Source organism: Strix aluco, chromosome 3 (genome assembly GCF_031877795.1).
Source record: "Strix aluco isolate bStrAlu1 chromosome 3, bStrAlu1.hap1, whole genome shotgun sequence".
Taxonomy (NCBI): domain Eukaryota; kingdom Metazoa; phylum Chordata; class Aves; order Strigiformes; family Strigidae; genus Strix; species Strix aluco.
Window position 1 is genome coordinate 52,976,849 of NC_133933.1, and position 55,126 is coordinate 53,031,974.

At 44.3% G+C, this 55,126-nt stretch overlaps 2 protein-coding genes across 2 annotated transcripts; both read left to right on the forward strand.

The window, feature by feature from the left end:
- The first annotated feature begins 12,236 nt into the window (after positions 1–12,236).
- LOC141921767 (protein unc-93 homolog A-like) lies at positions 12,237–31,047 on the forward strand. Its single transcript, XM_074820686.1, has 8 exons — positions 12,237–12,323; positions 14,740–14,921; positions 15,719–15,948; positions 18,759–18,884; positions 21,793–22,010; positions 23,152–23,287; positions 24,897–25,028; positions 30,508–31,047. The coding sequence occupies exons 1-8, from the start codon at positions 12,237–12,239 to the stop codon at positions 30,771–30,773; spliced, it is 1,377 nt and encodes a 458-aa protein (XP_074676787.1). The 3' UTR covers positions 30,774–31,047.
- A 2,342-nt stretch (positions 31,048–33,389) lies between these two features.
- On the forward strand, positions 33,390–51,927 carry LOC141921768 (protein unc-93 homolog A-like). Its single transcript, XM_074820687.1, has 8 exons — positions 33,390–33,476; positions 35,893–36,074; positions 36,872–37,101; positions 39,912–40,037; positions 42,946–43,163; positions 44,305–44,440; positions 46,050–46,181; positions 51,662–51,927. Exons 1-8 carry the CDS (start codon positions 33,390–33,392, stop codon positions 51,925–51,927), a joined length of 1,377 nt encoding a protein of 458 aa, XP_074676788.1.
- Positions 51,928–55,126: the final 3,199 nt, after the last annotated feature.

Here is a 55,126-nt window from a genome sequence, read left to right on the forward strand (position 1 = left end):
TCCAAAATATGTTCTTTGTTTGCCTCATTTCTAAATACTGTGCAATTTTAGCAATCACACACAAAGTGTTTCATGTTACCAAATTGTCAATGCCTGCCTTGGTTTTTAAACTCAATAGCTCATCTAAATTAGATGAAAATTAGGTCACTTGATTGGTCTGGTCCCAGTTTATAAAAGGTTTTGCTGTATTAGTTGGCAAAAATAGTAACTGCATACAAACACAGAATGCTGTAGAATCATAGAATCATAAAAGCATTTAGCTTGGAAAAGACCTTTAAGATCATCATGACACAGTACCTACACATTACCACCACCCCCCCTCCCCAATCCTCTTTGCAGTTTTTAACATGATGTTTGGCTTCCATTTTCATGAAGTCTCTGCTAACACACTTCTAAGAGGAGCTTTTGAGCCTTTGGAAGGCAGGTTTGGGTTGTTTTTTTCATTTTATATCCTTCGTGATACTAAATAAATCTTCACAGAAAGTTCTTAGGGAGAAGCAGAAAGTCAGAGGCAGAACTCCCTTTGATAATTTGCCATGCCATGTTTTTTTTAAACAGTCAGATACTGAAGGAGCAAGTTTCCAGGGTCAAGCTGACATGTCAACTATATCTGCTATGTTCATCTTCTCTCTTTATCAACTCATGGCTCAGAGGCTGGAGGGAGGAAGATGATATAATAAGCATGGTAAAAGAAAGATCAGCCATGACATAGGTGAGACTCTCAGCCTCTGAATAGATGTGGAAGAATCACTGAGGAAAATTAGTATGCGGAGCAAGTCCAGGGAAGTTACTCGGGCAAGGTGTCAAATAAGTTCAGTACCTGAGAGTTGCTCTGATGGAAAGAGTTCAACCAGGCAGAAAGACTGCATCAAACCTGAGCAGCAAGTAAAACAGTGCTTCTGATTTCTTAAAGGAAGTTCCTAAAATCCTGTAGTGTTTGGAGCATCAGAATGCTCCTCTCAAGAGAAAAGGGTCTAGTGGCAACTCTGTAGGAAAAGTATATACACCTCACAAAAACTAACAATAGGTGTCCTAACTCTATACCTAGACCCAAATTCTCAGTCCTCCAAATAACAACCTATTTAAACCCAGTAATTCGTACTAGCCCGTTACCTGCAAAAAGGTTCAAAGTATGAATCCAAAATGAAGACTAAGGCAAGATTCATGACTATTAGCCTAATTTTGCACTATGGTAATTTCTAGCAGAGCTTATATTACCATCTACTTGTCGTAAATTTCACAATGGATTCTGTAGACCAGCAACTTCTTTCTCTGAGGCCACTCTGTGCTGCTTAATGCATAAAGCTATGTAAGGTACCCAAGCAGTCTGTAAAATAACAAGCTCTCTCCGTAAGCATCTAATGGCTGAACACATTTCTCACGTGTGTCTCTGGGAAAAGTCTCAGCAACAGTGTTTCCTGCCATAGGAGTAAGATCCATCAGCAGAACCATCCATAGGAAACTTCCACTGTCTGGTACTATTTCACTGGAGAGAAATTTTGCAGTGGTCCTTGGTACAGGAACATTAATTTTAGCCCAGGTTAGGTTGTTCCAGACCTTGTATCGGTTTTTCCGCTTATGTTTCAGCAATGTTTCAGTCTATTACACACAGTGAGCGGAAAACACCCAGGTTGACAACCTTAAGTGCCCACTGATTTCATGGACAATCCCACCACCTTCAGTGATGAAATAGCAGAAGGCCCTTCATTCTGGCTGGTACCTACTGTGGTGCCTCTGCCTGTCCATCTGGGAGTGACACTGTTTCCCCATTAATAGAGAGTGCATTTAGGAAGCCTAGATGATTAATTGAGTAGCTGAGATACCTTATTTGTGACATCAGAAAGAAGCTTTCCTCCCCTTTTCCTTTGAAGTTTGTGCAGGTAAGACTTTTTTTCTCATAACAGAAGAATATTAACATAAAACTGTAAAAAGTAGAAACCATGAATGATTACTTTTTCATTACACAAAGGAAAACATTTCCTCACTGGGAGGCTAGCACAGCTCAGGAACAGGTTACCAGAAAGACTGCGTAGGCTCCATCCTTGGAAGTTTTTTCAAGACTCAATCTAAACAAAGTCATAGATGATTTGACTTAGTTCCTTGGAATGGGAGGTTGAAGTAGGAGCCATCCAGTGGTCCCTTCCATCCAACATTTATGCAATTCTGTGACTTTTATCCAAAAGGATCAACTTTCTTCCTTCAGATCTGCAGCAAACAGACAATATAATGCTGTTTGATTTTCGCTTGCCTCAGATATATATATATTTTCAGCAGTCTCTCAATTATAAAAGTCAATTTCACAGTCAGTAAATGGTTCATTTATTGATTCTCATCTACTAAATACAAGCAGTTCTACAAACAACAATATACTGGTGATGTACTGAGGGCTAAAAGAAATTACTCACATTTACAGGGAGAAAAAGCACAAAGCTACAAATTGACAGCCTCTCTTTGGTACTGGAGATGTAATTTCAAATGTCAAAAACCTTTGACGTGCCTCATAGATTACATCTTTAAGAGAGCCGTGTTTCTGTTTAAAAGCTGAAATGAAAGGACTTTTACCCATTTTGAATTGTAATTTCAGCAAACTCTTTAGGCTGCAATATTTAATCTATTTCTCTGAGGTGTGAGCTACTCATGCTGCCAAAGAGCTCTGTCTTGGCAGAAGCTGATCGCCATTCGAATTCTGCACCAACACTCAAAACTTAAATAGAAAGGTGGAAGATTTAAAAGTATAATTAATTAAAAGCCCATATCAGGACCTTGACTTGTAAAGGAATGCTTGCAACACAAAACACAGACTTAAGCTTCACTCATTGCAAAACCAAGCCGTGTATGGTTTCAGTCCCTGGGTTTAAGGCCCTGGTTGTTCTCCAATGGCAATGCAAAGGACAAGAAACAGAAGACTCTTTCTGGTTGAATTTTCATCTCCGCAGAGGGAACCTACACAGCAGACAGCTAGGTTGTAGCCTGCACAATTACATACCAAACCATGTCTCCTTAGAGCCCCAGTTCCAGTCAAAAGCTACCATGAACAGCTAGATTCATACAGAAGTCCCACTTGGTTTTACCATTTCTCTCCATTGCAAAAAGGCCTTCTGGGGAAATAGCCCATGCACCCTACACCGCCTAAATTGCTGGATGATCAGAGACACCAGAGCTGTGCCCAGGGGCCACAGTTTAAAACAGCCTTGAGGCTCAACACAGGTTCAGCTTAAGGGACCTGCAGGTATCAGAGGGAATTGGACATATTCACGCACAAAGACAGAATCATTCATGTTGAAAATCAAAATTAATTACCATTCATTACAGGATTTTGTGGCATGGATTTTGTATGTTTATTGAAAGCCTCTTCATGCATGTTCTGGTCCTTTAATAGAGCACTGTGAATGTGTGTGTTCTGCCTCTGATCATTAAAAGAAGATGTGAAGAGTTTGGTTGTTTAAGGGTTTAGTAATAAGAAAAACAGGTCACTAGTTTGTCTGCTTTTCTCTGACTGCTCCAGTAAACTCCCTGGTGCTCCTTCTTCATGAGATGTGGTTTTGCTCCCTAATTTTCTTCTCTTCCCTTGCAGAGCAAAGAACTCACAATGAAAAGGCTCTGTAATTGTAAGAGTCGGTCAGAAGATCAGCATTGTCTCAACATTGTCATCAGGGACATGGACAGTGAGGTAGCCGACAACGGCCTGTTTGGAGCGCAGTTGCCGATCCCTGTGGTGCAAAGGCTCCTGAATGCAGAACTGTGTGGCACAGCCAGTGCTGTGCTGTTCTCCTGAGTACTGAACCGTGTGGTGCAGGCAGTGCAGTGCTGTTCTTTGGTGCCTGAGCCGTGTAGTACAAAGAGTGTTGTGCTATTGTTCAGTACCTGGGCCTAGCCGGAGCTGTTAGAGATAATGGCATAGCCATTGTCAAGAAAGATGGATCGTGACTGTTGCCATAACATCGATGAAGAAATCATGAACCTTAGATGAACTTTGCTTCATTATAACACCAAAACACACCTCCTGGTTGAAGGTTACCCGCCTCCAAGGCTGACCACACCACGGACACTCCCCCCTGCGCACCTGCGATGGCCTTGCTCGAGAAGGGCGGAGATATGATAATTGAATTCTGAGAAGGGCGGAGACCCCTGAGGCAGAGGTGGAGCAAGGTGTGTTACTAAGCATAAAAGATGACTTCTGGACAATGAAAATTGGAAGCTTCCCCACCAAGGACCACGACGATCGACGACGCAACATCAGCTGGACCCGCGACCGTTAGGACGTCGTGAGATCAGCGGTGGTAGCTATAACCTCTCTCCCTCCTCTCTCTAAACTTAACTTTATTTTTCTCCTGTCTTTCATCCATCTCTAACTATCATGTGCCGCTTCACAGGCAACACAATAAAGTTTCACTGTTTGATTACTGCTATTCCCTTTGGTGTTGGTCACCTTAATTTTGCACTTTCGAGATCGTAGCAAACGAACCATCACGAGTCCACCAAGTGGACCATGACAGTAATACACTTCAGATTTCTTTCTATTGGTCAGTTTAAGAAAAAACACTTATAGTCACTTAAAAAGATATCTCTGGTAGAGAATGTTTAAGGTAAAACTTAAGTCAGCCTTTAATGCTTAATAATTAGAACTACCATACCTCCAAAGGGCTATTGTAATTCCTGACAATTAAGGATATTGACATTTTATTTTAAAGTAGCCACAGTTATATTTATATATCTGGTCTGCTTGTTGGCCTTAGGGAACCTAGTAAACAGAATGGAAGTATGTTTTCTCACAGAGAGCCTACTGAAGTTAGAAGTCTGTTAGGAGCTAGATACTGCTTCTAGATTTCCTGCCCTCTGCTCTGACAGTTTTTCCTCCACACTTCTCCAGAGTTGTCTTACAATGTTCAGAAGTCTTTAGCCTCCTGCTTAAACTCACTTTACCAAGCTTTAACTTTCTCATGTGGGAAAGCCAAGGGCATCCATCCACTAGCATATGAAGGACTGAAGCTACTGTTGCCAAAGTTAGCAGTCTTCCAGTGGTTGCAGTAGATCCTGGAGCAGACTCTGTGAGTGACTCTTAATAAGAAAAAACCAACAGTGGTGACTTCCCAAAGATACAATTCAGGCTTAAACTATCTGTATGCAGTGACTATTCCTGTAATACTGCTAAATGACTAAGGAACCAGTGGTAATAGACTGTCACTTTTCACATACAGGTTCCCACTAAGTGCCCACCATACCATCGTGGGGGCAGCTGATAGTCCTTACCATCCTGAAGTTATGGAATGTTTCCTGTGAAATGGACAGAGTTACTCTGATTAGCAATCTCAGCCCCTCTCTGGAGGCAGGAGCACTTTGGTGAAATATTAACAGTTCCTGAGAACTGAATATGCAAGCAAGAATACAAGTGAATAGTAAGCAAGAGGCGGAGTTCTATGTGCCCTGTCTTCCTAAATACTGTTTGCTTCTTGGTTCAAGGTTCACATATAGGCTGATGGAATGAAGAGGAGTTTCCAAACAAGGATGATATAGGAGTTTTGCAATGCTCATGAGCATAGTGGGGCAGTTTCCATAAGCATCAGTGCAAGATTAGAAATACACGGAGGGTTTACTAATCTCCCTAAAAAGGACAGGAAATGTGAAGTTTGTTCAAAGCTGCAACCAAGAAGACGCTCCCAGCTGGACTTCGGTACCTGTTTCCAGGGAGGTCTACCATAGGTCCATAATTTCAAAGCACAGGAAGCCACTTCAAAAGGTAATTTGATTTGTCTGAACACAAGGAGATGCAGACTAATGGGCCTGCAATTGGAGGGTCATGTGTGGGAGGAGGCAGGCCTATGGAGGGAAGGAAAATGCTCAGGGATGGCTGGTGGAGAAACAGTGTCGTGGATGGCTTCATGATTTACCGATACTGGGGCAAGGGAAGGAGTCTGTTGCTCAAGCCTGGGAGAGATTCTCTGTCACCCTAGGGGAAGGTTATGGAGCTTCCCCATATTTTATGTCACAGAAAAGGTCCAGTAAAACAGGTAATTACCTGCCCCAGGCCCTTGGTGAGATCTACTGGGATATGGAAGAAGTTTTATTGTCAGAATTTAGTGCAGGAAAGAAAACAACAACAAAATTGTCTATTCTGATTACTTCTAATAGATATCCTTTTTTTGCCTATAACAAACCCTGTACAGAACAGCCCTTTTTCACATTTTACCCTCAAGAGCCCCTGCTCGCTTCTGCAGCTTGGGAGCTCCTGCTCCTATATGCAGTTATAGTATATTCAGTGGCAGCACAAGTGAGGGACAGCAAGGATTACAGAGGAAAAGACTCATGCTACCTTTTCCTTTTATCTGCCATAGATATTTACATTGATAGTAATAAATAGGTGGTAAATATTCCTCTTATGCCAGTCTCCACCCATGGGTGCAAACGATGGACAAATAAAAAGTGGAAGGTACTGGAGAGTGAGAACTTCCACATTCCAGGGTGTCTACACTGACATGTCTTTAAGAAACCCTGCTCTCTGGGACCAAGCCTCATTCTTCTTCCCCTTTTATTCCCACAAGGAGATAAATTGGTCGCAAGTCTTTGTGATAGCCTTTCAAAAGCAGGGGCTTTCTGGCTGAGCAATATAGACCCTTTTTTTGTGCTAACTTGATAGTGGACATTAATAACATAAGCAGCCACCTCTGAACCAAAAAGGAAAGGTGAAAGAACATGGTTTGGACTGCTGACAGTGTCACATCCTCCCAGCCCACATCCATGGGTGTGTGCAAGGAATTTCTGATGCATGCTCATGTGAACCACTAGTATGCAGTTGAGCAGTTTTCTGTAAATGGCTCTTAAGACTTCAGAGCTGCTGCCATACAGAAATCTATTGTTCATATGCAGGATCCGCCTCCCTATCCTTTCATTATAAAAGCACAGATCACAACAGTGGCATGTTTATCTTAGCAGGGTGTTGAATTTTACCAACTGAGTCACAGCTGCTGGTTTAAGATTAGAAATGGGTTTCCCCAGCTATTCTGAAACAGCCAAAATGCCGGGCAAGGCACATGTACAATGTCAGTGCTCAGGCAACAGATTTAAGAAGGTAAAATGTGAATGGGTTGAGTCTGAACCAGATGAAAGCACCTTTTTATGAGAATGAATGCAAGACAACTCTGGTGGAGAAACAGGGGGTTGTTCACGGGCAGCTGTCAGCCTGGAGAGACTGATCTCCTTAGCTGTCCTCTGCAGAGAGATCAGCTGCTACACAGGGCAGGAGCTTACCTTCAGAATGCTTGAATCTCTCCCTAGGCTAGAATTATTATCTGTGAACACTCTCATAGATGTGTTCATGCATTGAAAGCTCCAGCCAAAAGAGATGCAAATCTCATGAGGCAAGTAACATCTATAAGTCCAACACTTAAAGGAACTGTTTCTCTGGCTCATAAAAATTTATGAGTGAGCCTGGACTGGCATCACATCATCCTATCCTAAATTGAGTCCTGCCTTTACTATAGAGACAATACTGGTTATTTGGACAGCTGCAGTCAGCAGAGCAGACAAGTGTCCTGCAGGGAGTGTCTCCTACACAGTCCCAACAATAGAAAAGTCACAACTTCATTCAAGCCTATGGCCTATACCCTCTCCGCTCTTTTTCACTTTGGTTCCCCTTCTAGGATGAGCTGGATCCCAGCCCAGAAGACAAGGCATCTCTCCTCCTCTTCCTTGAGGGATAGGTAGTGGGGCTGGAAAAGAGCCTCTTAAGATATTAAGAGCAGTGTTGAGGGAGGGGGGAGAGGACCTTACAGCCAGTGACCCTAAAAGTAGTGTTACAGCCTGTGAGATGGGAACACAACCAGCATTTTCAGGTGACTCCCTTAAGAAGCAGAAAGTCTTGATGCTCAGGAGATGAGGCAAGGAGGGGGAAGCAGAGAGATGAAGGCAGGATGATGGCTAGGGAACAGCAAAGCAGTAAGGAAGGACAGCATACATCAAGCACATAAAGGAAGATTGGGATAGGCAGTTTGGTGCCTCCAGAGAAAGAGAGAGGACATCAGCAGGTAGGATTCAGACAGAAGTGGCATACTGATGTCTATGCAGCCATGCATGTAGAGGAGTCGTGGGAAAACGGATGAAAGGACAATATCTGTGGATGCATTACATAGTAGAAAAGGAGCAGTATTTGAAAGAAGAGAAGGGAAATACAGGAAATTTGGAAATGAGAGCTGAAATGCTGGAAGAGGGGTAGATGTTTAGACCTTTAGAGGCACACAGGAGCAATTCACACTGCTGGAGCTTTTGGCACAACAAAAATTATTTTCCTCCAACTTTGTGGGCAAAATGAGTTCACTGACTGACAACTCCCTTCCAATCCCCTTCCCAGAAGAAAACAGTTTTTACTGCTTGATCTGTTCAGCTCAGTGTTAAGAATCTCACAAGTGAGTTGCAACCCTCTCTCAGCATGAAACAGCCTGTATTTTTTAATGACCCTGTCAGGAATGGCTGGGCTTCACAAGGCACATGCACTACATTTAGCCATTCCTGCTTCAGCTCCAAAATCAGCAGGGCACTAGTGCACGTGAAGGAGGAGGGGAAGAATAGAGCAACATGGCCAGGCTTTCACATCAAGAAAGGAAACACTGTGCAGGCAGGCTGGACCAAGCAGCTCTGAATTTTAATTAGCCCCTTTTCTTCTGAAGGGGCTAATAAAAATGGAGAACTCAGACATTGTTCTGGTAGGTAGGAACACTGCCGGTACGTCAGGACAGTCTAATGTCCTGGGAGAACAGGACTCTGGCAAAAAAAGAGTAGCTGCAGTAGAGTTAGACATGCCTGGGGATCTCACAGGAGTCAGCCATGCTTTCCTATGCCATCTGCAAACTGTAAAATATTTTTCAGATCTAGATCATTTAATGTTGCCCGATACATCAGCTGTATGTTTTATAGGTACCCCACTCTCTCTGGAGAAGTAATTTGTTTCCTCAGGACACTTACACCCCTATAGCCCACAAAGAGTGTCTTCTGTGTGACAGCCCCAGAAGGGGAGCATTTGGGGTGGTGGTAGCTTAGTCAAAGGAGGGTATTGACTATGCCACAGTAGTCTCTGGAAAGACAATTCAAGGCTCATGTGTCTAACAGGATGGATTAAATAGCAGCAGCATGGGTTCAACCAGCTGGAAGTGTGAGCCAGGTAGTTCTTTGTAGCTTTCCAAGAAGGACCATGCAATCTGCTGCCTTTGCCACAGTTAAGAGCTCCAGCACAAGCTGGTATACTAAGGGCTTTGTAGTACTGCTACAGCTCAGGACAACAGGTTCAGTCCTGATATTCCCCTCTAGTACATCTGCAATGTCTTCACCATGGAAAAAGGGCAGGAGTCAGCTTCATTTCTCCAAGTGGGAATATGAAGACTCTGCCTCCACTCTCCCCTCTACCCATCCCTTTGTTTGGAGGTATCCATGGGCAAACACTTGTCCTCTGCAACTCCTGCTCATAATCAACTCCTCGGAGACCAGTGCCAGTTAGGGTCAGCTCTCAGAACAGCTCCTGAAACACTTGCCCATATTAGGAGGATGGCCAAGCCATTAGCCAGCTGGCATATAAAAATACTCATCTTTTCTACAGGTAGACTCAAGAGGCTAATCAATTAAAATCTTCCTAAGACAGAAAATCCTATGGTGAGTATTCTTGGTGTTGTTTTTTTTTTGTTGTTGTTGTTGTTAAGAAAACTACCTAAACAATCTATTTAACCACAAAAGAGTAAATAAGGAAATTATAACTATGAAGCACAAAACCCCCAAAAGATTAGCCTCTTTTAAGCAAAGGCTGCCCTCATTTACACTGAGAAAATAAACACAGGAAAATAAATGTGATCAGCCACAGAACGGAGTCATGAATTTAACCACCTCTTCTTGCTCCCATTTTTGTTATTACTCTCTGCAAGACATTTCAGTTTGGTGGCTGTGGTCTCCTATGCGACACCTAAGCCCAAAATGCAGTACACAGCTCCTGAGGCTCACTTAATCTTAAACTGGCAGAAAGAATGGAAGAGGTGTCAAGGGTGATACACAGCAGGCCGGCCAGAGCCGCCCACTGCCTGGTACCAAAGGAAGAGATCCTCCACCTTATCAGATCGCCTTGGTACAGATTCTGCACATTCCTAAGGAGGGGTTCAGGAACAGGCAGTTGGATAACCCAAAGCCCTGGGCAAGGGATGCAGAACAAGCCAAAATGTCTTTGATCATTCGAAAGGAGAGAAAAAAACCCCCACCATCCCCTGTATGCTCTCCAACGTTGTGCTGCTGAGGGACATGACTGAGCTAGGAGTTAAGAATTCCTCCAGAGCATAAGTGATTCCAACACTGCATTTTAAAAATAGCAGACAGTTAATACCGATTTTTTTAAAGCTGTATTGTTATTACTGCTATTGTCAAGAAAAAGCACTAAAATAAAGGTTTTTATAACTAAGTGTGCTTTGCACAATCCTTGGTTCTTGCCTCTGCCAGAGCAGATGATAATTATGCTTTTGTTTAGGATAAGCATTATTCTTCCACTTTCTCATTCATTTTTCCAGTGGTTTTAAACATGTTAACTCAAAAATCCTAGAATTTTGCAGGCTGTTTCTAAGGGGTCAGAAATAGAAACAAGCATGATATCACCAGGTGTAAATTTCTTCTGAATTTCTTCACCTGAAAACTGCAAGGGTCCATAAACCTAAAAAGAGTGGAAAAAGTAACACCAGTTTGGTTTGTAAGCCTTGTAGAGGATTACAATCACTGCAAAACAAGAGCAGCATTGTGATCTAATTGAAAGTGTTTGTATGCTGAGCATAGTAGTCTGTAAAAAAAAAGGCAGTATTTTGCTATCTAGACTTGCAACATAGAAGTACCATTAACAACAGAGAATTAAAAGATTATGTTTTCTGCATTATTTCATTCAGGAAGATTATAAGACAAAAGAAGAAAATGAAAAGGCACATACTGGAATTTTCTCCAAAGTAGAAACTAGTTGTGACCTCTTTCATGTATTAAATGAATTAACGCATTAAAGCGTCTTCCCCTCACCCTCGAATGTCCCTGTGGGAAGCAGAATTGTGCCACCTAGTGGGATTTAGACCAAGCCTTAGCTGTGCGTTCCCACTAGGCGCTACAGACACCCTACAGACCACCTCCACTTGAAGCTCTCTACATTGTAGCATGGACTTTTTGGGATTCCACTTTGTTCCCGAGTTCAAATCCCTCCTCTGCTACAGCTGCAGGGAGGGTCTGTTTGCCCTGCCAAGTTTGGGGGCAGAGAGGGCACAAGCTTTGTGTGCTCAGAAGGGGAATGTTCAAAAGCTCAGGCAGGACTTGCAGGACGGCCATTGTATCACAAATAGAGACACTGCAACTTCACAAGGGCAGGCTCTGGAAAGAGGGGAAAGCAGAGGCAAACATGACACGGTTGGCTGTCTAGGGGGAAACTTTTCACTCCTTGAGCCAGGCAGCACTGGCAAGGCAAAACACACCCCACAAAGGCTGTGTCCTTCCGGGGCCGGAGGAGGGGAGGGGAAGTTGCTTTTTCATTTATCTGCTGAATCCATGCTTCTTCTTGGCTTCTGACTTGATGGGAAAGATGGGGAAAAATGATTGTCGTGAGTATGACTCGGTAAATTTGAAACACCAAAGCCACGGGGTTCACCACGGACGAAGACTCTCCCGCTTGCCAAGCAGCCAGCAACCTTGGTTTGCTACGCTACAGGGCTATAGAGCTGGTGTATGCAGGCAACCCCGTAACACAATCTCATTTCCTAGTACGCTTCTGTAACCTTAGTTGAGCATTAGGCCTAATATAGATTTCAGTACAATCTTTTAATCTTCACCCTTTATGGATTAGTGTGTCTTTATGCCAGACAGTCATTTCACTGCTTGCAATTCTTTTCATCTGTGCTTGTGATAGGAGAGAGCCATATAACGTACGACGGCAATACTGAAATCGGTCCAAGTGTTGCAAGTGACTTATATACCTTCTAATAAAACCTGATAGATGTCCCTTGGGAGTGCTCGTTATTGCCTCAGTCACAACAGGTAAATGAGTAACAACTCCGCAAGGAGTTTTCGGTAAAAGTAAAGTTCACTGGCCAATGCTCAAATAATTAACAACTCTTCCCTCTGCAAATACAGTGAGAAGTGACTTTTTCCAACAAAACATAAGCTGTTTTTCTCCAACTCAAACCATCCCCTGCAACAATTGGGCCAGCTCTGCCCACCAGCAGACCTTTTGTCTTGTATGAACCAACATGGACAGGAATCTTAAGAATGTTTTGGTCATTTCTTTTGGATTTTTACTTCTCTTCACTGCTTATGGAGGACTACAGAGTCTACAGGTAAGTGGAGCATCTCCCACTTGTTGGCAGGACAGTTGGCCTGGAAGGGCATCAGGCCAGTGTGAAACCCATCAGTCTTTCCATGGTTTCTGTGATGACGGCATGCACAATACATTTTATGAGGTGGGCTAGGACATCAACATGGTGCAGGTTAGTATTCCTCACCCAGATCCATAGCATTTACCTCATATTTTATTCTAGTACTTCTCAAAGAGTTTGAATACTTGTGTCACACTACTTCTTTAGGTCCACAAAAGCGATTGGAATGAAAACTAAATTTCTCTGAGGTTTTCCTCAGAAGAAGATATGGCAAAATGGAAAACAAATTCCATTTCTGGAAAGGGTTTGTTCTGAATATTTCTAAATTGCTATCATTTTATTAGTAGTGGTATACAGCAGTAGAGAATAATAAAAATGTATGCCCAAGCCATTAAAAAATTTAAGTATAAAATAATACAGCAATTCCTGGCATCGTGACATGGCATAATAATAAAAAATATAATTTTAAATCCAAGTCATCTGTGGCTTGCATTGGAATTAACATCTTAAAACACAGTAGCAGAAATGGGTTTCTAGAACAACTCGAACATGCAGGATACCATCAGAGCTCACTCATTTAGCATAGCCAAAATAAAAGACTGAGCGTTACTGTTGCTGTCTGTGAATACTTCAGAGTAGATAAACACAAGGAGGAACTTCTCAGACTAGAAGACTCTGCTGGTCTAACGACAAATAAATGCATATAAGCCATCCATGGGCAACTTGAGGCAGGATATTAAAAGATGACCCTGATCAATTGGGTCAGACTTTCCCACTGGTGTGAGAATCTGGATGCTTTAAAGGTGGAGCTTGATACATAAGGCGAGGCACTTGTTTGCAATAACAAGGGGTTGACCTCATTTCAGGAAGAGGTCCCTGATAGCTCTGTACATCCTTCTCTTCTCCTCTCCTTGAGCAGTTTCTGTTCGTTGACACTCAAATTCACAGCTCAGGGAAGTTCTGCAAAAACAGTCCCAAAAATGGACGGAGATGTTATGAGCTGGGCACACTAACGAGGCAGGGGGAGATAAACCCAAGAAGCCGCAAGACAGCCCCACCATCTGAAACGGTGCACGCTCAGGTTAAGTGCTGGAACATAAAGCCTCCCCTAATGCTGCAGGAGGGAGTGGTGCCTTCTCGTGCTCACGATGTAGCCCTCTTCTCTCTGCATTTTGTCTTGGTGGTTAAAGAGGACTTGCTGAAATGCAATCAAAAGAAATTATTTTATAGTATTGTAGCCTGCAGGAGAAGCATTAACAATTTTCATCTTTTATTTCAACATTCCCCTCCCCCCCGAGAAAAACAGAAAACCCTAACCAGTAAGGATTAAGCTAATGATATGATTTTGGAGGCCTGTCTTCTAATTCTTGGAAGCTGTAGCTGACAAAACCAGGCGTGTGGTGTTTCAGAAACAAGGCCTCTGTGACCAGGAAGTCTCCTTGCCGGTTTGCAGAACAAACATTCCAATTCTCAAATACGGTGACGCTGCTCAACAGAGAACCTCCTCACCTGCAGCCCTGCTGCCTGCTTCTCCCCAGTGGTGCTGCGCGGCTGCCACCACGGTCCTGTCCTGCGCGGCCAGACCACGCAGCCACCGCAGCGCTTGGAAGTGCTCGGTGCAGCTACCAGCAGCCACGCTCTCCTCCAGCGCTCTCCAGTGCTACTCCCCCAGCATCCATCCCCCCTTCCAAAATCGTACTGGATCGCATCAGCTTTTCATGAAAACAAACAGGAAAATGTCGATAAGCAGCATCTTGATCTTCTCATTGCAACTTTCACAGTATCAAGACAAGGGGAGAACTACTTTGAGCATAAAAATATAAAACCTGGTTAGATCAGTAAAATGTTATTCCTCCCTTGTGAAAATGTGGGTGAATCAATTACTTCCAACTACAAAGGGCTGCTGTGAGCCTATTAGGATATTTGGACCTTGGCCTCTGAAGAATTTAGAAATTGAAAAAACCCTGTCGTTTAAAGCAAAGGAGCTTCCACTGTTGCTAAGACAGCCCTTGCAAGGCAGACCTGAGGATATTCCTGCCTGAGACAAAAAGTGAAGGCCAAGAAAAGAGGTTATCCTTCATTCAGCTTGTTTTCAGAGAGAAACTCACATGAGTTACATTAAATAATCTAAAGCCTGACTTACCAAGGCTTTGGGCCTGAGCAGTCCTCACCCAGTTCTGTATCACATTTTCATAAATGGGCTGTCACTGTGAGCAAAACCAGAAATCCATAATCAGGCTGCTCTGGGGAAAAGAGACAGTAATACCCAGCCCCAGCTTCTGTGTCCCTCTCTTCCTGCCTGAAGTCACTCCCTGTACACCACAGTAACATGTGCCTGTGATAAAATTTCTCTCAGCCGCTGTTTCTGTCCGTGCAGAGCAGTCTCCACTCAGAAGGCGGCCTGGGCGTTGCTTCCCTCAGCGTTCTCTATGCTGCGCTCATCTTATCGTCCATGTTCCTCCCTCCAATCCTCATCAAGAAGCTGGGCTGCAAGTGGACCATCGCAGGCTCTATGTGCTGCTACGTTGCGTTCTCCTTAGGGAACTTCTACGCTAGCTGGTACAATTTAAATATTTTAACCCTGTCTATTGAGTTTCAAAAAAAATCAGTAAGGGCAAAGGAGTTTCTTCTTTTTCTTCTCAATTCCTGCTCTACCTCTGTGCTGTGGATTTGGAAGTTGAATGCCAAAGGTGGTACTGCAAGAAACAGAGACAAATTAATGCAGTAGCAGGTGAAGGAGAGAGGTGCGAATGTGCAAAAAGCCAGAATGAACGCATCCATCTGCCCACCTGAAGCTGCTTCTCTAACTCATGTGTATAGCAGAGATTTCCATTCCAAAAAAACCCAACCTAAAACCACAGAAGTTTCATGTAAAATCCAAATGACTTTTAGAACTGTTTTTGGACAGACTGAAGGGGAGGCTGCCTTCCAGCCAGTGGCTCTGGGAGCAGAGGACCGCAGGAAGAGGCCATCTCCTGCCTTGCCCTGTCAGAGGTGGATGAACAACTTCTGCTCTCCAGTGACAGGGGACGCACCTCTGTGGAGGAAAGTTGTTGTGATCCATCTTCTGAAGGGCAGGTGCGATTTAATTCTCAGTTACAAGAGGATAAGGCACATGAGCACAGGCCTAGCCAGCCTAGCCTAGGCCTAGCTCCCGGACAAAGCTGGGAGTGCTTGCACACCCTAAACTTCATAAGACTGGCCCTTTCTTGTTTCCATGTAAGAGATGTATTGAATCACACAAGGGGTAGATCTATTTCTTTGATGTCTATTTTTGCCTCTGGATCTTTGGGCAAATGATTATTATTATGATGCTAGTGGATAATAACGATGCTAAATAAAGTGTTATTTCGCAGGTACACACTAATCCCTACCTCCGTGATCCTGGGCTTGGGAGGAGCACCGCTCTGGTCTGCCAAATGCACTTACCTCACCATTGCTGGCAATTCCTACGCTGAGAAAGCAGGCAAAAATGGGAAAGACATTATCAACCAATACTTTGGGGTCTTCTTTCTGATATTTCAGTCCTCCGGCATCTGGGGAAATCTCATCTCATCCTTGATATTCAGCCAAGCTTCCATCAAAGGTAAAATATATCTTGAAATCTTGGTGCTTCTTTCTATAATCATCAGCTAGTTCTAGATAGTTAAAAGGTAGATTTCGGGAGCTGAGCTGGTGACCCTCAATTGCCTTCGCAGTCAGTTGAAACAGGCACTTCAGATGCGAGTTAGCTCATCTGAAGGTAGATGTCTGAAACAGATGGGCTAAATTGCTCTCTGGAAGAGTCTATTTTCTATCAACTCTTCATCAGCCATAAAGAGAGTTCAGACAGCTAGCGCAGAAATAGATGTCTATTGAATTCCTTTTGAATTCCACCCGTGTGTTGTAAAGCACAGATAGGCTGCTGGCAGTGACAGTCTTTCACATCTGACTTCTATTTAAAGTGGATTGAAACAAAAGGCAAAACACTGGAGCAGCCTTTTTGCAAAACTTGTAGTATTGGATTAATTTGCTGTTAAACATTCAAGGTTAGTCAAGCTGATGCTGGTGCTTGCTGAAAATGAGTGCTTTACAGAATTGCCAAGAAGAAATAGAAGTAGCTGTTGGCAGGAGACTGCGTGCCAGGGCTCCTCTGCTGTATTTCAGGCTCAGACAGCAGATGCCGATGTAGCTTGAAGAAATCGCTCAACAGCACTGCCCTCATTTCCCACGCCTGTAATTGGTGTAAGCTTTAAAAGGGCAGTTGTGAAGATAAATTAATAATACTTGGGCACCACCTTAGAGATTCAAAGACCTACCGTGTATTATCATTGCAGTCTCCCGTGCATTCCCTGTCCTGTCAAAGTCCAAACATGAGGGACATGGAAAGAGATTCCCCTATACACTGCTACTATGAATAGCCAGAAGGTACCTCTCTTCCCCGACCCAGTTAAGCGGTATGTCCTCTGGAGGGTATTCAAATAGGCATTAGGTTAAAACTAAAGGTCGGGGAGCTGGCGTCAGGTTTTACTCTTTGAACCCTCGGGTTCATGTCAAAGTAGCTGTCACAAGGTGTGATACTTCTGGAGAAGCAAGCTTCCTTTAAACCCAAGCCACTATAGTTGAAACACCACCAAAGCAGAGTGCTAAAGGGCTGTATCAAGTGCAAGAGAGCCCCGCTGACCTGACCACTGAGCCACACGATGTCTCGAGAGGGACCGTCCGTTCTGAATTCTTTTGCAGGGCAGAGGCTGTAGTGCTCTCAAAGCCAAAGGCCTTGTGTATCTTCACAACAGTGATGGGCAGGCATACCATAAGCTTCCCAACTGTGCCTTCTCAGTGAGACTCAGCTCTCACCTAGAGGGAGCTTCTTGGGGGGCGAGGGGGTGAGGCTCTCCAGTCATTCGCTTTTTTTCCTCTCCTCTGACAGTGCAGGAAAGGTATCCACCCATGTTGTCTTACACTTAAAACGTAGCAGTGACTGACTGAGCAGTCAGAAAGATATGGTATGTATCTGCAGAATCAAAATGCATCAAATTCAGACATGTACGTGCACTTGACATCTTGCCTGCAACACTGCATCTAGACACAGCAAGGCAAGCTACACCATGAGGTACAACGGAAGACAGTAATCAGTGTAAATTACAAGAGTCATCCTTTCTCGCTCATCAATATTGCAGCCTTATTTCCAGAGGAACAGAGCAAACCCTGCCTTGCAGCTTCCATATCACTAATTGCATGTGCATCTTCATCTTCAGGTGATGCATGAACAGATAAAAAACTTGTTTTATGTATTGCCATGCTTTACCAGTGTGACTCACCTTTTGCATATGGTAATTTTGCTGAGGGTCTGTTTGTTCAAAACTGTGTAGCCGTAGCCATTGGCTATAATAAGGTAATGACTTATGTTGCAAAGTTTTATCTGATGTTGAACCTGAAGTTGTTTATGAAGCTAGTTAAACAGCTTTGATTGGAAGCAATGGAGCAAAACACACTAAAAGTAGTGACACAACAACCCTAATTGAAAAATTGCAGATCAGGTCCTGTTTAAGGCGTCAGCCAAGGTACACTGTATTGCCCTTTATTATGCTTGGAGCAGGGACAAATTCTGCAGTGAAAGCACTGAAATAATTGTACGGGGTTTTGATCATCCTTCCCCTCTACACAGCTTACTCAGGCTCACACTTCAGGTTAGTACTCTTTACAGAAAGGGTACCGGAGGAAGTGGGCACGGTGTCGTGGTGACACGCAGGGTGTGTGAGTACACGTGTGTGCGTGGCATTGACACATGCCCAGCACAACACTGATGGGATTGAACAAAGCAGAGGTCTTACTGCAAAACCTGCCAAGCTGTTCTAGTTTCCAGTGTCTTCTCAAAGAGTAATAAAGCCAGTAATAAAGTAGTAAAGCCAGGAAAAGCTGATTTCTTGGAAGACTGCATTAGTGGGTAATCGTAATTTGAATTTATAAAACAAAAAGATGTCTCGAGGCGGTTTCCGTTCCTGTAACGTATAAAGAAATTATCTGGAGAGGGATAACGTGCTCTGGCTGTAAGAACTGAGGTCCATCAGTTCAGTGGAGGTGTAAACTGAGGGGCCTGTCTTGTGGGGTGTTACGGTTAAGAGGTACAGATACACCCTGGAGCTTTACATACTGAAATTGAGCTTGGCTTCAGATCTCAGCCTCTGGCTCTAGTCCACGTTTCCAGGTAACCATCCGTTTAGTGTTCTGTCTTGAGCAACTGCATCTCTTAAGCCAAATTTTTGTGTGTTAAAATGGGATCCTGAAGTTGAGCATCTGTAATCAGGAAGGATTTCAAACCAGGACCAATCACCGAGTGCTGGATTCCTTTCTCCTTATCTGCTTTCGTATAGCGTGCACTCATCTGATCTCTTCCTTTGGTTCTTACTGAATTAGTGGAAATCTCAGAAGAAAACCTGGCATGCTGCGGAGCGTATGACTGCATCACTCATACCACTAACACCACTGGGTCAGCAGAACTCTCCAACTCCTTAATCTACACTCTGCTAGGGATCTACACTGGTAAGTAATCACACAAGCTTCAATGAGTATCACGGATGGGGAACATACTACTCGTGAAAGCTAGCGTGACTTTGCAGACTAAGTTTCCAACTTCCTCCTTCAATCCAATCTGCTAAAAGGAAATAAGATATGTGAGAGCTGTAAACAGCTCCTTCCTAAAGAGTTTCAAATGCTTTGTGCCTGTGCTGTGTCATTCCTGTCTGCGGGAGCAAGACATTCTTTACATTTTTCACCTGGAATAAAGCTGAAGTCCAGTATGGTGACGACACCACGATTTCACCCAAAGTCAGTGTTGCTCTACAGACCAGAATCCAAAGGATGCCCAGATTGCAATTAGAGGCTTACAGCACTTTACCCAGTTATGCACGAGAGAGAGGGTTTTAAATTCACTACCTTCAGGATCAGCAATAGCAAACTAGTTATTGATGGCCTTGGGCAGATTTATATATGCATGCAGAGGTCCCAGATGCTACGAGCAGCCCAGCCAGTGGTACTTGAACTCACCAACTTCTAGTCATCTGGGGATGCCTGCCAGAACTGCCTGGTGTCCTACCACGTGTAAAACAGTCCTAGCACAAGAACTGCATGTGATTAGAGGTGGACCTGAACCACAGCTCCCAGAACATGCAGTCATTTGGGGGCAGGTTTTTGGATCCATCCTGATCTCAAAAGCTGAGATTTTACAACTTCAGTCAACTCTCAGCCGTGACGCTTGAATTATAATACCTTAGTGCGAAAGGCAAAGATAAAGAGAAGCACTTAGCATGTTGGCACGTCTCCCATTTAGTAACTACAGCTGCTATAGACCTTCCTTGCATAAGGCTTAGAAAGGAATCAAAGACGGGGAAGGCTGATGCCATCAAAATTCGTAAAGACAAAAATAGATGTGCAAAGATTCATTCAGCGAGGAAAGTTCAAAAAGTATCCGTCTCAAAACAAGTTATTCTCTGCATAAAGGGGAAATATCTGGCAAGGCAATGTGTCACCTAAGCTCTGTTAAAATATCTTTGCCGTCTCTGCACACAGATGTACTCTCTATGCTGAGACAGATGCACGGAATTTGCCATACGCTCACAGAGAGCGTATGTGATCTGGTCAGAGCCAGCCCTCACCGGACAAGGGCATTGCAGCAGACTTCCTCCTTCCCCAGCCCCGTTCCTAACTGGTGACAAAATGCAGAGAATAGCCCCCCACTTCCCTTCCAGAGTGTGCTGGAGCTGATGCCTTTCCGCTAAAGGCAGGTTTGGCTCACAAGTTCAAATTTAAATTTGATGACTAACATATACAGCACTCCCTTAGGCTTTGCTCATGCAAAATGAATGCAACCCTGCTGTCTACTGACCCTGCGTCAGCAGGGTTTCATTTTTCTTTTAAGCTCTTAATAAAAAGATATGTCTTTTCCTACCTCGAGGGAAACCAAATAGCTAAATATCTCATTCACAGACATTTTTTACATGTCTCCTCTATTTGGTTGCTGAATACATGTTTTGCCCAGCTTGGGTAGAGACAATAGCGGATAAGTCTTATGTTCTTCAGTTCTCTCGAGGACTGTGGATGTTTCTATTTATGTTTGTACAAACCACTACTAAGCCATGCAGTTGCTCATCTCCTAAAACTCCTCTTGATTCCTTTGATGTATTTGTTAGAATATTTGTCTTGTAAATATGGACGTCTTGCTCTCACCCATGTAAGTCCTGCAATCAGCCCATAAGCACTAACAAACACCCTGGCAGAACCGACAATGACTTACGTCACAAAGGGTTTACAACTCAGCCGTGGGGGAGAACCAGGACACTGCAGAATACAATTTCCTTCTAGGAGACGTGGATGAGAAATAGCAAGCAATAAAAAACTGAGGCAATTTGCTGTAAATCCGCTAATGTATTTGGACATTAAAAGTTCACAGAAAAGAGCATGCCCATACACGGTAACATAGGAGCACATTAAACAGGCAATGGGGATGGGAAGAGGTGCCTGGTTCTCCTCTTACTCTGAACTCCACTTGTTTCCATGGATGGAATTCTAGCCAGCCTAAGTAAGAGAGGAAACATAATCATGCCTTGCATCTGTAACGAAGCAATCAGTTGTGAATCTGTGGCTGCTCCGTGTATATTATGAGACACAGTTATCTTCTCCATAACCTGAAAAAAATCCTATTGATTCACTCCACAAGCAACAAAGCTAGACCGATAGGTACATGATCATTTTCTGATTACCTACTCCACGTATTATTTCGTATGCTGCTTCTGCTAGGAAATTACAGCTTCAAAGCTGTAACCTGCATCTTTTTCAAGTCACCCACAGTTGCTCACCATCATCTTTGAAATAGCACCTATTCTGTACTCAAAGCATGGCTCTGAGGTGACAAAAAAAAAAACCACAAAGACAAGAAAGTGACATATCCTGGGATCCAGGACAGCAGTTCTACTTCTAGCCCTTTATTTTTCTTTCCATGTATTTGAAGGAAGATCCTCCCCCCCAGTCATGAAAACCTTGGCACTGGAAGCGAATATTCCTCTCTCGTGTTGATTTAAAGCCCTTTGATAGCTCCCGAGGGAGCTGTTTCTGGCTGGCTCCCAAACCCCGCGACCCCTGGCTTGCCCTGGAAGGGTGAGCGCTCACCCTCTGCGGCCACGCAGCCGGCCTGGCAACCGTCGCAATAGGCCAGTTGCAGCTAAACTGAGGGGATTTGCGAGCTGCGCAGCTCTATGGAGAAGATGTGAAAGTAGATCAGGCCTTCTTGTTTATACAGAAATGGCCTTTACACTGAAGCGGAATCGGAGGCAGCGGCCAAAACGTCCCACAGAGCACTAAGCCCTAAGTCAGAACAATAACAGCAGCAGGCAACTTCCCATCATTCTTCCAGCATTCCTCAGTTTTTCATGAACTTTTTGTTCTGTTTTTGCAGCTAGTGGTGTGCTAGCGGTGTTGCTGATCGTTGTATTTCTGGACCAGATCACATCTGACCAAGCAGAGACTGAGAAAGAGGCACTAGAGACACCATCCTTTTGGTCTACGTTCCTAGCAACTTTGCAGCATCTTAAAGATAAAAGGCAGTGTCTTCTAATCCCTCTGACAATGTACAGTGGATTTGAACAGGGATTTCTTTCTGGTGACTACACAAAGGTGTGGGTGACAATGAAAATCTATTTCTGTCTGATTGGTTTGTGTGCCTTTGTGTCTTACTATTGCATCTGATCTGTAGTTACTTGTTAAATCAAGATGATTTCAACGGTGATTTGTGGTTTGCTAAATTACTGCTTACTTCGACTTGAATGAACTCTGAGTGACATCTTCAATCGGGAGAGGCCAGCAGTAAATGTGTCCCTTGGAAGAGCCTCAAAAAGAACGCGGTAGGGAGCTTAACTCACCAGCGGAGGCCACAGCAGAGAGCTACAGGTTCAAACTCTTCAGCTTGTTGTAAATAACAAACTGGGAGAAAAGCCAGAAGTCTGCAAAGCTTTTCTATCTTCCTTCCTTCTGGTTTCCCTAGAGCTCGTATAAGTGCAAGTCAGCACACATACCACGTATTTTATTTTGACAACCTTTACGGTAAGAGGGCAAATCCTCAGCGTGGCTGGCTGAAAGCCCTCACCAGTCACTAGTGCAACAGGTCCAAACCCTGATGGACTGAAGTGATCAAAACCACCTCTGCTCCTCCAGTTCCTCTACAAACCTAGACGCACAGCTGGTGTGTTCTCCAGACATTCAGTGAGAAAGCCTCCAGAGAAAGGGGGCAATCTTCCCGAGGTGCTTATCTGACACTTAAGCCTTCAGACCTTGCATATAAGCAGAGGGTGGAGTGCGCTTGCTCCTGTGCTGGAATGGGTCAAAAGGGGCACTCCATGGCCACCTCCATTGGCTGTATGCTCTTACAGGTGAGGTTCTCTCCATTTCTTGGGAGCTGCTCTCTAATAACCATAATGCTGACTGTCAATTTTCATCTCTTGCTCTATGAAGGGAAGGGTAGAAAATTCCTCGTGCCACTTCCACCAGTTTTGTTTGCAAAGCAAGCAGTGCTGTGATTTTGTCTGCTTGTTACTGCTCTGTTTGCATGACATCAGTCTGATTGGGAACTGGGTTAGGACTATTGCTGCTGAAGACCAACTATGTCAATACACCAGGGACTTGTCAGCAAACTCTCTAGCTGTGCTCCTTTGATCTCGTCCATGCTGGATATTTACCAAACACTCAGGCTAAGACCCTTGAACCTGAGCTGCATATTTTCACTGAAGAAAATGTGGCACCGCTGTCTCTTCTCTTCCAGACGTATGTGACCTGTGCCCTGGGGATACATTATGTTGGTTATGTGATGATCTGCTTTTCAGCTGTAAATTCCCTCTGCTCTCTGCTCTTTGGAAAGATCTCTCAGTTCACGGGAAGAAAACTTCTATTTGCATTAGGTATGTAGAGGTCACTTGAAGGACTGATCACCTCGCGTAATATATCAAATCCAGTGCTCCCCCCTTTGCATGCACTAGAAAGGGAGAGCTCACTGTCAGCTGTCAATTAAAACCACCGTCACTCTGGAGGCAAACTTCATTCCTGAGAAAAGAAGCAGCACAGTTAACCACTGTATTGAGGTCGTTGCCTTGCATCACTCTGCTGCTGGTGTAGTTCACCCTGCTTTTGAGGGCACTATCTACTCAGACAGCGCCCTACAGCTTTGATGCTTTATAGCTCTGATGCAACCAGTGATAAATGATCTTACAATACAGATGTTGGGGCCTACACTATACCTGAGAAGGATTTCTCCACTGAGGTGAAACCTCCTCACCTTTATGGAGCGAAAGCAGCTGAGAACCTCATGAGATCCACTGCTAATTTGAGTCTCAGGGGGTGGTGAACTTGGAAATTTCAGCAAGCAATCTGGGAATTTTAGGAAGATTTCTACAGGTTGGCCTGGTGTCCTTTTCACCTCTTGTTCTATAGGGAGAAAAATGAAAGCAAGTCATCTGCCAGTGTGTCAGGCTAGAGTAACTTGAGGGCTTATCCATGGGACAGTAATTTCCAGTTTGCAGAAGAAGGAGAAGAGACTCGTGTATTTAAGAACATCTCCCTCTCCAGAGAACACCGTTCCAATGAGTAACAACAGAGTAACGGAGGCAGAAAAATACCAAGAAGTGTTTCATTTGTGTCCCTGTATCCACTAAGCCTACCAAAGTGTACTGATACCTTATTTCCACTACACAGTAACCTGTAGCTTTAGAAACATCATTGACTGAGTTGTCAGCCTATGACAAATTCTAGACATTTCCTCCGCAGGAAATTTTAAACCTGGACAAGGAAGAAGACGTTTAGAGTCCTTTATGCCACAGTCACTAGTTCAGAGATTCTTCCGTATGTGTCTGTCCTAGGTGTATGTCTCACTCTGTGAAACTCATTTTAGATTAAAAAAGACCAAAACACATAATAAGAATGATAATAATACGAGAACTATAGTGTTAGGTATGCAAGACCTCTGAACCTCTCAGTTCTGTTTAACAGTCTTTATACTCAGCCTGTGAAGGTGCGCCAGTGGGGGGAGGAGTCAGAGACTCATGGACAAACCGCTTTCAAAAGGAAAGACAAAAAGTCACCAGACCCTTTAGTTATCCTTAGCTGTCTCCTCTGTCCTGGAAAGGAAACCCGTGCTTAAGGATGAGGTAAGGAGAGCAGGAGGGCGCTTCCTCCCCCTTTCCACATGCTTCACACGGTGACTGCAGGTCTTTCGGCAGCCCCTTCTCCTACTCAGTGGCAGTTCTTGTCCTTTGGGCTAACAGCCATATCGGCACTGAGGACCTCTTGGCTCACGACACTGCTCAGAACTGTTAATTGAAGACTGTCAAAAGGACTGCATTGTCTTGTGTTTCATGAGATACCAACTCAGTCAGTGCACATATCAGGGAACTAGTAAGATTTTCGGATTGCCTTGTGCTCTAGTTGGGGGAAGAACCTGAACACGTTACCTACCACTGTCTGTCCTGTTTGTAACCACATCTGTATTTCCCTTCTTTCTCTCTAAACCAACAGCCACAGTTACAAACACCGCCTGTATAATAGCACTACTGCTCTGGAGACCTCATCCTAAGCAGCTTGCTGTGTTTTTCGTATTCCCTGCTCTTTGGGGCCTATCTGATGCCATTTGGCAGACACAAGTTAATGGTAAGTCCTGGTGACAATGAAATGTATTCTCTTGAGATATAAATCTGCAAGTTTGTATTTATAAAACAACATGTGCCTAAAAATGATAACGGCTTTAAGACAGCGTCCAAAAGAAATCCATTAGCTCATTGAAAAGTGGAAGAAATAAGAACAAGTTGGGAGTAGGAAAGTAAAATATTCATTAAACAATTTTTTCCAAGATGAAGAGAGAAGGACACTTCAGAAGGTGGTAGCAGCTATTCAGAGTAAACATTCTGGAGGAGTATAAGTGTTTCAAAGAAAATTAGAAAACTAAGAAGAAGGATACATTTAGCCTGTCATTTGCAATAAAGGAGAGCACTCTGGATAAAAAATCAACTCAAAGCTCAGCAACAAAAGAAGCAGCAAATTGGCTGTTGGGAGTTATTAGAAACAAATTGAAGGAGAAAACCACAGAGAGCAACGTTATACAACCAAGTAAATCCATGCAGTTCTGATTTGCCCCTTTTCAAAAATCACAATCCAATGTGATAAGGCGTAAGAAAGCAATAAAAAGGAGCTGAGTCATGGGAGACTTCCACTTGAAGGAAGACTAACAAACTAGGCCACTTTAGCCTGGACGAGTGATAAGTAAGGAAAGCAGTCAGTAAGATCATTAATAGTATGGAGAAGGTGATTAGAAATTCACTATTTCTCCTAATAACAGAACTAGTGACACCAAATAAAAGTTATCAGGCAGCTGGCTTTACAGAAATCAAAAGGAATGCTTTTTTTCACACAATGCATAATCAAAGTACAGAATTCACAGCCAAAAATGTAACTGTTTTTAAGCTGGAACTACAACCCTTCAGGGGAAGATGTTCTTGGCGGCTCTTAAACTTGGTGGTCCAGAGGAAGCCCCCAACTCAGAAAGGCCCTATGTCTTTGAAGGCCAGAGTCAGGAGGGCACTGGGCGGGAAAGAGCACTGTATACTTGCCTCATTTCTTACACTTATCCTAGGAGTCTGTCACTGGAGGTATACCACTGGACTCCTTATCTGATGCATTACAGTTGTTCTTACAATCTTCTATGTTCCTCTGCTTTGTGATACAGTGCAATTACTGTGTACTGACAGTTCAGATAATGAGCTGATACAAACCGACTTCCGTAAGGGATTATTTAAACTCACCCCTCAATCAAAATGAGAGGAAGTTCTCTTCTAGAGGCGAAAGTCAGGCTCTAAAATGCTGGAGAGGGCAGGAAGGAGCTGTACTCTGTGAGGACTTGAAGTAAAGTCTGTTCATGACTGTCAGTCACACTCTTTTTAAGTCAATGCCATAGCTCCTGTCAGTGAGACAAATAAATGCTCTCCCATCTGCTCCCGTATTTTGCCTCTGATCTCATGAATATTGTTTTCCTCTATCTCAGATTCATATTTGGCAGATGCCATAGGAATAGGCATGTGACAGAACTAGCTCGTCTGGGCCCACATCAGGTTAAGTGTCTGGGCCTCCCTCCTTCAGGTCCCTCTGCTTGCTTCAGTAGCTCAGGTGATTTCACCCACTAGATAAATGATCATCTTCCTCCTAGAGAGCCACAGGGAAAACACCACAGTCCTTTGCCCGGCACTGACAGTGATCTCCTTTCAAGCACACCTAAAGTCCCGCCTCTACACACAAAGAAGTGACCGGCCAGACTTCTGCTCTCTTCCTCCAGCAGCTCCAGCTCATATCCCTTAGAGGAGAGCTAATACACACATCAAGGGACACCCTCTCATCCTCTCTCATAACAACCCTTGTGCCTGTGATACAGTTTTAAATCAGGGCTCTCATTATTCACGTTCACGGAAGGACACCACCAGTGAGGATTTGCTCTCTCTGAAGCAAAGCTGTTCCTTCATTTCCTGCTTCTTCAGCCACAGTCTTCCTAATTGTTCATCAGGCTTCTTCCCAACACTCTTGAGAGCCATATCTTAGTCTTCCACTGGCATGAGGGACCTGCCCTTTACCCTGCTTCTCTCTTTCCCAGAAAGCCTTGCCCTCAGACACTTGGCTTCTTTCCAAATCACTGAAGGGTTGAAGTTGGAAGGGACCTCTGGAGGTCAGCTGGTCCAACCCCCTCGCTCAAGCAGGGCCACCCAGGCAGAGTCAGCTCCACAGGACCATGTCCAGTCAGCTTCTGAGTAGCTCCAGGGAGGGAGACTCCACACCCCTCCCTGGGCAACCTCTGCCAGTGTTCAGTCACCCTCACCGTGAAAAAGCTTCTCCTGATGTTCAGAGGGAACCTCCTGTGTTTCAGTGTGTGCCCATCGCCTCTTGTCCACTTTTCTTGGACACCACTGAACAGAGCCTAGCTCCATCTGCTTTGCACCCTCTCTTCAGGGATTTACATACATTTGAGAGGTCCTTTGAGAAGGACAGCTCCTCAGTAAGGTCCCTGCATGCCTGACAAAGATGGACCTGATGCCCTCGTTAGGAAAAACGGGGTAAGTCCGGAGGACCTATGTGTCAGAGAAGGTGGCTGGGAAGTGGCTGCAGTTCCCAACCCCCAGATGAGACACAGACGGTGGACAATGCTTCATGCTTACGTGATGGCCAGGGAGCTCTGCAGCTATGTGACAAGACTGACCTCTGTTATAGCACTGGAACAGGTCATCTCCATTTCCAGATTCCTGCAGGAGACTTGTGAAAATTTCATGTTTGTGTTAGCTGCGAAAAAAACAAATGTTCCTCATGCTTGCAGAGTATCTTTCTTTGTCTGTACCTTGTTCAGCTCTTCCACAGCTCCCAGTTATAAAGTTACACAGAGTTTGCTCTGTCGCATTGTCACACTGAAACATCAAGTGATGACAGGAAACCTTATCAGAAGGGTGCAGTGACTTTGCTCCATAATGCTGCACCCCAGAACAGGATCTTCAGTTTGACATGCCCATTTAAGACTAAATCTCTTCTCCCCTTCACCAGTTTTACGCAGATGCACATCACATGGGAAATTCCCATCTCCAAAGGCTATGAGGTCCGATAAGGCCTCTAAAACAGCATTGGGGACTAAGGTCTGTGGTCCTTCCTTTGGCAAGCTCCATGACTGCTGCTTGGGCCTCAGTAGGTCACCCCCTGAATAAATACAATGGCATTGTGCCACACACTTAAGGCATTCTATGGCAATCGAGGATGGCTCACCTTGGCCTGCTGCGGATAGTTAATCCTGGAGTTCCCCCTAGAGGAGGATGTACAGGCTCACAGTAGATGAGTCACTTCTCACCGTTCCCTAACCTGTTTGTGTACATGTGTGGACACTCTCACTTGTTTCCAAGGAAAGCTGATCCATTTCACAGTGTGTAGTGCCCTCTCTTATCTAACCTGAAAACAGATGCAGTTATTATCCCTCTGGCAATAACTGCACTGGGGCACAACAATTGTGTAGCACAGAGCTATTGGGTAGACTACAGTAAAATAAAGCTTGTTCCAGGCTGACGTGCATCTTTAGAAAGGCTACGAATCAGACTAGAATGCTTATAAACATGGACGTTTATAAACATTTCCAGCAGTCCTGTTATATGCCCCTCCCTAGTAGGACCAGGCAAAGGAGTGGGAAAATGGGCAGTGGTAAACAGGGAGATAATTAGCAGGGCCTTGCTAAAGCTTCAGCCAGGCAACTTGTGCCACTCTTCACTTGACAGTGTTTGTGATGAGGACCAATGTTTAGCTTCGAGGCAAAACCAACACTGTGTTCCAATGTAACTGCTACCTAATACTACATATGCATCCTGGAAAAGAGGACTTTCCTGCCAAGTCAGCCCTTCCGATAGCTCAACATTGGACCAGATCCTCACCCAATTCTCCCATTGCTTTGACTGAAAAAGAAGGCTTCGTGCTTGCAAGGGAAAACAGGTACCAGCTGAAAGCCAGAATCTTTACACACAGAATTGTCATGGCATCAGAAATCTTCCTATATGAAACTCTCCTCGCTAATCCCTTTCCAGAAGATAACACGGGGCAGAGCAGAAAAGTTATATGAACAACTTGCACTTGTTCATTTCTTAGGCAAAACCTGGAGGAATTATCAAATAATTCACACTACACTACACTCAGCCAGTTTAATGAACTAAGTACATCTTGTGAGGCACTTGTCCAGATTTTCCATCGTGTCTAAATTGAAACATTCAGTAAATGTCCTCTTATATTCATCAGGATGCAGTAAGTTTTTACATAAGGATGATGTCTCCCCCTTCTTCACAAAACTCAAGGGTTCGTTGAGCCTACCCAGATTTCCAGAGAACTTTGTACTCCTCTGCACCTTGTGGCTGAATGTGCATATTTCAAAGAGATGCGGTGTCAGACAGGGAAGTGGATGAGAAGTCAAGGTTCCTGATATTCCTCCCCTTCCCTCCCTGCACACCACAGCTGAGTCAGTGGAAATGCCCACTACTTTATCACCACTGATGCCAGCTCAGCACCCAGAGGAAAGCAAGCTCTCTCCCCTTCCCTGTGTGCCGGACTAGTCAGGTTGGGAGGCTGGGAACGCCACCCTCACTCCCAGTTGTGGGCGTGCGGCTGACTGAACTCGGCGGGAGCTTCCCAGTGAACACGGCTGCGTTAGGACAATCACTTTAACTGAGTCTCTAGGTCAAGCAAGTTTTCCAGTTGCTGCACAGAGGTTCTGTATGCATCAAGGAGATTTGTTCTGCCAACCTATCCAGGAGCTGAAAATTTGAAAACCTGGTTGTCTCAGACAGGCAAATCTTCTCTACACATTAAATCTGACCCCAGTTCTAGTGCTCTCCTCAACTGTTCTGGGTCAGTTTGCTTCTCCTAACTTGGCAACTATGACTAGCACACGCTACCACCATTGGCATCACTGTACGAGCCTCACTTGGGGGGGCTCCCTGAGGCCAAGTTCTGGTGACAGCAATGAACACACATTTTATGTGAACAGTCTCTGCATGTTCTTAGGCCTGTGAAAGAAATGGTTTGAAGAACAGGCAGACAGTGTATGCAGGGTCCATGCAGGTTCCCCCAAAGAGAGGTGAAGGACGGCAGCAGGGAGGTCCCTATGGTTCTTTGATCCTTTCTACCCCATGACAAAAGAGCAACTTGATCCCTAAGGACCATGGTGTCCCTAGACAAAACCACCTGAAGGATGTGGTACAACCTTCTCCATCTCCTCTTCCTCCTTACTTACTCACTCGTCAGTGCAAGAACTTTCCTTTTTGTGGCTGATAGTTTGAAAAAATAAACTTCCTGTCATCTCACTTCAACAGAGACCATCCTTTCTTCCTTTCCCCCTCCCATTTTCTTTCCCTTTCTCTCTGATATTCTCTATTTTGCCCTTTTTGTTCTGTTATTTCACTTATAATAATTCACAAGAGCAAAAGTGTTTTAAGACGAAGCTTGTGTTTTCCTTTCTGTGGCATTTATGAGGGAGGGTCTATCTTCCCCATTGGGGTCTATTTATTCCCTTTGCAGAAAATACATGGTTGCAGAATTAACCTTCACAAGCCGTGTCTCTCCTTCCTTCTAGTACTCTATGGCATTTTTTTTGAGAAACACAAGGAGGCTGCCTTTGCAAATTACCGTCTCTGGGAATCACTTGGATTTGTCATCGCCTTTGGTTACAGCACCAAACTGCAAGTCTACATCAAACTGTACATTTTATTGTCTGTGCTTGTGTTGTCTATGGTGATGTATGGAGCAGCTGAATACGTCGAAGCTAAGAGCTCCCTTGGGACACCTACTGCTACAAAGAAGGAAAATATAGACGCGTGTGCCCAGGAAACACGCATGTAATGCAACAGAGTCAGAGCGATGGAGGCAACTCAAACTGGCTGGCTCCTGCAGGCCTGTTTCCAAGGGCGTTCCAACTTGTACTGTCTCCAGAAAGATGGTAAAGGAACAGATTTCAAGGCCAGTATTATGCAAATGTCTTAGAAGTTAAAATCTCTTTTGATATCTCAGCTTTACGTGAAGATTATCTGACTTCATCTTTCTTACAGATGACCAACTAATTGTTTTCTCTTTTTTAAAATTAATAAAATCTTAATAAATGAAAACGGTACTCAAACTCCTCATATTTTTGTATCTGTGGATCAGACCTAATACCACAGCTTTACAGTCAAACCTGAAAAGCCCACCTATGAAATCAGAAGATGAGAGCAAGTGGGGTGGTTCAGGTAATTGCAGGCAACATACATCATTTCATGGAATCACTAATTATAAAGATTTATATTGCTCTAATCCAGCATTCTTTAACACTTGCTGTAAATAACATCAAGGTATAAACTGGCTATATCTACAGTTTGTATCTGAACACCACATAATCCGCTGGCCACCGAGTCCACCAAGTTGTCTGAGGTTAGCATACAGCTGTGTTCCTGCCCATGTCATCCCTCTATCCCAGCACTGTTTCCCTTTTGATTTCCCTGTCTCCTGCCTTCCACATGACCAAATACTTCTCATGATGAGCTTTTCCCACTCTCCCATCCACAGACAGAGCTGTTTTCAAGATGGTAAGGTTCGCTTGATATTTACTGCATAGAGGACAGATTCAGACAAAACTGTCAGGAAGACCCTCCTGTTAACTCATGAGGTTCAGAATGGACTCCCTTGCTTTCTAAACACCTGCTCAAGAAAGGAGTCTAGGTGCAGCTGGAACCACTCCTAGTCCCAGATTTGGTCAACAATTCTTGTCTAATGAAAAGATACAAATGATAGAGAAAAAAAAAGTTTGGCTCAACAGTCTTTCCATCAGGGTGGGTGCACCTACCACACCCTCACCCAGAAAACACATCTGTGATACAACAGGGTCAGAGTGATGGAGAAAAAGGAAACTGACTGCCTCCTACAGGCCTGTCTCCAGCTGTGTTCCAACATGTACTGTCTCCAGAAAGATGGTAGAGAAACAGATTTCAAGGCCAGTATAATGAAAATGTCTTAGGAGAGAAAATCTCTTCTGACATAGTAGTCTGTAAAAAAAAAGGCAGTATTTTGCTATCTAGACTTGCAACACAGAAGTACCATTAACAACAGAGAATTAAAAGATTATGTTTTCTGCATTATTTCATTCAGGAAGATTATAAGACAAAAGAAGAAAATGAAAAGGCACATACTGGAATTTTCTCCAAAGTAGAAACTAGTTGTGACCTCTTTCATGTATTAAATGAATTAACGCATTAAAGCGTCTTCCCCTCACCCTCGAATGTCCCTGTGGGAAGCAGAATTGTGCCACCTAGTGGGATTTAGACCAAGCCTTAGCTGTGCGTTCCCACTAGGCGCTACAGACACCCTACAGACCACCTCCACTTGAAGCTCTCTACATTGTAGCATGGACTTTTTGGGATTCCACTTTGTTCCCGAGTTCAAATCCCTCCTCTGCTACAGCTGCAGGGAGGGTCTGTTTGCCCTGCCAAGTTTGGGGGCAGAGAGGGCACAAGCTTTGTGTGCTCAGAAGGGGAATGTTCAAAAGCTCAGGCAGGACTTGCAGGACGGCCATTGTATCACAAATAGAGACACTGCAACTTCACAAGGGCAGGCTCTGGAAAGAGGGGAAAGCAGAGGCAAACATGACACGGTTGGCTGTCTAGGGGGAAACTTTTCACTCCTTGAGCCAGGCAGCACTGGCAAGGCAAAACACACCCCACAAAGGCTGTGTCCTTCCGGGGCCGGAGGAGGGGAGGGGAAGTTGCTTTTTCATTTATCTGCTGAATCCATGCTTCTTCTTGGCTTCTGACTTGATGGGAAAGATGGGGAAAAATGATTGTCGTGAGTATGACTCGGTAAATTTGAAACACCAAAGCCACGGGGTTCACCACGGACGAAGACTCTCCCGCTTGCCAAGCAGCCAGCAACCTTGGTTTGCTACGCTACAGGGCTATAGAGCTGGTGTATGCAGGCAACCCCGTAACACAATCTCATTTCCTAGTACGCTTCTGTAACCTTAGTTGAGCATTAGGCCTAATATAGATTTCAGTACAATCTTTTAATCTTCACCCTTTATGGATTAGTGTGTCTTTATGCCAGACAGTCATTTCACTGCTTGCAATTCTTTTCATCTGTGCTTGTGATAGGAGAGAGCCATATAACGTACGACGGCAATACTGAAATCGGTCCAAGTGTTGCAAGTGACTTATATACCTTCTAATAAAACCTGATAGATGTCCCTTGGGAGTGCTCGTTATTGCCTCAGTCACAACAGGTAAATGAGTAACAACTCCGCAAGGAGTTTTCGGTAAAAGTAAAGTTCACTGGCCAATGCTCAAATAATTAACAACTCTTCCCTCTGCAAATACAGTGAGAAGTGACTTTTTCCAACAAAACATAAGCTGTTTTTCTCCAACTCAAACCATCCCCTGCAACAATTGGGCCAGCTCTGCCCACCAGCAGACCTTTTGTCTTGTATGAACCAACATGGACAGGAATCTTAAGAATGTTTTGGTCATTTCTTTTGGATTTTTACTTCTCTTCACTGCTTATGGAGGACTACAGAGTCTACAGGTAAGTGGAGCATCTCCCACTTGTTGGCAGGACAGTTGGCCTGGAAGGGCATCAGGCCAGTGTGAAACCCATCAGTCTTTCCATGGTTTCTGTGATGACGGCATGCACAATACATTTTATGAGGTGGGCTAGGACATCAACATGGTGCAGGTTAGTATTCCTCACCCAGATCCATAGCATTTACCTCATATTTTATTCTAGTACTTCTCAAAGAGTTTGAATACTTGTGTCACACTACTTCTTTAGGTCCACAAAAGCGATTGGAATGAAAACTAAATTTCTCTGAGGTTTTCCTCAGAAGAAGATATGGCAAAATGGAAAACAAATTCCATTTCTGGAAAGGGTTTGTTCTGAATATTTCTAAATTGCTATCATTTTATTAGTAGTGGTATACAGCAGTAGAGAATAATAAAAATGTATGCCCAAGCCATTAAAAAATTTAAGTATAAAATAATACAGCAATTCCTGGCATCGTGACATGGCATAATAATAAAAAATATAATTTTAAATCCAAGTCATCTGTGGCTTGCATTGGAATTAACATCTTAAAACACAGTAGCAGAAATGGGTTTCTAGAACAACTCGAACATGCAGGATACCATCAGAGCTCACTCATTTAGCATAGCCAAAATAAAAGACTGAGCGTTACTGTTGCTGTCTGTGAATACTTCAGAGTAGATAAACACAAGGAGGAACTTCTCAGACTAGAAGACTCTGCTGGTCTAACGACAAATAAATGCATATAAGCCATCCATGGGCAACTTGAGGCAGGATATTAAAAGATGACCCTGATCAATTGGGTCAGACTTTCCCACTGGTGTGAGAATCTGGATGCTTTAAAGGTGGAGCTTGATACATAAGGCGAGGCACTTGTTTGCAATAACAAGGGGTTGACCTCATTTCAGGAAGAGGTCCCTGATAGCTCTGTACATCCTTCTCTTCTCCTCTCCTTGAGCAGTTTCTGTTCGTTGACACTCAAATTCACAGCTCAGGGAAGTTCTGCAAAAACAGTCCCAAAAATGGACGGAGATGTTATGAGCTGGGCACACTAACGAGGCAGGGGGAGATAAACCCAAGAAGCCGCAAGACAGCCCCACCATCTGAAACGGTGCACGCTCAGGTTAAGTGCTGGAACATAAAGCCTCCCCTAATGCTGCAGGAGGGAGTGGTGCCTTCTCGTGCTCACGATGTAGCCCTCTTCTCTCTGCATTTTGTCTTGGTGGTTAAAGAGGACTTGCTGAAATGCAATCAAAAGAAATTATTTTATAGTATTGTAGCCTGCAGGAGAAGCATTAACAATTTTCATCTTTTATTTCAACATTCCCCTCCCCCCCGAGAAAAACAGAAAACCCTAACCAGTAAGGATTAAGCTAATGATATGATTTTGGAGGCCTGTCTTCTAATTCTTGGAAGCTGTAGCTGACAAAACCAGGCGTGTGGTGTTTCAGAAACAAGGCCTCTGTGACCAGGAAGTCTCCTTGCCGGTTTGCAGAACAAACATTCCAATTCTCAAATACGGTGACGCTGCTCAACAGAGAACCTCCTCACCTGCAGCCCTGCTGCCTGCTTCTCCCCAGTGGTGCTGCGCGGCTGCCACCACGGTCCTGTCCTGCGCGGCCAGACCACGCAGCCACCGCAGCGCTTGGAAGTGCTCGGTGCAGCTACCAGCAGCCACGCTCTCCTCCAGCGCTCTCCAGTGCTACTCCCCCAGCATCCATCCCCCCTTCCAAAATCGTACTGGATCGCATCAGCTTTTCATGAAAACAAACAGGAAAATGTCGATAAGCAGCATCTTGATCTTCTCATTGCAACTTTCACAGTATCAAGACAAGGGGAGAACTACTTTGAGCATAAAAATATAAAACCTGGTTAGATCAGTAAAATGTTATTCCTCCCTTGTGAAAATGTGGGTGAATCAATTACTTCCAACTACAAAGGGCTGCTGTGAGCCTATTAGGATATTTGGACCTTGGCCTCTGAAGAATTTAGAAATTGAAAAAACCCTGTCGTTTAAAGCAAAGGAGCTTCCACTGTTGCTAAGACAGCCCTTGCAAGGCAGACCTGAGGATATTCCTGCCTGAGACAAAAAGTGAAGGCCAAGAAAAGAGGTTATCCTTCATTCAGCTTGTTTTCAGAGAGAAACTCACATGAGTTACATTAAATAATCTAAAGCCTGACTTACCAAGGCTTTGGGCCTGAGCAGTCCTCACCCAGTTCTGTATCACATTTTCATAAATGGGCTGTCACTGTGAGCAAAACCAGAAATCCATAATCAGGCTGCTCTGGGGAAAAGAGACAGTAATACCCAGCCCCAGCTTCTGTGTCCCTCTCTTCCTGCCTGAAGTCACTCCCTGTACACCACAGTAACATGTGCCTGTGATAAAATTTCTCTCAGCCGCTGTTTCTGTCCGTGCAGAGCAGTCTCCACTCAGAAGGCGGCCTGGGCGTTGCTTCCCTCAGCGTTCTCTATGCTGCGCTCATCTTATCGTCCATGTTCCTCCCTCCAATCCTCATCAAGAAGCTGGGCTGCAAGTGGACCATCGCAGGCTCTATGTGCTGCTACGTTGCGTTCTCCTTAGGGAACTTCTACGCTAGCTGGTACAATTTAAATATTTTAACCCTGTCTATTGAGTTTCAAAAAAAATCAGTAAGGGCAAAGGAGTTTCTTCTTTTTCTTCTCAATTCCTGCTCTACCTCTGTGCTGTGGATTTGGAAGTTGAATGCCAAAGGTGGTACTGCAAGAAACAGAGACAAATTAATGCAGTAGCAGGTGAAGGAGAGAGGTGCGAATGTGCAAAAAGCCAGAATGAACGCATCCATCCGCCCACCTGAAGCTGCTTCTCTAACTCATGTGTATAGCAGAGATTTCCATTCCAAAAAAACCCAACCTAAAACCACAGAAGTTTCATGTAAAATCCAAATGACTTTTAGAACTGTTTTTGGACAGACTGAAGGGGAGGCTGCCTTCCAGCCAGTGGCTCTGGGAGCAGAGGACCGCAGGAAGAGGCCATCTCCTGCCTTGCCCTGTCAGAGGTGGATGAACAACTTCTGCTCTCCAGTGACAGGGGACGCACCTCTGTGGAGGAAAGTTGTTGTGATCCATCTTCTGAAGGGCAGGTGCGATTTAATTCTCAGTTACAAGAGGATAAGGCACATGAGCACAGGCCTAGCCAGCCTAGCCTAGGCCTAGCTCCCGGACAAAGCTGGGAGTGCTTGCACACCCTAAACTTCATAAGACTGGCCCTTTCTTGTTTCCATGTAAGAGATGTATTGAATCACACAAGGGGTAGATCTATTTCTTTGATGTCTATTTTTGCCTCTGGATCTTTGGGCAAATGATTATTATTATGATGCTAGTGGATAATAACGATGCTAAATAAAGTGTTATTTCGCAGGTACACACTAATCCCTACCTCTGTGATCCTGGGCTTGGGAGGAGCACCGCTCTGGTCTGCCAAATGCACTTACCTCACCATTGCTGGCAATTCCTACGCTGAGAAAGCAGGCAAAAATGGGAAAGACATTATCAACCAATACTTTGGGGTCTTCTTTCTGATATTTCAGTCCTCCGGCATCTGGGGAAATCTCATCTCATCCTTGATATTCAGCCAAGCTTCCATCAAAGGTAAAATATATCTTGAAATCTTGGTGCTTCTTTCTATAATCATCAGCTAGTTCTAGATAGTTAAAAGGTAGATTTCGGGAGCTGAGCTGGTGACCCTCAATTGCCTTCGCAGTCAGTTGAAACAGGCACTTCAGATGCGAGTTAGCTCATCTGAAGGTAGATGTCTGAAACAGATGGGCTAAATTGCTCTCTGGAAGAGTCTATTTTCTATCAACTCTTCATCAGCCATAAAGAGAGTTCAGACAGCTAGCGCAGAAATAGATGTCTATTGAATTCCTTTTGAATTCCACCCGTGTGTTGTAAAGCACAGATAGGCTGCTGGCAGTGACAGTCTTTCACATCTGACTTCTATTTAAAGTGGATTGAAACAAAAGGCAAAACACTGGAGCAGCCTTTTTGCAAAACTTGTAGTATTGGATTAATTTGCTGTTAAACATTCAAGGTTAGTCAAGCTGATGCTGGTGCTTGCTGAAAATGAGTGCTTTACAGAATTGCCAAGAAGAAATAGAAGTAGCTGTTGGCAGGAGACTGCGTGCCAGGGCTCCTCTGCTGTATTTCAGGCTCAGACAGCAGATGCCGATGTAGCTTGAAGAAATCGCTCAACAGCACTGCCCTCATTTCCCACGCCTGTAATTGGTGTAAGCTTTAAAAGGGCAGTTGTGAAGATAAATTAATAATACTTGGGCACCACCTTAGAGATTCAAAGACCTACCGTGTATTATCATTGCAGTCTCCCGTGCATTCCCTGTCCTGTCAAAGTCCAAACATGAGGGACATGGAAAGAGATTCCCCTATACACTGCTACTATGAATAGCCAGAAGGTACCTCTCTTCCCCGACCCAGTTAAGCGGTATGTCCTCTGGAGGGTATTCAAATAGGCATTAGGTTAAAACTAAAGGTCGGGGAGCTGGCGTCAGGTTTTACTCTTTGAACCCTCGGGTTCATGTCAAAGTAGCTGTCACAAGGTGTGATACTTCTGGAGAAGCAAGCTTCCTTTAAACCCAAGCCACTATAGTTGAAACACCACCAAAGCAGAGTGCTAAAGGGCTGTATCAAGTGCAAGAGAGCCCCGCTGACCTGACCACTGAGCCACACGATGTCTCGAGAGGGACCGTCCGTTCTGAATTCTTTTGCAGGGCAGAGGCTGTAGTGCTCTCAAAGCCAAAGGCCTTGTGTATCTTCACAACAGTGATGGGCAGGCATACCATAAGCTTCCCAACTGTGCCTTCTCAGTGAGACTCAGCTCTCACCTAGAGGGAGCTTCTTGGGGGGCGAGGGGGTGAGGCTCTCCAGTCATTCGCTTTTTTTCCTCTCCTCTGACAGTGCAGGAAAGGTATCCACCCATGTTGTCTTACACTTAAAACGTAGCAGTGACTGACTGAGCAGTCAGAAAGATATGGTATGTATCTGCAGAATCAAAATGCATCAAATTCAGACATGTACGTGCACTTGACATCTTGCCTGCAACACTGCATCTAGACACAGCAAGGCAAGCTACACCATGAGGTACAACGGAAGACAGTAATCAGTGTAAATTACAAGAGTCATCCTTTCTCGCTCATCAATATTGCAGCCTTATTTCCAGAGGAACAGAGCAAACCCTGCCTTGCAGCTTCCATATCACTAATTGCATGTGCATCTTCATCTTCAGGTGATGCATGAACAGATAAAAAACTTGTTTTATGTATTGCCATGCTTTACCAGTGTGACTCACCTTTTGCATATGGTAATTTTGCTGAGGGTCTGTTTGTTCAAAACTGTGTAGCCGTAGCCATTGGCTATAATAAGGTAATGACTTATGTTGCAAAGTTTTATCTGATGTTGAACCTGAAGTTGTTTATGAAGCTAGTTAAACAGCTTTGATTGGAAGCAATGGAGCAAAACACACTAAAAGTAGTGACACAACAACCCTAATTGAAAAATTGCAGATCAGGTCCTGTTTAAGGCGTCAGCCAAGGTACACTGTATTGCCCTTTATTATGCTTGGAGCAGGGACAAATTCTGCAGTGAAAGCACTGAAATAATTGTACGGGGTTTTGATCATCCTTCCCCTCTACACAGCTTACTCAGGCTCACACTTCAGGTTAGTACTCTTTACAGAAAGGGTACCGGAGGAAGTGGGCACGGTGTCGTGGTGACACGCAGGGTGTGTGAGTACACGTGTGTGCGTGGCATTGACACATGCCCAGCACAACACTGATGGGATTGAACAAAGCAGAGGTCTTACTGCAAAACCTGCCAAGCTGTTCTAGTTTCCAGTGTCTTCTCAAAGAGTAATAAAGCCAGTAATAAAGTAGTAAAGCCAGGAAAAGCTGATTTCTTGGAAGACTGCATTAGTGGGTAATCGTAATTTGAATTTATAAAACAAAAAGATGTCTCGAGGCGGTTTCCGTTCCTGTAACGTATAAAGAAATTATCTGGAGAGGGATAACGTGCTCTGGCTGTAAGAACTGAGGTCCATCAGTTCAGTGGAGGTGTAAACTGAGGGGCCTGTCTTGTGGGGTGTTACGGTTAAGAGGTACAGATACACCCTGGAGCTTTACATACTGAAATTGAGCTTGGCTTCAGATCTCAGCCTCTGGCTCTAGTCCACGTTTCCAGGTAACCATCCGTTTAGTGTTCTGTCTTGAGCAACTGCATCTCTTAAGCCAAATTTTTGTGTGTTAAAATGGGATCCTGAAGTTGAGCATCTGTAATCAGGAAGGATTTCAAACCAGGACCAATCACCGAGTGCTGGATTCCTTTCTCCTTATCTGCTTTCGTATAGCGTGCACTCATCTGATCTCTTCCTTTGGTTCTTACTGAATTAGTGGAAATCTCAGAAGAAAACCTGGCATGCTGCGGAGCGTATGACTGCATCACTCATACCACTAACACCACTGGGTCAGCAGAACTCTCCAACTCCTTAATCTACACTCTGCTAGGGATCTACACTGGTAAGTAATCACACAAGCTTCAATGAGTATCACGGATGGGGAACATACTACTCGTGAAAGCTAGCGTGACTTTGCAGACTAAGTTTCCAACTTCCTCCTTCAATCCAATCTGCTAAAAGGAAATAAGATATGTGAGAGCTGTAAACAGCTCCTTCCTAAAGAGTTTCAAATGCTTTGTGCCTGTGCTGTGTCATTCCTGTCTGCGGGAGCAAGACATTCTTTACATTTTTCACCTGGAATAAAGCTGAAGTCCAGTATGGTGACGACACCACGATTTCACCCAAAGTCAGTGTTGCTCTACAGACCAGAATCCAAAGGATGCCCAGATTGCAATTAGAGGCTTACAGCACTTTACCCAGTTATGCACGAGAGAGAGGGTTTTAAATTCACTACCTTCAGGATCAGCAATAGCAAACTAGTTATTGATGGCCTTGGGCAGATTTATATATGCATGCAGAGGTCCCAGATGCTACGAGCAGCCCAGCCAGTGGTACTTGAACTCACCAACTTCTAGTCATCTGGGGATGCCTGCCAGAACTGCCTGGTGTCCTACCACGTGTAAAACAGTCCTAGCACAAGAACTGCATGTGATTAGAGGTGGACCTGAACCACAGCTCCCAGAACATGCAGTCATTTGGGGGCAGGTTTTTGGATCCATCCTGATCTCAAAAGCTGAGATTTTACAACTTCAGTCAACTCTCAGCCGTGACGCTTGAATTATAATACCTTAGTGCGAAAGGCAAAGATAAAGAGAAGCACTTAGCATGTTGGCACGTCTCCCATTTAGTAACTACAGCTGCTATAGACCTTCCTTGCATAAGGCTTAGAAAGGAATCAAAGACGGGGAAGGCTGATGCCATCAAAATTCGTAAAGACAAAAATAGATGTGCAAAGATTCATTCAGCGAGGAAAGTTCAAAAAGTATCCGTCTCAAAACAAGTTATTCTCTGCATAAAGGGGAAATATCTGGCAAGGCAATGTGTCACCTAAGCTCTGTTAAAATATCTTTGCCGTCTCTGCACACAGATGTACTCTCTATGCTGAGACAGATGCACGGAATTTGCCATACGCTCACAGAGAGCGTATGTGATCTGGTCAGAGCCAGCCCTCACCGGACAAGGGCATTGCAGCAGACTTCCTCCTTCCCCAGCCCCGTTCCTAACTGGTGACAAAATGCAGAGAATAGCCCCCCACTTCCCTTCCAGAGTGTGCTGGAGCTGATGCCTTTCCGCTAAAGGCAGGTTTGGCTCACAAGTTCAAATTTAAATTTGATGACTAACATATACAGCACTCCCTTAGGCTTTGCTCATGCAAAATGAATGCAACCCTGCTGTCTACTGACCCTGCGTCAGCAGGGTTTCATTTTTCTTTTAAGCTCTTAATAAAAAGATATGTCTTTTCCTACCTCGAGGGAAACCAAATAGCTAAATATCTCATTCACAGACATTTTTTACATGTCTCCTCTATTTGGTTGCTGAATACATGTTTTGCCCAGCTTGGGTAGAGACAATAGCGGATAAGTCTTATGTTCTTCAGTTCTCTCGAGGACTGTGGATGTTTCTATTTATGTTTGTACAAACCACTACTAAGCCATGCAGTTGCTCATCTCCTAAAACTCCTCTTGATTCCTTTGATGTATTTGTTAGAATATTTGTCTTGTAAATATGGACGTCTTGCTCTCACCCATGTAAGTCCTGCAATCAGCCCATAAGCACTAACAAACACCCTGGCAGAACCGACAATGACTTACGTCACAAAGGGTTTACAACTCAGCCGTGGGGGAGAACCAGGACACTGCAGAATACAATTTCCTTCTAGGAGACGTGGATGAGAAATAGCAAGCAATAAAAAACTGAGGCAATTTGCTGTAAATCCGCTAATGTATTTGGACATTAAAAGTTCACAGAAAAGAGCATGCCCATACACGGTAACATAGGAGCACATTAAACAGGCAATGGGGATGGGAAGAGGTGCCTGGTTCTCCTCTTACTCTGAACTCCACTTGTTTCCATGGATGGAATTCTAGCCAGCCTAAGTAAGAGAGGAAACATAATCATGCCTTGCATCTGTAACGAAGCAATCAGTTGTGAATCTGTGGCTGCTCCGTGTATATTATGAGACACAGTTATCTTCTCCATAACCTGAAAAAAATCCTATTGATTCACTCCACAAGCAACAAAGCTAGACCGATAGGTACATGATCATTTTCTGATTACCTACTCCACGTATTATTTCGTATGCTGCTTCTGCTAGGAAATTACAGCTTCAAAGCTGTAACCTGCATCTTTTTCAAGTCACCCACAGTTGCTCACCATCATCTTTGAAATAGCACCTATTCTGTACTCAAAGCATGGCTCTGAGGTGACAAAAAAAAAAACCACAAAGACAAGAAAGTGACATATCCTGGGATCCAGGACAGCAGTTCTACTTCTAGCCCTTTATTTTTCTTTCCATGTATTTGAAGGAAGATCCTCCCCCCCAGTCATGAAAACCTTGGCACTGGAAGCGAATATTCCTCTCTCGTGTTGATTTAAAGCCCTTTGATAGCTCCCGAGGGAGCTGTTTCTGGCTGGCTCCCAAACCCCGCGACCCCTGGCTTGCCCTGGAAGGGTGAGCGCTCACCCTCTGCGGCCACGCAGCCGGCCTGGCAACCGTCGCAATAGGCCAGTTGCAGCTAAACTGAGGGGATTTGCGAGCTGCGCAGCTCTATGGAGAAGATGTGAAAGTAGATCAGGCCTTCTTGTTTATACAGAAATGGCCTTTACACTGAAGCGGAATCGGAGGCAGCGGCCAAAACGTCCCACAGAGCACTAAGCCCTAAGTCAGAACAATAACAGCAGCAGGCAACTTCCCATCATTCTTCCAGCATTCCTCAGTTTTTCATGAACTTTTTGTTCTGTTTTTGCAGCTAGTGGTGTGCTAGCGGTGTTGCTGATCGTTGTATTTCTGGACCAGATCACATCTGACCAAGCAGAGACTGAGAAAGAGGCACTAGAGACACCATCCTTTTGGTCTACGTTCCTAGCAACTTTGCAGCATCTTAAAGATAAAAGGCAGTGTCTTCTAATCCCTCTGACAATGTACAGTGGATTTGAACAGGGATTTCTTTCTGGTGACTACACAAAGGTGTGGGTGACAATGAAAATCTATTTCTGTCTGATTGGTTTGTGTGCCTTTGTGTCTTACTATTGCATCTGATCTGTAGTTACTTGTTAAATCAAGATGATTTCAACGGTGATTTGTGGTTTGCTAAATTACTGCTTACTTCGACTTGAATGAACTCTGAGTGACATCTTCAATCGGGAGAGGCCAGCAGTAAATGTGTCCCTTGGAAGAGCCTCAAAAAGAACGCGGTAGGGAGCTTAACTCACCAGCGGAGGCCACAGCAGAGAGCTACAGGTTCAAACTCTTCAGCTTGTTGTAAATAACAAACTGGGAGAAAAGCCAGAAGTCTGCAAAGCTTTTCTATCTTCCTTCCTTCTGGTTTCCCTAGAGCTCGTATAAGTGCAAGTCAGCACACATACCACGTATTTTATTTTGACAACCTTTACGGTAAGAGGGCAAATCCTCAGCGTGGCTGGCTGAAAGCCCTCACCAGTCACTAGTGCAACAGGTCCAAACCCTGATGGACTGAAGTGATCAAAACCACCTCTGCTCCTCCAGTTCCTCTACAAACCTAGACGCACAGCTGGTGTGTTCTCCAGACATTCAGTGAGAAAGCCTCCAGAGAAAGGGGGCAATCTTCCCGAGGTGCTTATCTGACACTTAAGCCTTCAGACCTTGCATATAAGCAGAGGGTGGAGTGCGCTTGCTCCTGTGCTGGAATGGGTCAAAAGGGGCACTCCATGGCCACCTCCATTGGCTGTATGCTCTTACAGGTGAGGTTCTCTCCATTTCTTGGGAGCTGCTCTCTAATAACCATAATGCTGACTGTCAATTTTCATCTCTTGCTCTATGAAGGGAAGGGTAGAAAATTCCTCGTGCCACTTCCACCAGTTTTGTTTGCAAAGCAAGCAGTGCTGTGATTTTGTCTGCTTGTTACTGCTCTGTTTGCATGACATCAGTCTGATTGGGAACTGGGTTAGGACTATTGCTGCTGAAGACCAACTATGTCAATACACCAGGGACTTGTCAGCAAACTCTCTAGCTGTGCTCCTTTGATCTCGTCCATGCTGGATATTTACCAAACACTCAGGCTAAGACCCTTGAACCTGAGCTGCATATTTTCACTGAAGAAAATGTGGCACCGCTGTCTCTTCTCTTCCAGACGTATGTGACCTGTGCCCTGGGGATACATTATGTTGGTTATGTGATGATCTGCTTTTCAGCTGTAAATTCCCTCTGCTCTCTGCTCTTTGGAAAGATCTCTCAGTTCACGGGAAGAAAACTTCTATTTGCATTAGGTATGTAGAGGTCACTTGAAGGACTGATCACCTCGCGTAATATATCAAATCCAGTGCTCCCCCCTTTGCATGCACTAGAAAGGGAGAGCTCACTGTCAGCTGTCAATTAAAACCACCGTCACTCTGGAGGCAAACTTCATTCCTGAGAAAAGAAGCAGCACAGTTAACCACTGTATTGAGGTCGTTGCCTTGCATCACTCTGCTGCTGGTGTAGTTCACCCTGCTTTTGAGGGCACTATCTACTCAGACAGCGCCCTACAGCTTTGATGCTTTATAGCTCTGATGCAACCAGTGATAAATGATCTTACAATACAGATGTTGGGGCCTACACTATACCTGAGAAGGATTTCTCCACTGAGGTGAAACCTCCTCACCTTTATGGAGCGAAAGCAGCTGAGAACCTCATGAGATCCACTGCTAATTTGAGTCTCAGGGGGTGGTGAACTTGGAAATTTCAGCAAGCAATCTGGGAATTTTAGGAAGATTTCTACAGGTTGGCCTGGTGTCCTTTTCACCTCTTGTTCTATAGGGAGAAAAATGAAAGCAAGTCATCTGCCAGTGTGTCAGGCTAGAGTAACTTGAGGGCTTATCCATGGGACAGTAATTTCCAGTTTGCAGAAGAAGGAGAAGAGACTCGTGTATTTAAGAACATCTCCCTCTCCAGAGAACACCGTTCCAATGAGTAACAACAGAGTAACGGAGGCAGAAAAATACCAAGAAGTGTTTCATTTGTGTCCCTGTATCCACTAAGCCTACCAAAGTGTACTGATACCTTATTTCCACTACACAGTAACCTGTAGCTTTAGAAACATCATTGACTGAGTTGTCAGCCTATGACAAATTCTAGACATTTCCTCCGCAGGAAATTTTAAACCTGGACAAGGAAGAAGACGTTTAGAGTCCTTTATGCCACAGTCACTAGTTCAGAGATTCTTCCGTATGTGTCTGTCCTAGGTGTATGTCTCACTCTGTGAAACTCATTTTAGATTAAAAAAGACCAAAACACATAATAAGAATGATAATAATACGAGAACTATAGTGTTAGGTATGCAAGACCTCTGAACCTCTCAGTTCTGTTTAACAGTCTTTATACTCAGCCTGTGAAGGTGCGCCAGTGGGGGGAGGAGTCAGAGACTCATGGACAAACCGCTTTCAAAAGGAAAGACAAAAAGTCACCAGACCCTTTAGTTATCCTTAGCTGTCTCCTCTGTCCTGGAAAGGAAACCCGTGCTTAAGGATGAGGTAAGGAGAGCAGGAGGGCGCTTCCTCCCCCTTTCCACATGCTTCACACGGTGACTGCAGGTCTTTCGGCAGCCCCTTCTCCTACTCAGTGGCAGTTCTTGTCCTTTGGGCTAACAGCCATATCGGCACTGAGGACCTCTTGGCTCACGACACTGCTCAGAACTGTTAATTGAAGACTGTCAAAAGGACTGCATTGTCTTGTGTTTCATGAGATACCAACTCAGTCAGTGCACATATCAGGGAACTAGTAAGATTTTCGGATTGCCTTGTGCTCTAGTTGGGGGAAGAACCTGAACACGTTACCTACCACTGTCTGTCCTGTTTGTAACCACATCTGTATTTCCCTTCTTTCTCTCTAAACCAACAGCCACAGTTACAAACACCGCCTGTATAATAGCACTACTGCTCTGGAGACCTCATCCTAAGCAGCTTGCTGTGTTTTTCGTATTCCCTGCTCTTTGGGGCCTATCTGATGCCATTTGGCAGACACAAGTTAATGGTAAGTCCTGGTGACAATGAAATGTATTCTCTTGAGATATAAATCTGCAAGTTTGTATTTATAAAACAACATGTGCCTAAAAATGATAACGGCTTTAAGACAGCGTCCAAAAGAAATCCATTAGCTCATTGAAAAGTGGAAGAAATAAGAACAAGTTGGGAGTAGGAAAGTAAAATATTCATTAAACAATTTTTTCCAAGATGAAGAGAGAAGGACACTTCAGAAGGTGGTAGCAGCTATTCAGAGTAAACATTCTGGAGGAGTATAAGTGTTTCAAAGAAAATTAGAAAACTAAGAAGAAGGATACATTTAGCCTGTCATTTGCAATAAAGGAGAGCACTCTGGATAAAAAATCAACTCAAAGCTCAGCAACAAAAGAAGCAGCAAATTGGCTGTTGGGAGTTATTAGAAACAAATTGAAGGAGAAAACCACAGAGAGCAACGTTATACAACCAAGTAAATCCATGCAGTTCTGATTTGCCCCTTTTCAAAAATCACAATCCAATGTGATAAGGCATAAGAAAGCAATAAAAAGGAGCTGAGTCATGGGAGACTTCCACTTGAAGGAAGACTAACAAACTAGGCCACTTTAGCCTGGACGAGTGATAAGTAAGGAAAGCAGTCAGTAAGATCATTAATAGTATGGAGAAGGTGATTAGAAATTCACTATTTCTCCTAATAACAGAACTAGTGACACCAAATAAAAGTTATCAGGCAGCTGGCTTTACAGAAATCAAAAGGAATGCTTTTTTTCACACAATGCATAATCAAAGTACAGAATTCACAGCCAAAAATGTAACTGTTTTTAAGCTGGAACTACAACCCTTCAGGGGAAGATGTTCTTGGCGGCTCTTAAACTTGGTGGTCCAGAGGAAGCCCCCAACTCAGAAAGGCCCTATGTCTTTGAAGGCCAGAGTCAGGAGGGCACTGGGCGGGAAAGAGCACTGTATACTTGCCTCATTTCTTACACTTATCCTAGGAGTCTGTCACTGGAGGTATACCACTGGACTCCTTATCTGATGCATTACAGTTGTTCTTACAATCTTCTATGTTCCTCTGCTTTGTGATACAGTGCAATTACTGTGTACTGACAGTTCAGATAATGAGCTGATACAAACCGACTTCCGTAAGGGATTATTTAAACTCACCCCTCAATCAAAATGAGAGGAAGTTCTCTTCTAGAGGCGAAAGTCAGGCTCTAAAATGCTGGAGAGGGCAGGAAGGAGCTGTACTCTGTGAGGACTTGAAGTAAAGTCTGTTCATGACTGTCAGTCACACTCTTTTTAAGTCAATGCCATAGCTCCTGTCAGTGAGACAAATAAATGCTCTCCCATCTGCTCCCGTATTTTGCCTCTGATCTCATGAATATTGTTTTCCTCTATCTCAGATTCATATTTGGCAGATGCCATAGGAATAGGCATGTGACAGAACTAGCTCGTCTGGGCCCACATCAGGTTAAGTGTCTGGGCCTCCCTCCTTCAGGTCCCTCTGCTTGCTTCAGTAGCTCAGGTGATTTCACCCACTAGATAAATGATCATCTTCCTCCTAGAGAGCCACAGGGAAAACACCACAGTCCTTTGCCCGGCACTGACAGTGATCTCCTTTCAAGCACACCTAAAGTCCCGCCTCTACACACAAAGAAGTGACCGGCCAGACTTCTGCTCTCTTCCTCCAGCAGCTCCAGCTCATATCCCTTAGAGGAGAGCTAATACACACATCAAGGGACACCCTCTCATCCTCTCTCATAACAACCCTTGTGCCTGTGATACAGTTTTAAATCAGGGCTCTCATTATTCACGTTCACGGAAGGACACCACCAGTGAGGATTTGCTCTCTCTGAAGCAAAGCTGTTCCTTCATTTCCTGCTTCTTCAGCCACAGTCTTCCTAATTGTTCATCAGGCTTCTTCCCAACACTCTTGAGAGCCATATCTTAGTCTTCCACTGGCATGAGGGACCTGCCCTTTACCCTGCTTCTCTCTTTCCCAGAAAGCCTTGCCCTCAGACACTTGGCTTCTTTCCAAATCACTGAAGGGTTGAAGTTGGAAGGGACCTCTGGAGGTCAGCTGGTCCAACCCCCTCGCTCAAGCAGGGCCACCCAGGCAGAGTCAGCTCCACAGGACCATGTCCAGTCAGCTTCTGAGTAGCTCCAGGGAGGGAGACTCCACACCCCTCCCTGGGCAACCTCTGCCAGTGTTCAGTCACCCTCACCGTGAAAAAGCTTCTCCTGATGTTCAGAGGGAACCTCCTGTGTTTCAGTGTGTGCCCATCGCCTCTTGTCCACTTTTCTTGGACACCACTGAACAGAGCCTAGCTCCATCTGCTTTGCACCCTCTCTTCAGGGATTTACATACATTTGAGAGGTCCTTTGAGAAGGACAGCTCCTCAGTAAGGTCCCTGCATGCCTGACAAAGATGGACCTGATGCCCTCGTTAGGAAAAACGGGGTAAGTCCGGAGGACCTATGTGTCAGAGAAGGTGGCTGGGAAGTGGCTGCAGTTCCCAACCCCCAGATGAGACACAGACGGTGGACAATGCTTCATGCTTACGTGATGGCCAGGGAGCTCTGCAGCTATGTGACAAGACTGACCTCTGTTATAGCACTGGAACAGGTCATCTCCATTTCCAGATTCCTGCAGGAGACTTGTGAAAATTTCATGTTTGTGTTAGCTGCGAAAAAAACAAATGTTCCTCATGCTTGCAGAGTATCTTTCTTTGTCTGTACCTTGTTCAGCTCTTCCACAGCTCCCAGTTATAAAGTTACACAGAGTTTGCTCTGTCGCATTGTCACACTGAAACATCAAGTGATGACAGGAAACCTTATCAGAAGGGTGCAGTGACTTTGCTCCATAATGCTGCACCCCAGAACAGGATCTTCAGTTTGACATGCCCATTTAAGACTAAATCTCTTCTCCCCTTCACCAGTTTTACGCAGATGCACATCACATGGGAAATTCCCATCTCCAAAGGCTATGAGGTCCGATAAGGCCTCTAAAACAGCATTGGGGACTAAGGTCTGTGGTCCTTCCTTTGGCAAGCTCCATGACTGCTGCTTGGGCCTCAGTAGGTCACCCCCTGAATAAATACAATGGCATTGTGCCACACACTTAAGGCATTCTATGGCAATCGAGGATGGCTCACCTTGGCCTGCTGCGGATAGTTAATCCTGGAGTTCCCCCTAGAGGAGGATGTACAGGCTCACAGTAGATGAGTCACTTCTCACCGTTCCCTAACCTGTTTGTGTACATGTGTGGACACTCTCACTTGTTTCCAAGGAAAGCTGATCCATTTCACAGTGTGTAGTGCCCTCTCTTATCTAACCTGAAAACAGATGCAGTTATTATCCCTCTGGCAATAACTGCACTGGGGCACAACAATTGTGTAGCACAGAGCTATTGGGTAGACTACAGTAAAATAAAGCTTGTTCCAGGCTGACGTGCATCTTTAGAAAGGCTACGAATCAGACTAGAATGCTTATAAACATGGACGTTTATAAACATTTCCAGCAGTCCTGTTATATGCCCCTCCCTAGTAGGACCAGGCAAAGGAGTGGGAAAATGGGCAGTGGTAAACAGGGAGATAATTAGCAGGGCCTTGCTAAAGCTTCAGCCAGGCAACTTGCGCCACTCTTCACTTGACAGTGTTTGTGATGAGGACCAAATGTTTAGCTTCGAGGCAAAACCAACACTGTGTTCCAATGTAACTGCTACCTAATACTACATATGCATCCTGGAAAAGAGGACTTTCCTGCCAAGTCAGCCCTTCCGATAGCTCAACATTGGACCAGATCCTCACCCAATTCTCCCATTGCTTTGACTGAAAAAGAAGGCTTCGTGCTTGCAAGGGAAAACAGGTACCAGCTGAAAGCCAGAATCTTTACACACAGAATTGTCATGGCATCAGAAATCTTCCTATATGAAACTCTCCTCGCTAATCCCTTTCCAGAAGATAACACGGGGCAGAGCAGAAAAGTTATATGAACAACTTGCACTTGTTCATTTCTTAGGCAAAACCTGGAGGAATTATCAAATAATTCACACTACACTACACTCAGCCAGTTTAATGAACTAAGTACATCTTGTGAGGCACTTGTCCAGATTTTCCATCGTGTCTAAATTGAAACATTCAGTAAATGTCCTCTTATATTCATCAGGATGCAGTAAGTTTTTACATAAGGATGATGTCTCCCCCTTCTTCACAAAACTCAAGGGTTCGTTGAGCCTACCCAGATTTCCAGAGAACTTTGTACTCCTCTGCACCTTGTGGCTGAATGTGCATATTTCAAAGAGATGCGGTGTCAGACAGGGAAGTGGATGAGAAGTCAAGGTTCCTGATATTCCTCCCCTTCCCTCCCTGCACACCACAGCTGAGTCAGTGGAAATGCCCACTACTTTATCACCACTGATGCCAGCTCAGCACCCAGAGGAAAGCAAGCTCTCTCCCCTTCCCTGTGTGCCGGACTAGTCAGGTTGGGAGGCTGGGAACGCCACCCTCACTCCCAGTTGTGGGCGTGCGGCTGACTGAACTCGGCGGGAGCTTCCCAGTGAACACGGCTGCGTTAGGACAATCACTTTAACTGAGTCTCTAGGTCAAGCAAGTTTTCCAGTTGCTGCACAGAGGTTCTGTATGCATCAAGGAGATTTGTTCTGCCAACCTATCCAGGAGCTGAAAATTTGAAAACCTGGTTGTCTCAGACAGGCAAATCTTCTCTACACATTAAATCTGACCCCAGTTCTAGTGCTCTCCTCAACTGTTCTGGGTCAGTTTGCTTCTCCTAACTTGGCAACTATGACTAGCACACGCTACCACCATTGGCATCACTGTATGAGCCTCACTTGGGGGGGCTCCCTGAGGCCAAGTTCTGGTGACAGCAATGAACACACATTTTATGTGAACAGTCTCTGCATGTTCTTAGGCCTGTGAAAGAAATGGTTTGAAGAACAGGCAGACAGTGTATGCAGGGTCCATGCAGGTTCCCCCAAAGAGAGGTGAAGGACGGCAGCAGGGAGGTCCCTATGGTTCTTTGATCCTTTCTACCCCATGACAAAAGAGCAACTTGATCCCTAAGGACCATGGTGTCCCTAGACAAAACCACCTGAAGGATGTGGTACAACCTTCTCCATCTCCTCTTCCTCCTTACTTACTCACTCGTCAGTGCAAGAACTTTCCTTTTTGTGGCTGATAGTTTGAAAAAATAAACTTCCTGTCATCTCACTTCAACAGAGACCATCCTTTCTTCCTTTCCCCCTCCCATTTTCTTTCCCTTTCTCTCTGATATTCTCTATTTTGCCCTTTTTGTTCTGTTATTTCACTTATAATAATTCACAAGAGCAAAAGTGTTTTAAGACGAAGCTTGTGTTTTCCTTTCTGTGGCATTTATGAGGGAGGGTCTATCTTCCCCATTGGGGTCTATTTATTCCCTTTGCAGAAAATACATGGTTGCAGAATTAACCTTCACAAGCCGTGTCTCTCCTTCCTTCTAGTACTCTATGGCATTTTTTTTGAGAAACACAAGGAGGCTGCCTTTGCAAATTACCGTCTCTGGGAATCACTTGGATTTGTCATCGCCTTTGGTTACAGCACCAAACTGCAAGTCTACATCAAACTGTACATTTTATTGTCTGTGCTTGTGTTGTCTATGGTGATGTATGGAGCAGCTGAATACGTCGAAGCTAAGAGCTCCCTTGGGACACCTACTGCTACAAAGAAGGAAAATATAGAAGCGTGTGCCCAGGAAACACGCATGTAATGCAACAGAGTCAGAGCAATGGAGGCAACTCAAACTGGTGGCTCCTGCAGGCCTGTTTCCAAGGGTGTTCCAACTTGCACTGTCTCCAGAAAGATGGTAAAGGAACAGGTTTCAAGGCCAGTATTATGCAAATGTCTTAGGAGTTAAAATCTCTTTTGACATTTCCTAGAGAAAATGATATGTTATGATCTAGACAAGTGGTTTGTGCAGTGGGTGGGGAACCAGCTGACAGGCTGCACCCAGTGCGTGGTTGTAAATAGTTACTTTTCAATCTGGCAACCTGTCACAAGTGGTGTCCCTCAGGAATCGATATTGGGCCCAATGATTTTTAATATCTTCGTAAGTGATTTGGATGAGGGGATCAATTGTACCCTGATGAAGTTTGCTGACAATATCAAATTGAATGGGGAAGTGGACACTTTCGAAAGGCCTGGATAGGCTGGAAGTGTGGGCTAACAAGAACCTTATGACGTTCAACAAGGACAAGTGCAAAGTCTTGCACCTGGGAAAACATAATCCAGGAGTACAGCAAAGGGTGGGATCTACCCGGCTGGGGAGCAGCTCTGTGGAAAGGGATCTCTAACCTGGGGGTCCTGGTGGACAACAAGCTCAATATGAGTGAACAGTGTTCTGCTGTGGCATAAAAAGCCAACATGGTGCTGGGTTGCATCAACATGGGCATCACCAGCAGAGATAAAAAAGTCATTATCCCACTGTACTTAGCACTTGTCAGGTCACACCTGTGTTCAGTTTTGGTCCCCACTATACAAAAAAGATGTGGACAGGCTGGAGAGGGTCCAGTGAAGGGCTGTAAATATGATCAAAGGACTGGGAAGCCTGCCATATGAGGAAAGGCTGAGAGAACTGGGTTTGTTCAGCCTTGAGAAAAGAAGGCTCAGGAGAGACCTTATCACCATACTCCAGTATTTAAAAGGTGGCTGCAAAGAAGACGGAGACTTCCTTTTTACAAGGAGTCACGTGGAAAAGACAAGGGGTAATAGGCACAAGTTGCTTCTGTGGAGATTCTGACTGGACACAAGAGGAAAATTTTTCACAATGAGAACAATCAGCCATTGGAATAATCTCCCCAAGGAAGTGGTGGATTCCCCAACACTGGACACTTCCAATATTCAGCTGGACAGGGTGTCAGGCCATCTTGTCTAGACTGTGGTTTTGCCAAGAAAGGTTGGACCAGATGATCCTTGAGTCCCTTCCATCCTGGTATTGTATGATTGTATGACTCTATGACCTCAGCTTTATAAGGGAAGATTATCTGACTTCACCCTTTCATACAGATGACCAATTAATTGTTTTATCTGTTTTTAATTAATAAAGTCTTAATAAATGTAATCAGGACTCTTAAAGTCCTCACAGTTTTGTATCTGTGGATCAGACCTAGTACCATAGCTTTACAATCAAACCTGAAAAGCTTACATACAAAATCAGAAAATGACAGCAACTGGGGTGGCTCAGCCAGTTGCGGACAACACACATTATTTCATGGAACCACTAATTATAAAGATTTATATTGTCCTTAAAGAGCATTATTTAACACTTGCTGTAAATAACATCAAGTTATAAACTGGCTATATCTACAGTTCGTATCTGGACACCACATAATCTGCTAGCTGCTGAGTACACCAACTTGTCTGAGGTCATCAGACTACTGTGTTTCTGTCCATGTCATCCCTCTATCCCAGCACTCTTTGCCTTTTGGTTTCCCTGTCTCCAATTTTTCCATCACCACTTACAGCAGCTTTCTGCCAAAAGAGATGACTTCCACACAACCAAATACTTCAGTCATTCTGAACTTTTCCCACTTCCCCATCCACGGATAGAGCTGTTTTCAAGATAAGCAGCCAGGGCGCATTACTTGGGGAACCCAGCCATGAAAAGGATGCAGACAACAGCACATGTCATAAGAGTGAGAAGGAGAAAAGGAGGATGGGCCTATGCTGTAATATCTCCTTGAGACTTATATGCATCTAGCACTGGCTCAGATGAGGATGTCCCTCAGCTTATTTCAACTTCTGTTTAGTTTTATCCATACCATGTTGTTTTCAGATTTGTATTTTTGTGGTTTTACTGCAGGGAGAAGAGTGCTACAGTGCAATTACTGGGCAGTGTCCCCACATCTTGATGTCAAAGCACTGTACAGATATCCTGATCATTACTGGTAACGATACTATGATCGGATCCTCTGTGTGAGGCAGACAGCATAAAGGAATTGAAGACAAGTGCTGTTCATCTCCAAGACTAGTGCTGCCCCTGGAAATAAACTACATGGCTAGTTAAGTTACTGCATGCCAGGGAGCTAAAATTTGAAACTACTTATTCTCAGCTATTAAACATAAGAGGAGGATGAGGCACTATATAGTGTGACAACATGATAGAAATCAATACCATTTATGTGGAAAAAAAATCCCCAAATTATTAGGGCTTTTAAATAACAGTACCTTTCATGCTACTTTACTATCTCTGTAACATTTCTTGTTCCCAAGAATCGGACTCCCCTCCAGACCTCCCCTGTGTTTACTCATGGCTTCTCAAATGATAAGCTTCTTTTCCAGGTCTCGTACAATCAAGTAGAGTTCCTTATGTCCTGCAGAAAAGAAGGTGACAGGCGTGCTCCCTCACAGATCCACCTTTCTCTTGTGCCTTTGCCCTGTCAGCTCAAAGGCATGCTGTTAATCTCTCTGTTGGAAATACACATGGCAAAACTAATGTGGCTGCAGAATCCTGATGGCTTCCCCAGCTGCCCAGAGATTGCAGATGGATTTACTAGGCTGCTAATGATTCTCACTCTGCCCTGCTTCCATCTGATACAGAAACTTAATTTCGTCTTCATAGCAGACAGTGAAATACATCCCCGAATCCTCCTCTGATTCTCTTTTACTCAGCAACGTTCAACAGCAAGTGAAGCAAAGAGGATTTCTGAGATCATCAGTGAAAATCTGATCTGTGTGAATGTAATAATTTATTGTTTATTTGTAACAGCCCAACACAAAAATCAGCATCTCACTACACAAGATGCAACACAACCTCAGAACAAAAAGATGATCCCTCCCTCAGAAGATATATAGCTTTTTCTATTTGTTTCTCTTTTTCCTCTTTTTTCACTTTACTCCTGTACTGGGTCTCGCTGGGATGGAGATAATTTTCTTCATAGCAGCCCATATGGTGCTCTGTTTTGGATTAT

Excerpts from the sequence above, each read along its gene's own strand:
- LOC141921767 (XM_074820686.1), top strand. The coding sequence starts at position 12,237 with ATGGACAGGAATCTTAAGAATGTTTTGGTCATTTCTTTTGGATTTTTA. Across the intron at positions 18,885-21,792 it reads TCTGCTAGGGATCTACACTG|CTAGTGGTGTGCTAGCGGTG; the intron begins GTAAGTAATCAC and ends CTGTTTTTGCAG. Across the intron at positions 22,011-23,151 it reads TTTCTGGTGACTACACAAAG|ACGTATGTGACCTGTGCCCT; the intron begins GTGTGGGTGACA and ends CTTCTCTTCCAG.
- LOC141921768 (XM_074820687.1), top strand. The coding sequence starts at position 33,390 with ATGGACAGGAATCTTAAGAATGTTTTGGTCATTTCTTTTGGATTTTTA. Across the intron at positions 40,038-42,945 it reads TCTGCTAGGGATCTACACTG|CTAGTGGTGTGCTAGCGGTG; the intron begins GTAAGTAATCAC and ends CTGTTTTTGCAG. Across the intron at positions 46,182-51,661 it reads TTGGCAGACACAAGTTAATG|TACTCTATGGCATTTTTTTT; the intron begins GTAAGTCCTGGT and ends CCTTCCTTCTAG.